Source organism: Peromyscus eremicus, chromosome 18, assembly GCF_949786415.1.
Source record: "Peromyscus eremicus chromosome 18, PerEre_H2_v1, whole genome shotgun sequence".
NCBI lineage: Eukaryota > Metazoa > Chordata > Mammalia > Rodentia > Cricetidae > Peromyscus > Peromyscus eremicus.
In genome coordinates this window covers 741,575-803,787 of record NC_081434.1, presented here as the reverse complement: position 1 = coordinate 803,787, position 62,213 = coordinate 741,575, and the positions used below count along the sequence as shown (strand labels likewise).

Genomic DNA, 62,213 nt, shown 5'->3' with positions numbered 1-62,213 from the left:
GCTCTCCAGTGCTTACTGTGGAACTATTGTAGGATCCTATGATCTCACCATTGGGTATATATATATATATATATATATATATATATATATATATATATATATATATATATGGTAAGATGTATTCAAATACAAAGGAAATACTAACACTTCCATGTTTATTGTGACACTGTTCTAATGCCTTCAATATGGAATCAACGTTGTGGCATATCAACAGAGAATGTAGTATGAAAATAGTTTTCTTAGCCAAAGAAGAATGAAATCCTAGAGTTATCAGAAAAATGTCTGGAACTGGAGAAAATTATATTGAGCAAAATAAGACAAACACAAAAGACAAGTAATCTATATTTCTTTCATACTTGAAAAGTTTTAAATGCTCACCCCAAAGAACAAATTGTTACTAGAAAATTTAAAGGGTATGAGGTTTGGCTGGGCAGAAGTATGAAGGGAGGATGTTTGGATATGATGAATGCTTGGTATTTTTAATGCAGACACATCATGTGATTCCACTAATGTGAAGAATAAATATGAATGAATAATAAAAGATAAACAAAATAAAACAGAAAACCAAATTGATAGATGTCACACAGCCTGAAGTGTCAAAACAGGGGTTTGTAGGTAGACTCATAAGGCCAGATACCTTTTATCTTTAGAGATGCCTTCAAATATTATAAAAATATCATCACCTTTGTGTTATTGTTCCAATGTCCTTGCAAATTTCCCTTCACGTAAAAGTTTATTTGTACTAAGAATTACAAAAAATGGGAGTGATTATTTTGTTCTTAACCGTCTATCCTTGTTTAAAACATCACTTTTCAAATTCCTGTATCGATCTTTTCGGAAGTTAGATGGGACAAGACCATTTTCCCCTCACTACTCTTAAGCATGAGGGTGATAAAGGTCAGTGAGATACAAAAGGAAACAAACATCAAGGCTGAAACCTCAGGTGTAGTGCATGTGATCCCTGTGAGTTCATAACGCTTTAGCCATCATATTGTTATTCTGAAAGCTTTCTTTCTACCCAACAGATTTTTTTCTATTTGAAATAAATGTTATTATTATCATCTATATTCAATCATGTCCCTTAATAGCTTTATTTACTTATATTTAAAAACTAAGTTTAAGTTTCAGTAAAAAATAAATTTTATGGTTAGCATCATAGACACAGAAAGAAGAAATCTTTCTAGTTTTGGATGCAACCCATTTTCTAGTTCTGCTATTCACTTACTATCTTGTGGTCAGTGTCTCATCTATAAATATAATACTTTTTCAGCAAATAAGTCATTCAGAGTACTAAATAATTTGATAGGTATGAAACTTTAGGAAAATGCTTAAAATTTAATAGAAGTCATCTAGGCATGTACAGTGAGAAAGCAGTTCTTAACAACTGAGAAGTAAAACATCAGGACTACTAGGATAGTGGCCTGTGTCAATGACTGTCTCAGATAATCATAAATAGATCCAATACCAAATGAGTTACTTAAAGCAACAATAACAATAAAGAAAAGTAGAAACTACCCTATTCTATGGTACCATTTAAGCTTAGGCACATGATTCTTTTACATTTATTCTTTACCTTGTCTATACGGGGCTGGCTTCTCCTTTCGGGCTGCTTGTGGTGCTTAATATCTTTACCACAACCACCACCACTGCCACCAAAATCTCTACCTCAACCACATACTTCTCTCATCTTCAGCGTGGCTTGTTAACTGTATTGAAGGTAGTTACGCTGCTACCTATGACCAATCCTGATATCCTTTAGCAACAATGTTTCTGAAAGTGACTACCAACTGTTGTAGAACACAGGAATATACACTCACAATAGGCTTTGCATATAGAACTTTATATTGACTCCAAATCACTGTTTTAAATATCCATGACATAAATAATACCTGTTGCATAAATTCTGCAAGATTCTGCCAGATCTCCCAAGCTCACCACATTTAAAACTGTACCACTGTCTCCTGTCAATTCTTCTGCTACTCTGTATTCTTGGAAGTTGGGATGGCATCATACTTCCAATTAATGTAAGCAGTTCAGTGTTTAGTATAATTTATTTAGGTTAAATAAAACTTTAGTTCAGTTAATTTTCACTGTATATGTTGTTTCATCACCTGCTGCTGTCCACCATAGCTCCCCATTCTGTGCTTTATGGTAGCATGGAAATGACTTAGGTGCTTTTCTCTGTTTTATATAATATATATCCATAATTATGTACTTCACCAGATACGTTACATACTTGTTCCTAACTCCCTCAGTTTAGCAAATTTAAATGAAAGAACACGTAAGAGTACTGGTTATAATTATATATATATATATATACATATATATATATATATATTCATAAAACATTATTTCTAAGTTCTTTTCCTAGCTCTACAAGCCATCTCTTCAATTCACTTTTCTCTTGTTCTGTAGCATCATTTACTTCATCAGTTTGTTATTGATTAAAAGTCTGAGCTTTCGATAACACCTTTAATTCACAATTAATTTTATTATCAGATAAAGAATAATTCCATACAGGAGATATATTGAAGTATCTTAACCTTGTTTCAGGATTAATCATGTATCTATTTTCTTAAGTTTCTTGTTAATTTAAATATTTTTAAATAATAATGCCACAGTTTCTTACTCATTTGTTATTGAGTAAAGCTATGAAGAGATTTAGGAAGATCTGTTTGGAAAGGTATGAGTGGTCAACGGAGGGGTTATGAGAGGCATAATAAAACAGTATCATTTTTAAAGACAGTCTTTAAAACCCAGAAAAACAGTATTACAGACTCTAGCAATAGGAGATCCACTGTCCAGATCCAGAAGTAGCAAAATATGCTTTTATGTAAAAGTATTTATGAAAAAATCAATGGATTATACATATATTAACATATAGTAAGTCTAATGAGGATCATAGGTAGTCACAGTCCTTTCAAATAACTTAACTTCAATATTAATAAACATGTACATGATTCCTGAAGCTTTCAACTACTGCAAGGATGTACTTGTACGGGTATGAAGAATATCTTAATGCATTTAACTCTTCATTTGAGTTTTTCTTTATGAATTCAGATCCTTCATTTTCTCTTGAGAGGGCTTGGCTTAGGTAATTAATCTCTCATTTCCTTCCATGCATTTAATAAAAATTACTATTATATGTAATCCAAAGCAGTTGAGACAATTTATTTACTGTCATGGGAATAAAAAAATAACCGTGATCATTAATATTTGTTATGCATGATGGCTGTAAAGCACTTTTAGGGCTTTTATGAGAAAAGCCAAGTATCTTGACTTCTTTAAATGCCTGATACTAAGTAAGTACTTACAGGAATCCTTCAGGTACCTCAGGGATGATGCTCAAGGGAAACAAAGTCTTTATTGAAGAGTGCATTATGCTCAGTCATCGGTTTCTTTGGGAAACTGATGAAGAGACTTTGAAGAGTTCCATTTTATTTCTTATGCATATGCTTTATGTTAAATAATGTTATATTATCTACTGGATGATATTTCCTTTAGCGATATTCCTGTACTTTGTAATTTTTTCTGTGTTTATTCAGTTTCTTATTTTTCAATTATACTGTAGAACACATACCCAAAAAAAATGTACTTTAGTGATCATGTCATAAACTTTCTTTCAAGTTCATGAATTTAAATATTTATTTAGAGTTCAGGTTAACACATTACACAAAAGAATAATTGTCTAAATTAAGATGTGGATAATATTTGTTTCAGTCTCTGATTATAAAAAAATTCAGCCTCATTTAGTGTTTTTGGGGCTACCTCACAACATAGGATTCGTATTGTGACTTATTAATCTCAGTGAGTCAATGTCTTCTCAGAAGAAGCCATTAAATTTTTAATGGACTTATGACATTGTAATTTATTTTGCCTTAAAAAAACAGGCTTATTTAGAACACTGCAAAGTACAGTGGGTGGGCAGTACAAAGAGTGCCACTCAGAGTTCCTTTATATTATTTATGAATTTAGATGGTGTTTTCTAGAGAAATGTGAACAAGTGATATTAATCAACGTCAAGAACGATGGGCACATTCACTTGTCAGCATTAGCACCACTGTCTACAGAAAGAAATTAGGAAAGAGACACTATCAAATCCCATTTTGTAAATTAATAAAAATTAAACACTCATATTTCTAAGTGTCTGTGGCAATATCTACTCAGAATCTAATAGTTTCAGGTCATTAACTATCCAGGTATAATCAAGCAAGAGGGTAAAAAAAATAAATCAGTAAAGAATTAGCATATAAAACAAGATTAAATTCCTATTTAGGAAATTATGAGGTCAATTTAGCATCATAGAAAGTGCTTTGTAGACAATGAGATTTTGATTGAAAATACAAAGGGAATATTTTTGTATTCATGACATAGGATTAGTTAATTTGCTTAAATTTTGTTTTCTCTGCTTAAAGTGGACTTGAACTGTTGATAATACTTCTGAAAACTAAATGAAATCATACAAGTGATTATATTTTTTTTAGGTCATATGGCATTTAAGCTATAAGAACAGCAGTACTAATATTTTATTCTCCTTTGAGTTGGAATCAAGTTTAGAGTTTGGGAAGGATTATCAAAGTACTTGTGAGTTATTAGAAGTCCTATTTAAGCAGTAAATAAAGACTTCTATGCTGAATCTCATTTAACTTAATGCAGTATGGAAATTCAGAAAATTTGTACAATATACATTAATTCCTATAGTCAGCACATATCAATACAATTTCTGACTACCTCTAGTAAGAACACATTCCCTGAAACACAGTGCTACACAGACTTTGATTAAAGAAAGACACACAGTAGTATTTCCTTGTTTTAAATCAGTAGAAAATGAATAAGTTGATATAGTAAGAAACATTTTATTAAGGGTTGAGCAGTTGAGTAACAAATCAGAGTTGGACACTGAGAGTTCCTACACTGTCTTTATGTTTATCTTACCTCTGGTTCTCACAGAATTTCATCGACACTGGTAATGGCTGTAATATTGAAGACATCAGTGAATGCAATTGCTGTAGTCCATGGAAATCAGAATTTTAAAAATACTTTCATCCCTTTGCTAAGCTAACTTCTTCTACATTGCAAAAGTTTCTGTCTTAATTCTCCCATTTTATCAAGAGAGAATTTATCACACTGACTACAAAAAGGAAGGATCAATAAACATAAAGTAGAAAATTATTATGTGTTTGAAAATTATTAAAATGATAGCATCTGTTACTAAATGTTATCTATTGTCTCTGTAACCAGCTCTGGGGACTAGTTCAGAGAATCACAATTACTGGAGGTGGAGTGCACATAAAGCACAAAGGAATATAGACATTAGTACTAAAATTGGATAAGAGGCCTTTAGGGACAGTGTCCAGTGACACCAAGTAGAAAGTAAAACACGGAAATACAGCATTGTGTATGAGGGTGTTTTTCCCCCCCGGTATTATTATTTTTTGAAACAACTGTAGCAATTGAAATCAGAACATTAATTTTTATTTTTTTTTTGAGAATTTTCATACAGTATGTTTTGGTCATAGTCACCCTGTCCTTCAACTCTTCTAAGGGCCACCCTCCCTTGCCTATCCACCCAATTCTGTGTGTCCCCCCCTTTTTTTTCTCATGAAACCTAATTTGTGCAACCCAATATTCTGGGAATTGTGGTCTTCTACTGGAACATGGTCAACTTACTAAGGGTAATTCTATTAGGGAAAACTTCCTCTCTCGGAAGCTTTTAATTGCCATGAGATCCTCTGCCGGGGTAAGACTACTTGCCCACCTCTCCGCTCTCTGCTGACATTTAGTTTGGATTGATTTTGCACAGGTCTTGTGTATGCCCTCTGACTCCTGCAGTCTTTCTGTCCCCTATTGATTCTCAATGTGAATATCTGCTAATGTGTTGTTTTCCAGATTGTGAATCCTCTACAAATAGGTGCACTCTTAGCTCCATTATCTTCAGTATGCCTGCCTGGACCAGTGTTTACTACCATGGTAATGCTTGTGCCTTGTCCTTTTCTCCCTGCTCATCTTATTATTCAATAGCAATGCTATTGGAAAGTTTATTTTTACTTATTTATCTTATAATATATACATTCAAATATAACATCTTATTGTCTTCCTTAATAATACTACACTTATATAGAGATAAAAAAGTAAGATATTGTTACTTTAAAAAAATCAATAAAATTGATTGTGCATGATATTAGTAAAATCATAACACAAGTAAAGCAGAGATGAGGACATTTTTATTTGTTTGTTTTAAAAATCAAGTTATCATATTTGCTATTGTCCAATTTACTTGTTCAAAATACCCAAGTTCTCTCAGCATCAATTTATCTGTTCATGACCATAAAAGAACCATTCTGTTTTATCATGTAGCTTTGATAATTAGATTAGATATGGTATAGAGTACACTGAGTCTCAGATATGGCATAGGGTGAGTACACTTTATGGAAGAAAAAATACTGTTTGGAAAATCACCCTAGATCTCAGATTGGACCCTAAATATTAATCTTTTATGTTGCTGTATAAATACAAAATGAAGAACACATACAACTAGAGAAAATACATTATTCAGTTTAATTAAAAAACAGAAAATATGAACTTCAAATTGTGTGTAAGTAGAAAAGCAAGACAGAGTCCCTGGCCCTTAAAATGGTGTTCATACAAGATCAAAAAAGGAATGTCTCTTGGGACAGACAATATCACCTTGGTCTCATAATGGAAAGCCTGCAGGAGAAATCATGGGCTAGGTGCTGCAACAATTTCTGCCCTTCACTCCCCCTATAAAGGGTCTCATTCATCTTATTCCTCTGGCAGACTCTTCAACTTGGAGTGGGTAAGAGAGTCTGTCTCTCACTATGTGTGCTAATAAATACAGTCCTATTTGCTGAAAGGTCAGACTCCCCTCACTTTCTTCCTCTGTTCTTTTTAAGCTGCCTTAGAAATCTAACATATGGTGCTTGTGGTGGTTTGAATGTAATTGGCCCCCATAAGCTCATAGGGACTGGCACTTATTAGGAGGTATGACCTTGTTGGAGGAAGTGTGTCACTGTGGGGGTGGACTTTGAGGTCTCATGTATACTTAAGCTGTGCCCAGTGTTTCAGTTCACTTCCTGTTGTCTGTGGGTCCAGATGTATCTCCTTCTCCACTCTCAGCTCCTTTTCCAGAACCATGTCGGCCTACATGCAGTCATATTCTACCATGATGATAATGGATTAAACCTCTAAATTGTAAGTTACCAAATTAAATGTTTTCCTTTATAAGAGTTGCCATGGTCATGATGTCTCTTCACAGTAATAGAAACCCTGAGTAAGACAGAAGTTGGTACCAGATGCTGGTGTATTGCTGTGATAGGCCTGACCATGATTTCATCTGAAGGAATATTAAACCTTGGGACTGTGGATTAGAAAAGCAGTTGAATGCTTTAAGTGCTGAATACTGGGCTGTACTAGTAGGATCATGGAAGACAATGACGCTGAGTGTGATTTGATGAACTGTGAGGGCCTGGCTCAAGAGTTGTCAGAAGAAGAGAATTTTAGGATGTTTAGTATGTTGCCTAGAGATCATTTTTGTGATATTTTGGTAAAGAATGTGGCTACTTTTTGCCTTTGTCCAAAAAGTTTGCCTGAGGTTAAAGTGAAGAGTTTTGGATTAATTGTACTGGTTAAGGAAATCTTAAAACAGCCTAGTATTGACTCTATTGTGTGTTTATTAGTGTTAATACTAATGAAGATTTATAATGCAAAGGAGTAAGCCGAAAAGGGAAGAAACAAACTATACAATTTGAGGAGAAAAGGAGCACAGGGAAGTGGAATGGAGCTAAATCCTGTGTTCAAGGAAATAAACAGATTAAGAAATAGAATAAAGGGAGTGGTGACCTCAGGGCAAGATCCCATCCAGCTAAACTTCCAACTTGTAAAAAGGTATTAAAGAAAAGCTTAGAACCAGGTGTATGGTGGTGCACACCTTTAATCTCAACATTCCAGATGCAGAGGCTGGTGGATCTCTGAGTTTGAGGCTAGCCTGGTCTACAGGGAAAGTTCCAAAACAGTCAAGCTTGGCAGTGAATGTAACTATTGAAAACAGAAAGCTGATGAAGATGTAAGTGAACGAGAAGGTCATGTTCTAGGCCCAGCAAGCAGCAAAACTTGGCAGCTTCAGCCATGTGGTTCTGGCTCTAGAGTCAAAAATAGCGTGAAGGGGTTATGGAATCTCCCTTTGTGACTAAGGAAAGCTGCTGAGGCCAGGCATGTGTCAGGGATGTTCCTGAATGGAGGCTCAGAGAGGCCATTGTGTGAAGCTGTGAAGTTGAAGTCTGGATTGCTTTGGAGACCCCAAGATTCTGGAGATGCTGGAGCCATGGGATACCTGCTGAGGAGAGCTGCTAACAGGCAGTGGAACCGGTCCAAGAGAAAGAAATATGTTGTAGTCAAAAAAGCTGAAAAGAGTTGGATATTTGAAGAGTGCTTTGATATCAGACACAGAGATGCAGAGTTTGGAGTCTGCTCAGCTGGTTTTAGGTCTTGCTTTGGACTAGTATTTCCTCACTATGCTCTCTTTCCTAGGGTTTTGAAACAGTAATGTATATCCTGTGTTGGAAGTATATGATGCATTTTTTTAATTTTGATTTTATAGGGGATTACAGTTAAGAGATTGTATGAATCTCGAAAGATACTTTGAACTTTGGAATTTTAAACATTGTTGATACTGTGATAGACTAAGGGGACTTTTGAAATTGGACTAAATGTATTTTGCATTATGGTATTGTTATAAGCTTCTGGGGACCAGGTAGTGGAATATGGTGTTTTGAATATAATTGCCCCCATAAGCTCATAGGGAGTGGCACTATTAGAGGTATGGCCTTGTTGTGGGAACTGTGTCATGAGGGGTGGGCTCTGAGGTCTCACATATGCTCAAGCCATGACCAATGTTTCAGTTTACTTCCTGTTGCCTGTGGGTCAAGATGTAGCTCCTTCTCCGCTCGCATCTCCTTTTCCAGAACCATGTCTGCCCACATGCAGCCGTGTCCTACCATGATGATAGTGGACTAAACCCCTAAACTGTAAGCTACCCAATTAAATGTTTTGCTTTATAAGAATTGCCTTATCCTGCTGTATATAATAAATGCACTGAGATTTCTGGGTTGTTGCATAGTTTATGCTATTCTATTTGACTGAGCATGGCCCACTATATCCAAACTTTTCCGTTATATGTATTGTCTGCCCTTTATCTACTCCTTCATCACATCAGTCAGATTATCAGGACCAAACCATATTGGACACAGTATTTCATGGTAATCCATACACATTTTGTCATCTGAAAAGACTAAAGACTATTGACAACCAACAACTCATCTATAAAACACAAATAAGAAATTCTATATTTGTTAGAAGATATCCAAATACCCACTTAAGTGGCAGTCATCTATTGCAAGGACCACCAGAAGAACATCCTTGATGTTCCCAAGGAAATAGGCTAACAGACAGAGACTCCAAAAAGACAGCCTTAGAGATTCCTTAAGATTTAGCACTTTTCCCTCCAAAGACAGATGATATAAAATCAAAGTATGTTTCCCAAGAGGAATAAGAAAGTGACAAACAAAGAGGATCATGGGAAATAAGATACTATCACCTCAAGTCCTCCACTGAAAAAACAATTAAAGGAATACATGACTCATTCTACTTGAGTAGAGATGCCAACCTGGGAATGGTAGCTTACTATTCATAGAACAGGGACTGACTTCATGGTAAAACATTTATGTCAGGCCTTCACTCTATACTTACATTAATAGCTCTGACCATCTCCATCCTCCTATGTTTATTGAGCCAGTCCAGGAAAAGGGAAGTTATTCAGGTAGGGAATGACAAATAGGCTTTACTCATATGCTTTCTTGTGCCAACTTCACATATTTGTGGGTGTTTGTTGATAACTTCACTGGCTTGATAGAAGCTTTCCCCACTAGAACTGAAAAGGACACTGAAGTAGCAAAGATCTGAGTGAAATAATCTCTGTTTGGCATCTCTCACTCATTCAAGAGTGATAATAGATCTTCTTTTATTTCACAGGCAATCCAGTCTGTTCTAGGAAAATATGGATAAAATAGTATCTTTTGTGCTTGGCAACCATTAGGCAAAGTCAAAAAGACAAACCAAACTTGAAACGTGATCCTAATTAGTCTTATCAATAAAATTCAGGAGTCAAATATTGGGGTAATAACCTGAAAGATCAGAGAGGCAGAGCACCAGCCATTAGAGACTTCTTACTTCTATGAATCCTCAGATTAAAAGGGGGCCAAGATCCTGTCTCCACCTCTTAAGTGCTGGGGTTAATGGCATGAGCTTCCCATGTGCTGGGATTAAAGGTGTGAACCACCCTTGCTTGGCCTCTATGGTTAACTAGTGGCTAGCTCTGCCCTCTGATCTCCAGACAAGCTTCATTTGTTAGATCACAAACAAAATATTATATAACATTTCCCCCCTTTTGTCTAAATAAAAATCAAAGGTTTTAACTAACAGAAAAACTACATACAATAAATACAATAACTATATACAAACATATACAGGCAATAATTACATTAACAATGTCTAGTCCACTAGCATTTGACAAATACAGAGAAAATACTCCATGATCTATCCTATCTTGGTGAGTCCAAAATGTTTGTTGTACCTAACTCACTTTCTATCCTAACTTGTATTACCAAACCAAAACTATCTTATGTCTCTCAACCTAATATACTTTACACCTCTTTTGTGAGTTTCTTTTCTGAATCTGGTAACAATGAAAACTATAACTATCTAGTCATCAGCTCCATCAGAGACCTGAGAAGGACGTGATATTACCCGAGTAAACAGGAAGTTCAGAGCAAATAACTTCCAAAATTAAAAAATGACGGAAACTCTTGGTTGCCTGGACAGTCACCCAAGGTTCCTCTGCAACATTGGGGCATCCATCTTTGGCCTAGAATATCTGACAGACTTTTCTGTGAAGCAGGATTTTTGAAAGACTGTCCTGCCTTGTCTTGGCAAGGTTCTGCAGTCTCTTTTGTGTCCTGCTTGTCCATTTTGGACAGCATACTGTCAGCAGTTCAGGTAAGGGCACTTTTTTGCCCAGTGGCTAACTTTTGCCACAAAAAAGTAAACTCTATATGGAGTTTCTTCAATGTCCATCATCTTCTCTGAAGTAGATTGGTGCTGCCAGAAGCAGATACGTCTCATTGTCATAAAAAAGAACCTCATGTTATTAAAACATCTTAAATGCCACATTCTGTAGATCTCTGAAGCATTTGAAGATCACTTGCCTACCTAAAATATCTCTATTTGACCTTGAAAACATACCAAACATGACTACAAGTTTGATTGTAATAGGTGACTAACTACTAACCTAATTTCTTTATTATCTTAAATAGTTTGTAATAATTTTTAAGGACTAGAAATATATATTACATTGTTAGATGAGCTGTATAGATACAATACCTTGAACAAGAGTAGAAACATATGTACAGTATGTTCTAACTTACTAAAAACAACCTTAAATTTGTATAAATATATAAAAATCCATATCAATGTAAAATATTTAAAACTAATAGTTGCTTTTTTGGTTTAAAAGTAGATTCAATAATCTACCTTTCTATCCTATCATTTCTATAACATACATACAGTAAAACAAAACTAGCCTCAAATGTGTATCAATATACAAAAAATCCAAGCCAATGTGAAATATTTAAAACTAGTAGTAGCCCTTTTAGTCTAAAAGTAGACTCAATAATCTATCATTTTTATCCTTTGTCTATATCCCCTCTTTTTCTTTTTATAATGAGATCCCTGAATCTAATCTCCTTTATTCAGCTTTTTCCCTACCATTACCAATAACAACTTGTAACCAATGACAAATATCTATAACCCACTGAATTACCAAAACAATCCACCCTACCTCTTGGGAATGTGGGCATCATGTTCTTAAAATTATTTGCTGCTGTCTGAAAAAATATTGGGATAATTGTCAAGTCCTGGGAGAGCTAGCTGTATCATTTGTTGTCCAGTCTCTGTATAATGGGAAAGTGCAGGGCTTGTCTACAAAAAGACAATTTGTGTTATGTGTCTGTAGAGAACAGCAAAAACAAACAACAAAAAATCAGTGAAGGTTTCTTTTGGCCCTGTGTAACTTTAGCAAATGACTCAGTTCTGTTTCTGACTTCTTCACTTCTGTCCCAAGCATTCAAAGCTGCTTCATGGCATAGAGCCAGGATGTGGTCATCCTATAGAGACAGTCTTTGTACATCAGCATAATTGCCCTCTCCAAGAAGTTGGTCTTAGGAAATGTCGATACCTCTAGCCCTACTTTGTTGTTCAATGGTCCTAGCCTCATCTTTCCACCAGGTCCTCCATTGCAATTGAAGGGGTCCAGGGAAAATCCATAACCCACCAGGATAGGGAGCTGTCTGTCTGAAAAATGCACACAGAGGATCGTGGTGGAAGAATGTGAGGTGGAAGCTGCCTGAAGGCAGAGGTAGCCGGTGGTGAGGGCCTAACTCTGGAGGCATTTGAAGTCAAGCGCCTGTGGAGTTTGCTGTAGAGAGGCTGACACCAAAAAAATCCCAAACTTGCTCAGAGGGCTTGGGGAAAAAAAGAAAGGAAAATGTTGTTTGATTTTTACTCTTTTTTTTTGGGGGGGGGCGCCATCCAGCTCCCAAATAAATTCACACACAGAGGCTTATTCTTACTAATGCCCGGCCTTAGCTTGGCTTAGTTTCTTGCCAGCTTTCCTTAATTTATTCCAACTGCCTTTTGTCTCTGGGCTTTTCCCATTTTCTAAATTCTGTAAATCTTACTCTTGCTCCGTGGCTCACTGTGTAGCTGGGTGGCTGGCCCCTGGAGTCCTCCTTTTCTGGCTCCTCAAGCTTAGATCTCTGATCTTTCCCCCCAGTTTTCTCCTTCTATATATACTCTCTGCTTGCCAGCCCCACCTATCCTTTCTCCTGCCTTGCTACTGGCCTGTTCTTTATTAAACTATCAGGTGTTTTATACAGGCACAGTAACACAGCTTCAGAGAGTTAAACAAATGTGATATAAACAAAAGTAACACACCTTAAAATATTCTACTACAGGTGAACTTAGTTAGCAAGGCAGTGACTCTGGCAGGAACCCCTGAGTGCAGCTCTGGCATGTGCAAAGCCATGGGCAAGTGGCTTTTTGTGAATTCGTGCCCCAAAATTGGATGCCAGATGAAGCGTGATCCTAATTGGTCCTATCAATAAAAAGAGTCAAATATTGGGGTAATAACTTGAAAGGTCAGAGAAGCAGAGCAGCAGCCACTAGAGACTTCTTAAGGCTATGAATCCTCAGGTAGAAAGGGGGCCAAGATCCTGTCTCCATCTGCCTTACATTCCTGTCTCCAACTCCCAAGTGTTGAGATCAAAGGTAACTACCACCACCTGCCCTCTGTGGTTAACTAGTGGCTAACTCCACCCTCTGATCACTAGGCAAACTTTTTTTTTGTCAGAACAGAAAATATCATGCAACACAAACTATTAAACAGATTGTAGCAAAACTTTGTCAAGAAAACTCTGATAAATTGCCAAAACTGTTACTCGTCACCCTCAGGAAAATTATGACACCTCCAAAATCTAACACCAACCTTAGCTCCTATAAATTGCTATATAGAAGACCTTTATTCACATTAGATCTCATTATAGACTCTGGGGCCAGTCAGATAACTCAATACATAGTAAATACAAGACAAATCAAGAAGACCTGGGAAGATGGGAACCAGGCTATGCCTGGTAGAGGATGGAGTTACAAAGGTTGTGGAACCTGGGGATCAAATTCTCCTTAAAATCTGAAAAAAAGGATCCACAGAATGTTTGTGTCCTCAGTGGGGAGACACGAGTGGGTGGTCTTGAGCACCTTCACAGCTGTCAAACTGCTGGGAGTCAACAGTTGGTTTCATAGCTCCCAGATAAAACAATGACCTCCAACAAAGAAATCTTAACTGAATACCCAGATGAAACTCTGCACACCTGGGAACTGATGGAAGCATTCAAGCTTCTCTTTAAAAAACAAAGATACTCTGGTCACTATTGACCCAGGTTTTCTGAAACATGCCTGCTCTGGCTCTTTCTGCCTCTCTCTAGTAATTCTATCTCTCAAAACAGTGCATTAGAGATTTCCTCCTCCTGAAAAATCCTTTCTCTTGAACTATTATTCCTTCCCTTTTCTTCAGGAGTAAGACATCTATTAGTTCCTATTTTAAACAAGGCTGCTGACTTCACAAGCTCCTCTGATTGCTGGCTTTATTCCAAAATATAACAACTGCATCAGTAATTTAAATCTCCTAGGCACCTCCCAACTGATGTGGAGGAAATTGCCCACACTAAGGCTTCAGACATGGTTTTAAAGCATGCCCTACACAGTTAAACCATTGACAGTGTCGTGGGAGGCAACTTTAATCACCAAACTTGAAGGCTGCCTACTCAGGACATATCTTTGGGACAGAGGGCACATAATTTTCCTTGAGAAAAAAAAGGTTTGTTTTTTCTAATTTTAATGGAGCTAGCTCATTCTTAGGAATAGGAACTGTCTCTCTGGGTGATTTCAGTGTGTAATTTGTATAGAAAGGAAAGGGATGATCACACTGAGAGCTAGAGGGTGACAAGACTCGGACTCTAAATACTATGAAATAACTAGGTTTCCTCTTTGCTTCATAAGATGAATTTTCCCAATGATTTCCCTTATAAGATATGCTTTAATTTCTGTTCCAAATTCTCTATATTGAACAATTTTCAATGAAGGATATATAAGGAAACCCCCATTTTATTGATATATAAGTTTAAACAAACTTTCACAAACTTTTATTTGGAATTAGTTTTTTTAACACTTTTGTGTAATTCATTCTTTATATATACACGCTATCTTCAGAGTCTGGTTTTAATTAAAAAGATGCATTTCTCATAAAAGCTTGAGGTCAAAATGTGCCTTCTCACTAAATCAATGCAGTTTACTTTCTTTTCTAGATTGAAATTCCTAGAATAACATACTCACATTGGGACTTATGTTTTCTCTTTTTCTTTTTGAGATTATAATAAAGCTATAATCTTTCTCCCTTATCTTTCATCTCTTCAGATTCTCCTGTATTCTACTCTTCAAATTCATGACCTCTTTTTAAATTATTATTGTATGCATATGTGTATGTATGTATATACATACATATTCCTAAATATATATATAGTTTTACTCTTAAACTTACTTTAATTTTTAGATTTATGGATAATACAGTTGCTCATTGTGTTTTTATACTGATAAAGCTGTGAAGGAATGTAGGAAGAGATGTGAGAAAATGGCATAGTAGGTCTTCAGAGAGTTCATGAGACCGTCATTCAATGAACATTCTCTAGTCAGTCTTCTAACACCAAAAAACAGACTTAAAAGGAGTCTAGTATGACTTGGTTCAAGTAAATGATCCAATATTTGGCTCTAGGGATGTTATGCTATGTTTCTATTATAAACTGTTTATGGAAATTCAATAAATTATATTCATTTACCAACATAAAAATTACTGGTAACTATAAACATTCTTAATTCATAGAACCTTAAACTATTCTAAGGATGTATTTGGCATGAGAATGAAGATCACCTCCAAGCATCTAACTAATCTATTCAGCTTCTTTTTTTGGAATGTACACTTGTATCTTATCCTGGTAGAATATGGCTTAAGTTTTTAAAAAAAATTTATTTACTTAATTTTATGTGTATGAGTGTTTTGCCTGTATGTATGCCTCTGCACCATGTGTGTGCATGGTACACATGTAATGGTAAGGGGAGGGCATCTGATCCTTTGAAAATGGAGTTACAAGTATTTGTGAGTTACTATGTGGGTGCTGGGAACTGAACCCAAATCCTCTGCAAGAGCAACAAGTGTTCTTAATTAGGTTATTAATCTCTCGATTCTCTCCACCCATTTCATCAAAATTACTTCCAAATTTGTTTTTTAAGAATCTGAGATAGATAAGTGATTCCAATTGAAAATTAGCCATAATAATTAATATTTGCTAATTATTATCATTACAATTCATCTTCAGAGCTTTTATTTTGAAAATCTTTTATCCTGCTCTTCACAATTATCTGTCATCAGTGTATATCAACAACAACTCTCCAAATAAACAATGAAGGAAACAGAGGAAGTGGATCTGGGGGAGAGGGGAGGTAGGGGGAGCTAGAAGGAGTGGAAGGGGGAAAGTGTGTTTGTGATGTATTTTATGAGAGAATAATCTATTTTTTTTTGAGACAGGGTTTCTCTGCGTAGCTTTGGTGCCTGTCCTGGATCTCGCTCTGTAGACCAGGTTGGCCTTGAACTCACAGAGATTCACCTGGCTCTGCCTCTCAAGTGCTGGGATTAAAGGCATGTGCCACCACTGCCTGGCTGAGATTAATCTATTTTTAATAAAAAAAAAGATATAGGCAATTACATGATGATGATATGGAGGAAACTTCTACATTGAAGGATATATTAGATAGATTTGAAAGGTCAAAGCACATTTCTTTGTAAGATATACTGGAAAGTGACTTTATTTATTGATGGTGTTTGTGTTTACATGCATGTACCTATTGTGGAATAATCTTTTTGTACACTGTGAAGATGTGTCTTTGCCAACGCACCTTCTGATTGGTTTAATAAAGAGCCGAATGGCCAATAGCTAGACAGAAAGAAGTTTGGCGGGACTTTCAGATGGAGAGAAAAGAGCCAGACACACAGAGGAGACAGGAGATACAAGATAGAAGAGAGGTAACACCACATAATAGAATGCAGATTAATATAAACGGGTTAATTTAAGTTATAAGAGCTAGTTAGGAACAAGTCTAAGCTATAGGTCAAGCTTTCATAATTAATAAGAAGTCTCTGTCTCATTATTTGGGAACTGGCTGGCAGGACAAAACAAAAACAAAAACAAAAACCACAAAACCTCATTCCATATGACACCCAATGTGGGGCTTGGATATCCAAACACAGGGCCTGAGAAAACTAAGAAAATTTCTGGACAAGGAGCTAGATGTGGCTTTCTAGTCTTACTGTCTCTCAGGTGGGCCAGTGCTTGGCATACAGAGGTGTGAGGTGGAGCCAGCCACCAGCACCATGTGTTAGACCCATGTGTTAAGCTGAGCTGTGTGGCAGCTGACATGGCAGTTTAAAATTTGTTTCATGCAGTTAGAGAATGCTGCATGTGCTCAGTAAAGACGGATTCAGACAGAAGAAACCTCTAAACATGTTACAGTGTGTTTAAAAAATGTATGTAGGCTTAAGAAAAGAAAAAATGGATATAGATAGTCATAAAAAGCATAAAAGTATAATAAAATAAAATATAAAAGTATAATAAAATAAAAGTATAATAAAATAAAATCTTTAAAGCAAAAAATAAAATAACATCATAAGCCATGTAAATATGGAAAATACACAGGGAGTCTGGATCCTGTGTGGTGTCTTGTTGACTTGGAATTTTTGATTGCTGATGAGTGAACAACAGCTGCTGAGAGACATGAGATTGTAAGAGGGACTGCTGAATTCAACCAGCCTAGATACTTTAGGAATTCATTAACTTTAAAATGGATGTCTGAAAATCTATTGCTTTGGGGAAGAGGTTACACTTTTGTTTCCACAGAAAATGAAAGGCTGTGGGTTCTTTCAAGGTTGATAGAGATCAGGTTTGTTCAGGGAAGACCCTCTGGAAATCCTGGCTATAGACATTAAGAAATAGACCTAGAAAAACTATGTATGTTACCTTTGAAAGTCTGTGTATTTTCAGAGCAAGGGGACCAGACACCAATGAAAATGTGTGGCCCAGGTGATCCAGCCTCAGAGTGCCTCTTTGTGGTTTCCTCAGAGTTCTATACACAGAATAGCCTCAAGGCTGCTGGCTGAGACAGTCCAGCCTCACAGACTATTCTGGTCAGGACTACAGATAAGCCTGGCACTTTCCCATTACACAGATACTGAACAACAAATGTTATGGCTAGTTTTCCCTGGACTTGACCATTATCTCAATTTTCTCAGGTCCTCTAAAGATGCTGTTACCCACAGATAAAAGGAAGCAGTCTAGAGAACATGTTGCTCACATTACGAAGATTTGGGGTGGGTGGTTTTTGGACATTCAGTGGTTATAGATGCTTGTCATCATTTAAGGGGGTTGGTTATAAATTGTTCCTGGTCAGGGAGAAACCTAAACAAAGATTAGATTCAGGGATCTCTGAAGGGAAAAGGAGGATATTGTATAGAAATGATGGGATAAAAAGATGGGTTGTTGAGTCTACTTTTAAACAACCACTAGTGTCAAGTACTTTACATTGGTATGGATTTTTGTATATTGATACAAATTTAAGGTTATTTTTTGTTATAATGTATGTATGTTTCTACTCTTAAAAATATAAAGTTTTAGTCCTTGAAAGCAATTTAGGATAATAAAGAAAGACAGGTTAATATTTAGTCATCTACAACAACCAAACTTACAGTCATGTTAGGCATGTTTTCAAGGTCAAACAGATATATATTTTAAATAGAGAAATGGTCTTCAAACACTTCAAAGACCTACAGAATATGGCATTTAAAATGTTTTAATAACACAAGCTTTTCGTGACAGTGAGATATGTCTGCTTCTGGAAGCTCCAATTTACTTCAACAGAGGATGACAGGCATCAAAGAACCTCCATATGGAGTTTGCTTTCATTTGTGGTAATGTTAGCCACTGGGCAAAGAAACTGCTCTTGCCTTGACTGCTGACAGTATGATGTCCAAATTGGACAAGCAGGACACAAAGGAAGACAACTGCCAAACTTTACCAAGGCAAGATAGGAAAGTCCTTTAAAATTTCTGCTTTACAGAAAAGTCTGTCAGATATGCTAGGCCTATAGGCCAAAGATGGATGCCCCAAAATTGCAGAGGAACCTTGGGATGACTGTCCAGGCAGCCAGCTGTTTCTGTCATTTATTTAGTTTTGGAAGCTGTTTGCTCTGCACTTCCTGTTTACTCAGGCAATATTATGTCTTTCCTGGGTCTCTGATGGAGTTGAAGATATTAGATAGTTATAGTTACAGTCTTTCTTAGTTATGATAGAAAATAAACTAGATACAAACATTTGGACTCCCCAAGATAAGATAGATATTAGAGTATTTTCTCTAAATTTGCCAAATAGTAATGGACTGGACATTGTAAATATAATTTTTACCTGATATTTTTTCTTATTGTATATAATTTTACTATGTTAGCTGTAAAACCTTTCTTTTTTATTTAGACAAAAAGGGGGAAGTGTTGTTCAATAACCCTTTTGTATACAGTGAAGATGTGTCTTTGCCAACGCACCTTCTGATTGGTTTAATAAAGAGCTGAATGGCCAATAGCTAGACAGAAAGAGGTTTGGCGGGACTTTCAGATGGAGAGAAAAGAGCCAGACACACAGAGGAAACAGGAGGTACAAGATAGAAGAGAGGTAACACCACATAATAGAACATAGGTATATAAGTGGGTTAATTTAAATTATAGGATATAGTTAGGAACAAGCTTAAGCCATAGGCCAAACTTTCATAATTAATAAGTCTCCATGTCATTATTTGGCTAGTAGGACAAAAAAAGACACATTCCATGTATCTATTCATGTTTATGTTTTGCTTCTATTAATAGTATTTTATTTATGTACTAGATCAGTGGTTCTCAACATTCTTAATGATGCAACCCTCTAATACAGTTCCTTATGTTGTGATGACCCCCAGCCCTAAAACTTTTGTTGCTACTTCATAACTGTATTTTGTTATTATTATGAATCATAATGTAAATATAAGTTATGCAACCCAAAGGGATTGTGGCCTACAGGTTGAGAACCACTGTTCAAGATGACCATTTTCCTTAGTGACACAGTAACTTTGGATTTTTCTTTTTTCTTTTCTCTTTTCTTTTCCTTTTCTCCCTCCCTCCCTCCCTCCTTACCTCCCTCCCTCCCTCTCTCCCTTCCTCCTTCCTCTCCCTTCCTTCTTTCCTTCCTTCCTTCCTTCCTTCCTTCCTTCCTTCCTTCCTTCCTTCCTTCCTTCCTTTATAGTTTCTTTCATGTGTGAGTGTGTATCTGCATGAGTCTGTAAGCACTATTTATATGCCTGTGGAGGCCAAAAGAGTGTGTTGGATTTTTGGAAGTGAAGTAGGTGGTTGTGAGCCACCTGATATGTGCACTAGGAAATAATCTTGTCAATTGCAGGAGTATTAATCCTTTTAAACCTTGAGCCATCTTTTCAACCACAATAGCTTTGATATCCTAGTATTTTCAACTTTTCTATATTTATTAAACTCTTCCTCTCTTTTGTTATACCTTAATAGATGGAGGTAATTAGAAAAATTACACTTGGTTTATCTCTTCTTCAGAATTTAGTCAATGCATGAGGGAAAAGGATAATAATTTAACTAAAAGTATGAGCAATAAATCGCTTAGCTTCACATTATATAAAAATACATTTCAACCAGCTCACATATTGAAGGGTCTAAGTTATGACAAAGGATTTCTGTTCACCAGAATAAATCAAAGACTCATCAGGAAAACCCATGGAATTTTCAGAAGACTTATTTTATTAGGTTTTTCTCTTTATCATTTTTCAAAATGATTTATGTAATTCATTGTAGAGTATGAATAAAATATATTAATTACCTTCAACAATAATGGGTGAGATTAATTCTCAGCATAAATATTAGTGTTTATAGAGTCAAACCAAGTGAAAGAGACTATTAAATTACATCTAGTAATTTAGTAAATACTAACATTTATATCCATAAAGGTTTATGGAAACTATGTGCTCAAAATCTCATGTTTTATTTTTTAGATAGAACATAATTTCTCATTTATGACACTATAAGTTCAACTTCATATCTCAGAACTTATATGGCTTTGTTTTTATTCTTTTTTTTTTGTTTTTTTGAGACAAGATTTCTCTGTATAGCTTTGGTGCCTGTGCTGGATCTTGCTCTGTAGACCAGGCTGGCCTCAAACTCACAGAGAGCTGCCTGGCTCTGCCTCCTGAGGGCTGGGATTAAAGGTGAGTGCCACCACTGGCTGGTTGAGTTTGTTTTTAGAGATATAGAGAAAAATTCAAATGGGCTGTTTCGATTTGTGATTTTAGTTTAGTTAAATTCTCTAAGGTGCAGTTTTTATTTTCAAAATAAAATAAAAATTTTCAGATTTTTTTGAGAATTGAAAATGTATAAATAATTGTGCTCTAAAAATTGTGCAGCACCAAGGCTCTGAGAACAGCTGTATTATTCCTTTTCAAATTGTAATGAAATCTCAGATTTGATAGTATATTCCCAGCAGTTGGGATTTATTAAAGGCATTATTTATTTTTGCAAATACAAGTGTTTATACTTGATTTCATTTAACCTTATAAACATTGAGAAATTTTTATTCTTATTTTCAAATTAAAGCATTGAGGTTTAGAGAGATTTCATAACTTTCAATAATTCACATGACTAGCAGTTATTAAATATCATCAGATTATGAATAAATAATGTTTTCTTCAAAACAGAACTACCTAACCTATAATTTATTAAAAGAGGGATATGGAGATATTTTTGATTTTATCAATATAAAATGAATGTCAAACAACAAACATTTTAGCCCCATTTGGTCATGTCACATTTCAAAACATAATTTCAGCTTATATATCTTACTTGAGTTGGTTTAAGTTGTGTTTTGAATAATGAATTGAATGGAAATGGAGAGCTTTGAACTGCCTTCAATATGTCCAACTTACCTGTGACAGAAAATAATACAAATTTCACTTTATCTTTATTAAATATTCACAATGGTATATCTTCACATTAACACATTCTTTCATTTGCTTCTGTAAAGTGCTACTTTGTAAAATAAGTCTTTGAAAGCTCGTTTTACTTGCTGGTTCCTTAAGGTATAAATAAAGGGATTCAACATGGGAGCAATTGATGTGTTGAGAACAGCTACTGCTTTTGTTAATGATGCCCTTTCCTGTGCAGAAGGTTTCACATAGATAAAAATGCAGCTTCCATAGGACATAGAGATGACAATCATGTGAGAGGAACAGGTGGAGAAAGCCTTTTTCCTCTGGCTGGCAGATGGGAACCTCAGAATGGTGCTGATGATGCAGATGTACGACAGGATCACTAGTGCCAACGTGAATAGCAGAGTGACAAAAGCGAAGTAAAAGCCGATCATCTCCAGACTCCTTGTATCTGAGCAGGAGAGCTGTAAGATGGGGAAGTAGTCACAGGAGAAGTGATCGATGACATTAGAAGCACAGAAATCTAACTTGAGGACCAGCATGAGTGGTGGGAAGATGGTCAGAAATCCTGCCAGCCATGCTGTGAGAACAAGAAGGGTGCAAACTTTCTGGTTCATGATGGTGGTGTAATGCAGTGGTTTGCAGATGGCGACATAGCGATCATAAGACATAGCAGTTAGAAGAAAGAACTCAGACACCCCCATGGAGATGAAGAAAAATAACTGAGCCAAATAGTTGTTATAGGAAATGGTCTTGACTTTAGTAATTATTGACCCTAAAAATCTGGGGATGGAAACGCTGGTGAATGTAATTTCTAAGAAGGAGAAGTTCTGGAGGAAGAAATACATAGGAGTCTTTAAGTGAGAGTCTAGCAAGGTGAGGATGATGATGATTAAGTTTCCAGTGATACTTAATATGCAAGTTATTAATAAAAAGATGAAAAGTACAAGTTGAAGTTCTGGATCATCTGTTATGCCCAAGAGCACAAACTCTGTGATCACAGTGTGGTTTCTCATACTGATACTTTTCTTTGAACAAAATCTATTGGTTAAAATGAAACAAAAAATTTAATTTAGTAATATGAAAGTTGACAGAGGAGTAAAAAGTTAAAGGAAGATGGTGTATGAGGAAAGGGCTGTTAGGGGAGTCAAATAAAACTAAGAATATATGATAAAGCTATATACAGTCCTCCTATACTTTAAAGTAGCTAAAATAAGGTTTAAAAGAAGGAGACTAAATGGAAGTACTTTGCATGGGTAATCAACACTGCTCTAATAGCAGTAGACTTTAAATTAAAACATTATTGCCAGGTATGAGACACCTCCCTATGAACTGTTGGCCAATCATCCCCCAGAAACTCTCAAAGCAACGCAGACTATTGCCATTATTTTTGGTTTCCCACCAAAACTAGAAATTAGTACCCTATTGCTGAAAATATCATATAGTCTAGATATAGAGTATTAGGATTAATAGAATACAGAATATTCAAGTTTAAACTAGGCTGGACAGTTTCATCATGTTGGCTAGTATTCACAGTGCTGGAAGGTTCTATGCAGGCGGAGGAGGGTGAAGAGTAATAACTAGCCATATTCAGTTGTAGGTCCTTTGGGATGCAACACTGAACTGCCTGAAAATATATGCCCACCAGGTCAATAGTGACATGAATGTTCTAAGGGTACCCAATAGCTTCCATATTGGATTTGAGACCTACTCCAATGGGGGGAACACGTGCCTGCCTCTGTAGAACTGGTCAAAAGTCTGCGGACAGAGAGGTCACAGTTCCTCTTGGTGAATATTCTATGAATTTTTTTCAAATGGAAATGTAAACTTCCTTCTAAATATTTATGTTTATACCCATAGATGAATGTGGCTCTCAGCTTTGGTTTAAAGACCCTCTTTAAGCAGTGTGGGATGGGTCAACATACTGGAAATTAGTGGCTGTTGAGTGTTTGGTCCTAAACAGGACGTCTGTTATACTTCACTATCCACCAGCATCCAGTGAACATTGCAGAAAAGAGGGTGAATAAACTGTGGGCAGCCCGAACTGACCTATTCTGGTGATGGGATGACCAAACACCCTAATTGTCGTGCTAGAAACCCCATCCAATGACCTAGGGAACCGGATGCAGAGATCCACAGCCAGGCCTCAGGTGAAGCTCCAGGAGTCCAGATGGCGAGAATGAGGAGGGTTTATATGAGCGAGAATTGTTGAGACCAAGGTTGAAAAAAACACGGGGACAAATAGTCAAACAAATGGAAACACATGAACTATGAACCAATAGCTGAGGAGCCCCCAACTGGATCAGGCCCTCTGGATAAGTGAGACAGTTGATTAGCTTGATCTGTTTGGGAGGCATCCAGGCAGTGGGACCAGGACCTGTCCTCAGTGCATGTGCTGGCTGTTTGGAACCTGGGGCTTATACAGGGATACTTGGCTCAGCCTGGTAGGAGGGGACTGGACCTGCCTGGACTGAATCTACCAGGTTGAACTCAATCCTCAGGAGGAGATGGGAATGGGATGTGGGCTGGCGGGGGGAAGGCAGGAGGGGGGGGCGGGAGGGGGGAGAGCAAGGGAATCCGTCGATATGTAAAATTAAATTAAATTATAAAATAAAAAAATAAACTGTGGGAACCATAGGATGGGGAGGAGCTCTGTATTCTGGATAGGGCACGGCTGTTGCAATAGTGAACGCGCAGCAGCTGTCTGCTACTTCAAAAGAATTTGTAAAATAGAAAATAAATTATTTTAATGCAATGTGTTTGAAAAAATATAGTGTTATCATTTTCATTGACATGATACAATGGCTTCCTCTCCCTGTTAGAATTATTGTAAGTATTTGTTCATTCCTCATAAAGGAGAAACCATTGATGCATACTGTATTGAAAGGGAAAAATGTGTTTACAGATATTTGTTTATAGATCCCTCATCCATGAGTTTACATAAAGACTCTACAAGTGCCCACAATTTCTATACATGCAATGCCCTGAATTATAGATTGTTGTAATAACATTTATCAACTTCACCGATAGTTTGAATAGTCAGATACTGTGTTCTAAAAAAATGGATGGTTTTAGGACTGAAATGTGTAAGGTTTTGTGTTGAATCTGATGCTATATGATAATTTACAATAACTTATTGGGTGGAATTGATAATACAATAAATAACGAACACAGTTATGGTTATTATACTTTTCAGTCTTAGTACATATTCTCTTAAATATAATCCCAGAAATGCACTTGTTTGTGCTTACAGAAATGAAGGAGTAGTATCTCCTTGGTTACAAAGATTACCTCCAATTAGAACTCTAATATAATACTATAACACATTGATGTAGTCACATGACTTTTTATGCTTGTTGTTTCAATTATCTATGAACATTTTTTTCTATAGTAACTTTATTTAGGGCTGAATAGATAGCTCAGGAGGTAGAAGCAATTGCCTCTAAGCCTGGGGACCTGAGTTCAATCCCTTGAACCCACGTGGTGGAAGGAGATAACTGACTCCTGGAAGTTGTTCTCTGACTTCAATAAACATGCCAGGGCACATGCATACAATAAATGCTGTACAAAGTTAAAACAAAGCAAAAATCTTTACACTTTTAATCTTCAGCTTTTCAGAGAACAAAAATGAAGTCATGAGGTAAAATTTTAATGCAAATATAACATTGTCTCCATGAGGAAATAGTAATTTCTGAATTATTAGGAATAAATAGAAATTTTCATGGAATATCCTTTATTGAAACCATAAAGCTAGAAATGTAAACAACATGACTTCTATCTGTCTTGGTATGTAGCAATGAATAGCTGACTGTTATATAAGTTCTTTTTTATGTGTGGTGTCATTGGTTTTTAGTAGCAGAAACTGGAATAGTGACAGGAAAATTATTGTGGGTTTTCTTATTTTGAGACAGGGTCTTACTGTGTAGATCAGGCAGGTCTGGAACCCCTAAAGATCCATCTGTCTCTGCTTCCTGACTGCTGCTTTTATTCAAATAATGGACATTTCTCCTCCTTTGCTTGCTTTTTTATAATCAACATTATTTTATATTAATGTATGTATATATCTGTCATTAATATAACATGAAAATTTCAAACCAAAAGACAATCTGCTATTGTGGCTGAAATATATTAAAATATGTGGCCAATAGCAATTAATATGCCTAAGTGATGATTTGAGGAACTCTCCATTTTTTTCCAGTCAAATAAAGTGCTCAGTAACAGATGAAATACACTTATTAAAAGTATATAACATACTTTTTGTTATGTATGATAACACCAATCAAAAATTTGTAATCTTAAATACCTATTTACTTAAAATATGAAACAGTATATTTATACTATTCTTGGGAAGTTTCAAATTTTTTTAAAAAGTATTTTTTATTATTTTTTCATACAATATATCTTGATCATATTCTTTTAACTGCCCCAAGTCCTCCTAAATTTTTCTTATCTCTATGCCCATTCAACTTCATGTTCTATTTTCCTATTTCCTCAGATAAACCCCAATAAATATAAAACAAAAAAAGCAAATGAACTAAATACAAAAGAAAAGAAAACAACAAAGAATAAGACTAAAAACAACAGAACAAAAAGCATAGAGTTTACTTTGTGTTGGCCAACTACCCCTGGGCATGGGGTTTGCCCTACAATGTGATTGACAGACCCAGTGACACTCTCTTGGAGAAAACTGAATTTCCCTTTAGCAGGACCCCTAATGGCACATTGCTGTACCCATAAATAAAACATTGCCCATTCATTGTCAGAGAAACTTCCTCTTGTAGTAAAGAGTAATTGACAGAACCACAGCTGACAATATGTGGAAAGTGACAGAGTTTGGAGCATTCAGCCCTATCTCAAAGTCCTCTTCTCAAGGCTCATGGAGTTATGAGGAAGAAGAGGCTTAACAATGATAAGAGCTTGAGGTCATAGATAACTCCAAGAAAATAGTGTTACCCAGACACAACAGGACTACAGATATGGTATCACAGAGCCTGTGACAGCATATACAAGACAGACACACACACCACACACACACACACACACACACACACACACACACATATACACATACACACTACACACACACACCACACACACACACACACACACACACACACCACACACACACACACACACACACACACCACACACCACACACACACACACACACCACACACACACACACACACACACACACACACACACACACACACACACAGATTTAAGCAAGACAAAATCCCAGCAGGGAGCAGGTAAAGTGAAAACAAAATCCCACCTCTAAAAAAGAACCCATTTGCAATTCTAGAGACTTTGCTGATTCAGTTCAACCTCATGTCTATTACATAAAATCCTCTCACATAGATGAAGAACACTCCTGAAGTACATGAACAATTTCTAGCAGTGTCAGAAGTAAAAATAAATTTATCTAAAATATCTTCTCTGTATGAACATAGCAGCTAGGAACTGGCCTGAAAAACCTATTATCTTAAATCATGACATTTCTTTAATTTCCAGGGAATAGTGGGTGGTGAAACATTTTAAAGTCCTCTGAAGTAGGTAAAGATTGAATATTACATAAGGATAAGACAATTTACCTTCTCTGGTCACTATAAATCCCTGAGAGACTAGCTTGAAGAAAGGAAGGAAGCAATCAGAGGTTAATTCAGATGTAATGCTCTTATGAAATATCTGTCTGGAAAGCACAGCAATATAGGGAGATGAAAATATTGTAGGCCAATGAACTGATGTAATCGACCTTCTTTCTCTTCAGCCAAACTTAATTTTCATAATAAACACATGGGCTACTCTAGACTTGGGAGATAATTTATTCTCAGTTCCTTTGGATTTACTAAACATAGGACTGAACTATTCTAAAACGTTTTCTTTGTAAAGAGTAGCATCCATGTTTTACTCACCTGTACATTTTGAGAGCACAAAGAAAATGAAAAACTAATGAAAACTATTTAATATCTTTACAAATCAACAAAACTTTATTTGATACCGGTGAAAATATAACAGGCTGCATTCACTAGGGATATCAGTATGGGGGGGGTCTCAAAAAACTACCACGTGACTTACCTATACCATTATTGGGCCTGTACCCAAAACACTCTAAATACCACCACAGAGGTATTTGCACATTTATGTTATTTTTTTTCTCAATTTACAGTCAAGGAAATGGAACCAGTTTATTGTTCATCAACACATGAATGTGTGGTGTATGCCCTCAATTGATTTTTATTTAATCAAAGAAAAATTAAAAATGACATGTATAGAAAAATGAATGAATCTGGAAATTCTTATATCAAATGAGGCAACTCTGACTCAATAAGACAAAATGCCATTTTCCTTCATAAGTGAATCCTAGATTTGAACTGTTCTATGTGTGTATGTATGCACAGCTGTAGTGTGTGTCTTGGCCGTGAAATTAGAAATGGTACCATGAGAAAGGAGGGGGAAGGGTTTTTTTTTTTTTTTTTTTTTTTTTTTTTTTTCGGTTTTTCGAGACAGGGTTTCTCTGTGTAGCTTTGCTTGCGCCTTTCCTGGAACTCACTTGGTAGCCCAGGCTGGCCTCGAACACACAGAGATCCGCCTGGCTCTGCCTCCCGAGTGCTGGGATTAAAGGCGTGCGCCACCACCGCCCAGCTAGGAGGGGGAAGGTTTTAAGCAAACAGAATATGGAAGTAGAATATATATGACATGAAAGTGGGAAGTAACAATAGGGGAATGAAGGGTTTAGGCAGGGAACCGGGGTGGGTAGAATCAAAAGAGCAAAGTAGGAATAAAAATTCCCTAACAAGAACAAGTACTTTGTGCTTTTATTTTAAAAAATAAAGAAGAGAATGCGTTAAAATTTATTTTTTAAGCTAATAATATTATAAGATGCAAGAATATCAGTAGTATATAATAGTGTATATAGTAGTGTATAAGGATATACATTGTTATATTTGCAACCTGGCTTCAATTTCTCTCAAATCTTCAAATGAAATTGTATACAATATTATAGTCTATGAGATACTTCTATGTATTCACTCAGAAACAAGTCCTATTTACTCAGTTAGAAGAGATGTTTTCTTTATACTTTACACACATTTACTAATTTTGCAGATGCATCCAATTCATGAAATTTTATTATACAAAATACTCTTCAGATTTCCTGTATGTTTTTCCTTTTCTAGTCATTATTGTAAAGAGCGTGATTCGTGGTCAATCTTTTAAACAGTTGTTGAAGATTGAGGAGGGTTGCATATAGTTTAATAATGTAAGAAGGGTACTGTATGTATTAGCATGTTATATAGTTTAAAATTACACTAATAGATATTGAACATGAATTATTTTTATGTCTATGAATCGTCTATTAAGAGTTAATTTTCTATTGTATTTATTGTGTAATTTATTAGATAAAGATTTTTCTGTACATTAACATATAACTTGAATTTTAGGTAAATATGCAAAATAATGGGGTTCATTATGTAAGTTTATACACATGTCATTCCTTTGATTCATTTATTCTCCTCGTGTACTATACCTCCTCACCTATTTTTCAAATTTTTTCATTCATGTTGTGACTTTCCTCTGTATGTCTTTGCTGTTAAGTCATTGCATATTTTTTCCAGTTAGAAAAATTTTTCCAAAAAAATTTTTTATTTAGTTAACATTTTTTTCATTCCACCCCCCACTACCTCCCATCTACCTCCCTCCCCATTTGTTCTTCCTCAGTCTCCATTTAGAAAGGGGCAGGGGCTTGAACAAATCATGGCACAAGTTGAGGCAGAATCGAGCTCCTCCCCTTGATGAATAAGGAAAACGTGGTACATTTATACAATGGACAATTTACTCAGCTGTAAAAAGCAATGGCCTCATGAAATTTTCAGGCAAATCAATAGCAGTAGAAAAAAAAAATCATTCTGAGTGGGGTAACTCAGGCCCAGAAAAAAAAAAAACATGGTATGTGCTCACTCATAAGTGGATATTAGGAGTAAAGTATAGGATAACCAACTACAATCCATAGCCCCAGAGAGGCTAGGTAACAAGGAGGGCCCAAAGAAGGATGCATGGATCTTCCTGGGAAAGGGAATAGAAGAGATCTCCTGGGAAATCTGGGGCAAAGGTGAGGAGAAAGGGGAATGGGAACTTGAGGGAGCAGGCTGGGCAGACTGAGTGTTGGGGGCGGGTTGCGCGGAGGCGGCGGCAGCGGGGGGGAGTTTTGGGGTTAGAAAAGTTTTGAAATCTATAAACTGTAAAAATAATGTGCCAGGCAAGGTGTGCCTACTGTGAAATAGTGGCACAGTTATTAATCAGTGTCTTCAACTGCTTTCTAATTAGAGTTGAGGCCCACTCTACAAGATTGAGTCTTCTCTGATTCTGTAAACCTAGTTAAAAAAACAAAAACAAAAAACAAAAAAAAAACAAAAACAAAGACAAAAACAAAAACAAAAAACATAGCTAAGGAGGGCTCAGGCTCTCGGATTAACCTAATGTTGTTATTTAACTAAGTTATCATTGTGCAAGCAGCTTTCTAAAAATGTATATTTATATCCATAGACAAATGTGACTTCCAGATCAGAAAATCTTTTGTTTTTCCAATAAATGACAGTGATTACAGACACACATAACTGCTATGGTAGAGAATAATACGTAATAGTTGATTGCTCAGCTCAAACCGGCACATTTATATATCCCTCTCACAGGCTCAGGGATCATTTTAGAAGAAGTAGTAGGAAAAAAGAAAGAGCTCAAAGATGAGGAGACAGGCTGGATAATGCTGTCTTTTGGGCATGGTATGCGTCTTTTAGTACTTGCAATGGCTGGCACAAGACTCCATCCATCAATAGTCAATTATGGATCAATCATGGATCAGGGAAAATCTCATTCAGCTCTACCACTTACTCATGAAAATCCAGAAATAAAGTACAAAACAGAGGATATCTTTGATATGAAATTCCAAAAGAGATAACACTCTCAATAGTGGTTGAAAAATCACCTGTAGACATTTGATTTAACTTCAAATGGATGTAGGAGGTATTAAGGGAATGTTTGTAGGGAAGGAAGATGGAATTTAAGGGAGCAGGAAAAAAAAAAGGTAATGGAGAACATGAGCCTTGATGCATAGATCATAACTGACATATTTGGAAATTATATTCCCCCTTTTTCATTCATGTTCCAGTAGCATACTATTTATGCCTAAATCTTAACTCATTGTTTTGAGAAGAATACAATCTGTGAAGTACCTGTTTGAAAGCATCCTTCACCTGTTGGTTTCTTAGAGTGTAAATGAAAGGGTTTAGCAAAGGGGCCACAGAAGTATTAAGCACAGCTACACTTTTATTTAAAGTCACCCTTTCCTTGGCTGATGTTTTCATGTACATGAAGATACAACTCCCATAAGTAATGGAGACAACAACCATGTGTGAGGAGCAGGTGGAAAAGGCCTTTCTCCGTTGTTGAGCTGAAGGGAACTTCAGGATAGTTTTGATGATGAATGTGTAAGAGAGGATCACTAAGATCAAGGTGATGACCAGTGTCATCACAGCTAAGGCGAAGGCCATCCATTCTATGAAACGTGTGTCTGTGCAAGACAGCTGGAGGACAGGAGAAGTGTCACATAGAAAGTGGTCTATTGTTTTGGAAGCACAAAAATCCAGTTTGAGTCCCAAAAGCAAAGGGGGGAAGATGACTAAGAACCCAGTCACCCAGGAGCTGATGACCAGCAAGTGACACACTTTGCTGTTCATGATGATGGGGTAGTGCAGTGGTCTGCAGATGGCAACATAGCGATCATAGGACATTGCAGCCAAGAGGTAGAACTCTGTGATTAGTAATAGAAAGAAGAAGAATAATTGAGCTGCACAAGCATTGTAGGTAATTGTTCTGTCTCCAGTGAGAATGCTCATTAAGAAGCGTGGAATACAGGCAGATGTGAATGCCATTTCTAGAAAGGAGAAATTCCGGAGGAAGAAATACATTGGAGTCTTGAGGTGGGGATCCAGCAGGGTGAGGAGGATGATCACTAAATTCCCTATCAGGCTCAAGATGTAATTAATAAATAGAAACAGAAAAATCAAAATTTGTAACTGAGGGTCATCTGTCAGTCCAAGCAAAATGAACACTATCTCCACAGATTGGTTTTTCATTTCCTTTTTTCCCCTAATAAGTCTACAGAAAACAAAACATAATTAAATTTAAAAATAAATAAAAAACAAAGAAGGAAAAACACCCCAAATAACTAATATCACACATCATACATAAGAAAAATCTTTGTTCCTTCATAATCATACCAAGGTCCATTTTCAGTATAACTCATGCAAAAATATTTTAATGTGTTTAGAGTTCATCTCATGAACATATCTTATATCTCATTAGTATGTGTATTAGTTAAGCTTTCTACTGTTACCATAAAACATCATGACCAAAAGTAACATGGGGAGGAAATGCTTTAAAGGGTTTCCCTCACCTTATAGCTTATAAGTCCACCAGTGAGGGACTCCAGGGCAAAAACTAAGGGAAGGAACCTGGAGGCAGGAACTTATGCAGAGGTTATGGAGGAGTGCTGTTTACTGATTGACGTGCTCTTCATGGCTTTCTCAGATTGCTCCCAGGACAAACTTTCTACATCAACCATCCATCAAGACAATATAACATAGACTTGTCCAAAGGTCTGTCTGGTGGGGACATTTTCTCAATTGAGGCTTTCTCTTCCCAAGTGACTATAACTTGTGTCAATATGACATAATGCTAGCTTATAAGACGCAGAATCTCATTTAACTCAAAGTTAAGTAAGTCCTTTTGCCTGTTTTATAGGAGGCATGTCAGTTATGTGTTCTTCTGTTCCTGTCTTTCTAGTAATTTATTTAAAGAAATGGTGCAACTGTATGAAAATTTCTCAGTTAAAAATCTTGAGTAAGTTGCCACTTGAGTGATACAATGGTTATAATAAATGATGGTGTTCCCAGTAGCTATAGTAATTCCCAATTTAGGGATCTACATCTAGGGCATTTCTAAGAAAGAAAATCCCTAAAGAAGAAAATACATGAGACTGTAGTAGGAGATTCTAGTAGCGTGAGTGTGGTGATAATCAGAGTTCAGTTCCTAGAAATGAACTGTGGAACATAAAATCACACAAATTTCTAACTGAGTAATCATGTGAACCTGCTACCATAAGCTCTGTCTTTCTAGTAGGATTAATTACCATTGTCTGTCTTATGACAGTTTTGAATGGAGAAAAAATATCTGTATGGAAAAAGTAATAACTAATGTTTAACCTATAAATACAAAGCCAATGTTTTAAATAAAAATACAAGGCTCATTTTTCATTTTCAAACCATTATGTAAGACGAATACCTTAAATTTATAAAATACTTAGATTCAATATTAAAACTTTGTATATCCTGCCAATTTTATAGTCATGTAAGCATAGGAAATTTTGAAATAAATGGAATATTTATTTTGAATAATTAAAATACACTTAAAGTTTAGAAAATGCACATGTTCTGTATAACGTGATTGAATACCAGATAATTTCCTGATTGGTTTTAGGAATTGTATAATAGAATCAAGTGACATGAACAACAATCTATATCTGTCAATTAATATATACACCCACAGAAACAAACCTAGCCAATATCAGTAGGAAACAAATCTAGCCAATATCAGTAATTAGTATTAGTTCATTGGTACTGTTTTATTCAGTCAACCAAAGATTAGCATACCTGATTCTTGAGTGATTTGTTTTATGGCCAATGACACTGGTATTCAGGTATTTCCATTTAATAAAGGATGCTGAATGTATTTGCTTTTCACTTAAGCCTTCTGAGTTATCTCTCGTTCCACATCCCAGATATTTTCTTTCATTATGAACAGTTTGGTAATGCTGTTACAGGGAGCAACATACCATCTCTTTCTCATTTCTGTGGTATTGACACAATGCAGGGTCTAGTGATATGAAATGCCTGTTAAGTTATTGTAGGAACAGAAAAACATGTAAATATTTTAGGACATACTAAGAAATCACAGAATGATATGATATGAGTAATAGCAAACAAAGTGTTTTGGCTAGCATTCACAGTAAAAGGTTGTCTAACTGAGGCTGATTTCAGAAGTCGTGATAATAATTTTAAAATTATTCTATTTTATAAAAGCTTTCCTTAAAGATTTTATTCAAATTCTAATCAAAAGCCAACTTACATAACATTTATTAAATAAAGAATTAGTGACATCATATCTAGTGAAAAACTTTTATGAGATTTTTAAATAACCATAATATGATTACTTGAGCCATTTAAAGTAAAAATATATAAGGTCATATTTTCTGCATTGTGAATGTTAATAGAATTATTTCTGACCCCTGAGGTACAAATTGTTCTTTAGAAAACAGTAAAAATTCAAAAATAAACATATAAAGAACCAAAGGATAATTGAAAATCAGTTCTTTCCTTTGTTATTTATGGGAATATGCAGAAGGATACATAGGAGCATTTGGATATTTAAATGGTCTATAAAGGAACCAAAAATTTGAGATAGGATATTCTAGGCAGATGAACCATCCTGAGACAAAGAAAACCTAATGTATCACACAAGCTTTGCTTGGAAAAAATACTTAGTATTTTCATATTTATTCATCTCTCATAGAACCATAAACTATTGTAAGGAAGAGTACCATGGTCATTGGAGTTCTATAGGACATGCAGATGTTATAAAACAATATATCATAAAATATGCTCATTTATACGAATCTTCCCATTGGTAGCACTGATACAACTGTTTAATTATACTATACTTACACTTTTTCCTCATATGAAATTATTGATTTTTCTGCTTTAACAATTACACACTTCATACATCTTCATAGCACATACTAAAGGAAAACAACACAAATCACACTATGTATTATATGACCCACAGGCCCATAAATACAATTGCATTTAGTTTTGTTGGATCTTATGGATACCACATAAAATTGGAAAATGTTTCTAATGTTAAAACATATTATATTAAAATACTAACCCTTTATTAGTTCAAAAGCTTTCTTCAGTTGAGCATGTAAATTCCTCCAGATATGTGCTTTTGTATGTCAGTTATTATCCTGGTGAACAAAGAGTGTGGATGAACCATTCCTTCTTCCTCATTCTATCCTAAAATATGTGACAGATTTGCTTATTTATACAAGCAAATGTCCTAGAGATACTATTTTTGACTAATAATGCCTGGGAGGAAATTAGTATTTCTGTAGTACTACAGTTCATTTATTTAAAGCATTTAAAACCTTATTAAGTGTAACATGTACCATAATATAGAAATTCACCATCTCTGAAATAACAAAGAATTTATGCTTCTGTTTCCTATAGGAAAACATTTAATAAGAACAAACAATTCTCAGGGTAACTAGACCTAACACCATCTTTTCCTAAGGGATTGCCAAATTGTATGATGCAGAAATCCTGCTTATAAAAGTAAACATCCACACATAGACTTTTACTTCTTTTAATTACACTTTGGAAAATTAATTACTGATTAATATTTCATTGCCTAATACACTAATCTTTTGAAAATATAACTACATGTTTCTGGATTCAAAATCAGAGAAAACAAATAATATTTCAAGTGAATGTGAAAAGTGATAATGTAAGATGGGAAAATATAACCTGTTGTATACTAATGAACCCTAAGATAAAGATGTTATTCTAAAAATGCCTGATTCCTCTTGGCTTGTTTGCTTAACAGTATATACTGTCAATCACAGGATCATGCCAACACATGCAGGCATTTCAAACATGACTACAGGTGCACAGTTCTTTGTAAAGCTGAACCCTAACTTTTTTTTATCATTCTCTTAGAGGTCAATCAAGTTTCCAATTATAATAATTAGAACAGTATTAACATCTAAAATTGTTTAGCTGTACTAATATCTAAAATATGTGTATTTTATGATGTATTTTCAAAAACCATAAACTTCTTAATGTTCAAAACTGTGTTAATATCTTTGGGATGAATTCCTCATAATGATTGCCAAATGAAAAGTAAACAGTAATTTAAACAAAACTAAATAAATTCTCTATCTGGATTCAATCAATTCCACATTAATGGACAAGTGCTCCTGTTTCATTCATTCTCCACAACTGAGTGGGTTTTCTTCAAATATTCAGAATAATTTGTAGCTTATAGATATTTTTTAGAATTACGTAATATCCATCTTTTCTACTTTCACATCACTTCTTTATTTATTTATTTTTTTTCGTATAAGAGAAATCCCATCCATTTGCCTTTGGATTCTTGTTTTATTAATTTGCATGCTGAACTCTAATACTATCCATTCTTATGAAAATGATCTGATTTTGTTCTTTTTTGATGAATGCACTGCACGATGTGCATATATTACATTTTCTCAGTTCTTTCATTTGCTGACAGTCACTTAGGCTCACTCCATGCGTTAGGTAGTGATACAATAAATATGGCTATCCCTACATATTATGGAGGGATAACTAACCATGAAGACCTTTAAAAAAATTCAGATAATGACCTCTTATTTCTGCTAGTTGTGTTTTTTCTTTAAAAGTTGTCAACATCACTTATCTTCTACATTTCTGAGTTTTTGTATATTTATTGAAGGAAATAATCAATGCTTAATGTACAAGAAAAACTAGAAAAATATGAACAAAAAAGAACAAGTTGCCAAGTACTTTTATTTCTTCCCTTAACTCTTTATTGTAGCACTGGTGATATGTGTGTGTCTGTGTGTGTGTCTGTGTGTGTGTGACAGAAATTTTAAAGGAGTCACTACAAAAAGGGGAAGAGAATGCTCAACTAGACGTCTTGTTACCCTAAGTAAGAACCCTGGTACTAGAAATGGTTTCCATCTTGTTGAGTCATTGTTCAAAGGGATTCCATAGAACTCTCAAACATTTAAGGCTATTTCCAAGGCTGTTGGTTACCCTCTGTCATCTGACAGTAAGGCCCTATTGCTGAAGACATCACTTTTCATCAAGCATGGAGAAATTGAGCTAGTGTTCAAAGAAACTTCATCCCTACTGACTAGAGTTCATGGCACTGGAAAGTACTACAGACACTATTGGAGAAGAAAAGTAATCATCAATATCTCCCAGACACAAACCATGTGATACAACAGCAATCTCCCTGCAAGATGCACTAGTGCAATGGTGGCATAGATATTATGGGAGCAGCAAACCACCTCTTTTGAATTTAAGGTCCAATCTATGAGGTGGAATCCACACCTGACATTGTTAATGAGGCCAACTTGAGACTAGATAGGTCATGGGCGCTAGGGGGAAACCTACTACAGTTATTCTGCTAACTGAACATAGCAACAAAATGACCCCTGATGACATATTGCTATACCCATAGATCAATGAATTGTTCAGCTCTCATTAGAGAAGCTTCTTCTTGCAGTAGGTGGTAATTAACATAGAGACACACAACTAGAAAATGCAGATAGTGAGAAACCTTGGACTACTCTGCCTTTATCACATATCTTTAAAGTATAGTTACTGACTCCCGTGGGTGTATTCTCAGGGGTGATATATCTGGTAAATATGCTAATTCTATTTATAGTTATTTTGAAGACTTTCTATGGTGATTTCCACAGTGAATGGACTAATTTACATCTTTGCCAAGACTATATCAGGGTTCCGACCCCCTATATTCTCACCAGAACTTATTATTTTTTTGTATGTTCATACATAGAATTGTATTTTGTGGTGCTGTAATGATTTCTCTATAGATCAATATACCTCAGAAATAGCAAGAGGAAAATGTAGGAAAAGTACAACAAGATCCTGGCATAGGTAAGGACTTTCTGAAGAGGACTCTGATTGTTTATGAAGTAAGACCAATAGTTTACACATTGGATCTTATGAAATAAAAAAGCTGTATATAGCAAAAGGTAAAGGAAATTACTGATTGAGTGAAGAGATAGCCCACAGAATGAGATAAAATCTTTTCAGCTATGCATCCGACAGGTTACTAACATGAAGAATATAAAACCAAAAACCAAAAACCAAAAAAAACCTAAAAATGTGAGCATGAAGAAAGCAGATAGTTCACAAAATGAACTGTGGTGCTGAGAAGGGTGTTCCAAAAAAAAAAAAAAAAAGAAATATAAATGGTCATTAAAAAGTGATCAATATCCCTGACCAACAAAGAAATACAAATTGAGACTACTTTGATTTCCACCTTAATCCAGTCAGAGTGGCTACTATCAAGAAAAGAAATGGCAACAAGTGTTGGCAAGGATGTGCGTAGTGATGGTGGCTGTGGAACTGCTGAATCTTTTATGTAAATTAAATTAAGTAAAAGTTCAAAAAAAGTGTGTGGGTTTCCTAGAAAGCTAAAAGTAGAAATATGACCCAACTAAACCATTCCTTTGTAGATACCCACAGAGATACTTGCACCTCTACATTCATTGTTGAATTATTTTAATGGTGGAAATGGAATCCTAGATGTTTATCACCTGATGAGTGGAGAAAGAAAATGTGATACATACTCACAATGGGATCTTATTTCAGCATAAAAAATACAAAAATCCCTTTTAAACTTCTGTGAAAATGGGTGCATTTGTAAGATACTATACTAAAAGAAATAACGTGGACTCAGAATGCCAAACATCATATGTTTTCTCTTACAAATGGTTCTTAGCTGCAAATGTTTAGATTTATGTGTTTAAATTGGAGATAGTTCCTGTAATGCAGGAAGCTAGGAAGGGGCCATGAAGATAAAAAGTCTCCCTAAACCCTCAAAACAAAACAGTGTATTGTCACTGCTCTTAGCTTCCCACTATAACTAGTTGGTAAGACTCTATTGGTGAAAATATCTTAAACTAAGGTTTTAGGGCATGTAGAAATCAAGATATAAGTAAAGTGGAAGATTGCTCCATGATGGTACATTTCTTGTTAAGATGCTGCTATACAAATTGCTGAGGTAGAAAAGGCAGCAACAAGCAATAGGCTTATGCAGCTGTGGATCCCAAATCCAAACAACAGAACAGCAGGCAAAGTTTGCCCCTGGTGTAGCAGTGGCATGATTATTATGCATGTAACCAGTCACTTTCTGATTGGATCTTAAGCTGTTCCAAGAAAGGGAATTCATATCTGATATTGTAACCTGGTCAATGATTTTTTTAAAAGATGACCCTCCTCATTGTGGGTGAACGTGGTCTTTCTGGTGTGTACTAAAATAGAAAAAGAAATGAGTGAATTTTCACTCTAGATCTCACACTGAGACGCCTATCTAATCCTATCCTTGAACAATTTTCACACAGGCAAACTCTTATTAGTTCTTTGAACACTGGGCTTACATTCTCAGATCTTTGGGCATGAGCATGAATTAGAGGCATACCATCGATTTTCTTAGGCCTTTATAGTTGACATGGCCAATCTCTCCTGATGAAAACGAATCTCTCTCATTTTCAAATTTTAAATCTAGTGTCTAATCCAAATCTATATCTGCTATTGTTTTATTCTCTAAAGAATCCTGACGGGTATACTCTGCCTCCTGTGGATTACAGAAAACATCATTTAAGGAAAAGAATAATACAAAGAACTAGCTCTTTCTTTAAGTTTAGCAGTGGAAAATGATATTCTCATGGTTAATTCTGGACACTTTGATGTTACTGTCTATACACAGAGTAGGTTTGAATTGATTTTAAGAGGGTTTCAGTTTCATATTCTAGCTTTCCTTTTTCTATTTTTTTTTTTAGCTTCTGCAGTTTACCCTGTGGCTTTCTGCAATATTTTCTTTGGTGCATTTCTTTCTTTCTTTTTTTAAAAATAAATATTATTTTATTTTTTAACAAAATGAAATACAGTAATATAAACAAACAAACAAAAACATCACATTGAACCTGGACAAGTCAATCAGTGGGAGGAAAAGAACCCCCAAAGAGAAGTCACAAGAATCAGAAACCCACTCTTTCACACATTCAGGAGTAACATAAAATACTAAGCTAAAAGCTATAATAAATATGCAGAGGAGCTTGTGCAGATCTGTGTTGGCCCTGTGATTGCTGCTTCAGTCTCTGTGAGTTCATGGGAGCTTTGCTCTGTTGATTTAGAGAGCCTGTTCTCCTGGTGTCCTCCATATCCTCGGGTTCTTACACTCTTCTGTCTCCTTTTCCATGGGGTTCCCAGCTCTGAGTGGAGGGATTTGGTGGAGAAATCCCATTTAGAGACCTTCCAGGGTCTTTAAAGACTGGCTGTGGGTCTCTGTGCTTGTTCATATCTGTTGCAGGAGGAAGCTACACTGTAGCTAGAATTTTCTGGCCTGGCCCACAGTCAGGACAAATCTCTGTCACCCGCCAGTCCCACAGCCGCTCAGACCCAACCAAGTAAACACAGAGACTTATATTGCTTACAAACTGTATGGCCGTGCCAGGCTTCTTGCTAACTGTTCTTATATCTTAAATTAATCCATTTCTAGAAATCTATACCTTGCCACGTGGCTCGTGGCTTACCGGCATCTTCACATGCTGCTTGTCATGGTGGCGGCTGGCAGTGTCTCCCTCCGCCTTCCTGTTCTCTCAATTCTCCTCTCTGTTAGTCCTGCCTATACTTCCTGTCTGGTACTGGCCACTCTGTTTTATTTATTGACCAATCAGCAACACATTTGACATACATACCATCCCACAGCACTTCTCTGATGATGACTGAATACAGCACTAATTTATCAATATAGTAGAGTATCATTAGGAGCCATTTTATTGTTACTTTTTATTTTACACCAGTTGTATTTGGTTTTATCCCAGGTCTATGGGCTAGCTAGTCTTTGGGCCTTTGTCATCCAAGAAGTATTATGTATGGGTTTCATTTCATTGAGTGGAGTGGGCCTTAAGTCAAATCAGGTATTTGTTGGTTACTTCCACAAACTTTGTGCCACCATTCCCTAGCATATGCTGTAGGCATGACAGATTGTAGATCAAAGATTTTGTGGCTAGGTTGGTGTTTCCTTTTCTTTTTTGGTAGCCTGCAGAGTTCCTTCCCAAATCAAACACACTAGGATGTAGGAGTGAAGGGTCTATGTAGGCATCAGCTTTACCTTGCCATGTTCAACAAGTTGTGTTGATGTTGTGTTTAGGAATGGGGCCCTGCTGTCAGTTTGTGGAGAGCAATCTATTGTCTTGGTAACATCCTGGGTTCCTTGGGGAGCTTCATGAGACTCCTTTGGCCAATAGCTCAATTGGTTGTAACCTAGTCCAGTTCTTGAAACTTCGTTTGTTGACAAGAGATGGCCAGTTGGGTTCCATCTCTCTCATTATTTGGAGACTTCATTAGAACCCCCTTCATGTATTTTAGGAAGTTTCTGTAGATGTAATTCTAAATTGTCTTATTAAATAAGAAACACAGAGCCAAATAAAGAGTTAAAAGCCCAGAGATCAGAGTAGTAGCCAAGAGCTAAGACCACCTTATCTTACTACTCGTTGGCTTTAAACCCAACCACATGATTTCCTCGTTACTGCCTATCTATACAGACCTCCAGGTCTCTATTGTTCATCCTGAGATTAAAGGTTCAGGTCACTGCTTGGCTGTCACTGCTTGGCTGTGTCCTTGAACACACAGAGACTCTGCCTGCCATGTGATCAGATTAAGGGCGTGTGCCACCACGCTGGACTTCTGCTAAGTGGCTTGCTTTTAGCTCTGACCCCCAGGCAACTTTATTTTATTAACATACAAATAAAATCACATTTCAGCACAAATAAAATATCACCATAAGTTTCCACTGCATTAGGTTTCCATACCTACCCTGAAATGCTCTTCATTTCTAGATGTCTCTCCCTGTATTCCCTCTCTCAACCCAATCTTCCCCTCCCACTTCACACCTGGTCCTGCTGTTCCTGTCCCCCTACTTCTAGTCAACCCATAAAATCTATTCTATTTCTACCTCCCAGGGAGATCCATGTGTTCCCCTTAGTCCCTTTCTCTATACCTAGCATTTCAGGGTCTACATATTATAGCCTGGTTATTATTTATTTAACGGCTAACATCCACATATAAGTGAATACATACCATATTTATCTTTCTGGATCTGGGTTACCTCACTCAGGATGACTTTCTCTGGTTCCATCCATTTGCCTGAAAATTTCATGATGTCTTTTTTCTTTAACCCCCTGAGTGTAATGTACACCCCACTGTGTAAATGTACCACATATTCTTTATCTATTTTTCCATTGAGGGACATCTGGGTTGTTTCCAGTTTCTGACTATTATAAATAAGCAGCAATGAACATGGTTGAACAAGTGTCCTTGTGATAGGATGAAGTGACCTTTATGTATATGCCAAGAGTGGTATAGCTGGGTCTTAGCTAAACTGATACTCAGCTTTCTGAGGAACCATCATACTTATTTCTGTATTGGCTGTACATTTTTGTGCTCCCACAAGCAATGAATAAGTGTTCCCTTATAAAACGTTTTTTTACTAGTTCTTTGAGAATTTCATAGTGTGTTTTGATCATACATTCATGAATTTTTTTAATTTAATTGCTGCCTTAGGAAGAAATTTTTATTTGTATCTTTGGCTTCATTTGAAACATACTTTTTCTTTATTCTTGTCTTACAACTGGGGTTTTGATAAGCCAGTTGGTAGTTCTGGAAGATTTGGGTCTTAAGTTCCTTTGCAATTGTGGAAAACTAATGGGATCGTCACTGAAAACTTGGCATCCATATAGGCTGTTTTTTCCTTCCTAATTCATTCTATAAATTTCACTAGATCAGTGAAATTTCTTCAGCATTGTATGTACTAATTTATATATTTCATGCAGCATATAATATACATAGTACATAATGATTAATAACTATTTTATAAAAAATAGTTAAAAGTGTGAAAATATTATGAAGAATATATTCATTTCCTCAATAGTTATAAAGACACTATCAGAATTCTTACAGTAAAAATTTATGGAAAAATGCTTTTAAAATGTATTTTTTCATATTTATAAAACTACTATTGAAATCCTCAAATACATATCATGGACTTCCACACAGTTTCTAGCAACAGCATAGACCAGACATCCACATGGCCTCTAGCATCAGCATGTGCTGTGGACCTCAGCATGGTCTTGGTGGTAGTACAGACCATAGACATCATCATGGCCCTTGGTGGCAGCACAGGTCTGGGACATCAACATAGCCTCCAGGCAAGGAAGCTACTTTTGCAGTGCATTGGTGACTGCAGACTCACCGTTTAGAAAGAAAGTCATAGAAGGCTTCTGTGACAAGGTCCCCCCCACCCCCCAAAAGAGAGGACATAAATTTAAAAGAGAGCAAGGACTGGTATATGGTAGAGTTTGGCGGAGGAAATGAAAGGGAGAAATTATGTAATTACCTTAAAATCTCAAAATAAAAAGTTTTAGGAACCACAAAGTGTCATTTTTAATGTTCAGTAAATAATGTATATTAACGTTTATAAATATCTCTCTCATTTCTAGAACAATATTTTTATGAAAATAACTGATACCACATTAATACCTGTAAAATTAATAAAACTAAAAAATAAATGTAATCCAGTATTAGAAAAGAAAAATGTTAGAAATTCTTAGGAAAGCAATTTTAATTGTTTGAGTAAAAATTACATAAATAGCTTATTAAACTCTTAGAAAAAAATGAACAAGGACTGGGGGCCATGTTGATATAAGCAGGCCATTAACATATTCTATTTCATTATTTGAATTGGCCTTTACTGTGCCTCTCACTCACAGGTCACATCATTTCATGTACTTGTGAAAAATACCATTTTCCTTGCCATGTTCATAAAGGCTTGCTTGACTTGCTGATTCCTCAGGCTATAAATGAAGGGGTTTAGCATGGGAGCTACTGAAGTATTTAGTATGGCAACTCCCTTGGTCAAAGATGCTCTTTCTGATGCTGAGGGCTTAATGTACATAAAAATGCAGCTTCCATAAGAGATGGAGATGACAATCATGTGGGAAGAACATGTGGAAAAGGCCTTTGTCCTCTGACTAGCAGAAGGAATCTTCACAATTGTTCTGATGATATATGCATAGGACAGAAATATTAATGCCAAAGTGAACATTAGGGTAAAGACAGCACAGGAAAACCCCATCTTCTCCAGGAATTTTGTATCTGAACAGGAAAGTTGCAGCAGGGGGAAATAATCACAGGTATAGTGATCAATGATGTTGGACCCACAATAATCAAGATCTAAGAGCAACATGAGCGCAGGGAAGATGATTAGGAAAGAGACCAGCCAGCAGGCAAAGACAAGCATTGTGCAGACTTTCTGACTCATGATGGTCAGGTAATGAAGGGGCTTGCAGATGGCAACATAACGATCATAGGACATGGCAGCCAGAAGGTAAAATTCAGTGACTCCCAAAAGGATGAAAAAAAATAACTGAGCTATGCAGTTGTTGAAGGAAATGGTTTTATCCCCTGAGATAATGGTGCCCAAGAACTTGGGTATAGTGACAGTTGTGAAGGACACTTCTAATACAGAGAAATTCCTGAGGAAGAAATACATGGGGGTCTGGAGCTGGGAATCCAGCAGGGTAAGAGTGATGATGGTCAAATTCCCTGTGATGCTGAGTGTGTAGGTGATGAAGAGAAAGATGAAGATCACCACCTGGAGCTTAGGGTCATCCGATAACCCCAGAAGAATAAACTCTGTGGTTTCTGTATGGTTTCCCATTCTGCAGTTACTTTTTTTTCTTCTGCCAAATCTAAAGGCAAAACCAGAAAGAATCAAGTAGATTGAGGATTAGTAAAAATCTAAACAAAGAGCTGTCATATTGTTGAAGTAGTATGCTGTCTCTACCTTTAAGGGACATTTAAAGCCATTCAATACTAATGATTCTTTAATTACCTTTCTTTAAATAGAGAACAACTCCACTTCAAGGCAGTCTGAAAAACAGTTAAGTATAAAACTATGATGCAATAACTAGTCATCTCAGTGAGAATGGAAATTATGAAAAATATTCTGGTGAAGACATGAAGAGAAAAGTACTCTAAAATATTTCAGTAGTGATGTTGGCTTAGTACAACTAGTATGATAACAGAATGGAGGTTCCCCCAAATAAGAACTATGGATTTAGTATATAATCCAGTGGCCTTGTTCCAAGGTATGTATCCAATTGATGATATCAGAAAGAAGTGGGATGATCCTGCAGCTGATATACATCCAGGAAAGGTTAAGGATACCTAGTATTCATTGAGTCTGAACCACTTACTAGCTTGAAAATTAGTTAACCCTCTTTGCTACATTTCTTCTTCTTGTAAATATACAGTTTCTTCTGCAGACAAGTCCATATCAAAAGACAATTTTAAGTTATAAGTGTTAAATATGTGAAACATTATAAAATTATAAATATATGTGCATGATTGTGATTATGTGTAGCCTAGTGCAATGTCAACCAAATTATTTTTCTCACTCCTTTATTTCTGTGGCTTTAGAAGTGATACTTGCTGCTCACATACTTTATACTCATTGATGCCTATCTACTCCACTTAGATAACAATGCTGTCACTTCCCATCAATGCTCATATTACTTGGTACATTTACGAAAGGATAGATTTTATTATCAAAGCTATTTTAATATGTCTTGTGCTTAGTTTAATTTTAGCTTAAAGGAAGGATGTACCCAGTTGATATTGACTTTTATTTAATCACTTGTTGGTATCATTCTCTTCTTTATGCTGCCACATGTGAATCTATTAGAATTGTTATGATACTGGAAGAGTTAACTTTCACATAATGATTTTTATTGTTTGGTTTCCTGTATTCTGGAGCTCTTTGTGAGTCCTAATAAATAGTGTATTACATTCTTTAAACATAAATTTTAATAATTCAAATCACAGAGTGTGAAAAATGTTTGAAGTATGTTTAAAATAATACTGAAACTTCTGATTTATTTACTGATTTATTGCTCCTAAAACTGTAAGAGTCACATGCTGACATTTGAAAACACTGAGACACTTTTCCCCCACTGTATGTCATAATCATAAAATGTATCATTGTTGATGAATAAATGTACTTTTAGAATTAAAAATAAGTAAATGCACATCATTAGATTAGTACTATTTTGGAAGTGAAAATCCATCAATTCATTGTATTTTATCCTCTTTTAATGTTTTATCTACTTTTCTTATTCTATGTACTTTGATTTTAACATTTTATAGGTAACAATGCAATTATTCATTTTCCTCTTATGGGCTAGAGCTATGAAGGAATGCAGGAAGAGTTGTAAAGAAATGTCTTAGTAGCTGTTGGTAAATATCCCTTCCTTCCATTAACATTTTTGTACCACTGTCTGTCTCAAAGACCAGAAAAACAGGCTTAAGGAAACCTCAACATGGCTTGTTTTAAGTAGGTGATCAAGTATCCAGCTCTAGGGCTGTTTTGACAATTTTTATGTAAAAACATTTGTGAAAATTCAATGAGTTGTAGTCATTTGTCAACTAATTTTAAAAATTTGTAGATTTCTAGATCATTAAAATGTTCCAAGGATGTATTTTATCTGAGAATAAAGATTATGTCCAAACATTTAATTCATCTCTTTAAGTTCAAAATGTTAAATGGGTTAGGTTACTTTTTATTTTTTTTAAAGATAAATGTATGTATCTATGTAAACTGCGTTCTGTCTGCATGTAAACCCGATGCCAGAGAGGGCATCAGATCCATCATAGATCATTGTGAGTTGCCATGTGACTGCTGGGAATTGAACTTAGAAGCTCTAGAAGAGCAGCCATCTCTCTTAATTGCTGAGTCATCTCTCCAGTCCAGGGTTAGGTTATTAACATCTCATTTCCTTCCACCCATTTCATCAAATTTACTTCATACTTGCCTTTTAAAGAATCTAACAGCTGGGCGGTGGTGGCGCACGCCTTTAATCCCAGCACTCGGGAGGCAGAGCCAGGTGGATCTCTGTGAGTTCGAGGCCAGCCTGGGCTACCAAGTGAGTTCCAGGAAAAGGCGCAAAGCTACACAGAGAAACCCTGTCTCGAAAAAACCAAAAAAAAAAAAAAAAAAAAGAATCTGAGATGAATTCCATGAACAATTCAAAATAACAATTAACAATGATAATATTTGTTCAGTATCATGATTACAATTAATCTTCAGGATTTCATTATGAAAATATACTCAAATTGTGCCCTTCCCAAGTCTCTACAATGAAATAAATAACAGCAATGACCCTTGAAATAAACTGGGTAAAGTATGGGCAATTCATATAATACTCATGGGGAGAAAACTGTATTAAAGGGTATATTAGAGTTGAAAGGTTAAAGGATGCTCTTTTGAGAGACACATCAGGGAGTTTGACTAGTTGCATTTCAGTTTTGATATGTGTGTTTGAATATTGTTAGTAATATTTCATGATGCCCTGGATGATCATTTTCCTCCACATTGACTTTGAAAGGCCAGTTTTTTTCTCAAGTTTTCCTACATTTATCCATTTTTTTCTTCAGTCAAACCTCATTAAATGTAAGTCATTAGAAAAATTATACAGAGGACATCTCCAAACATATTTTGTTGATCACATTGTCTTCATTCTTTATGCATTCAAATTTTAAAGAATTTTGTTCATAATGTTGGTGAATGATGGATAGGAAAGAATAACTATTAAATTCAAGGCATGGGTAATATCTAGTTCAGCTTCAAATCTCAAATTGTATAAAAGTACTCTGTATAATGAAGTTGAATGTATAGGGAGGTAGAGAGGATCTAGGATGAGTTGGTAGAGGGGAAAGAATATGATCAAAATATATTATGTGCAAAAGATTTAAATACCCAAGTAAGTAAACAATAAACAATAAAAATATTCTTATATCAGTATTCTCACAGCAGGGTTTAGGTCATGCCATAAGGATTCTTTAGAGAATTTTTGTTCATTTGAATTTAGCAGATTCCTCAGGAGAACTCACTGAGTGACTATATTTATTTTTATTAAATTCTCTTTTTACTATTTTCATAGTTACTTATGCAAATCTTTTCAGGAAAATATGAACAGTGTACATTAATAACTTTCAATAATGATGTACAGGATCAATTTTCAATATTAATCTTATATATATAGAAGAAAACTAAGAGAAAGAGAGTTTATCAGGCCACATTTAATAGCTTCATAAATACTAGCACTAATATCTAGAAACGTTTTTGAAAATGAAAAAAGAAACTCTGATCCATTAATAATAATGTTAGTAGAGAAGCAAAAAGCAAACTGAAAGGTTGAATTTCACAGAACTGCTAGAGAAGTAATAATAATACTTCATGAAGGTTTATTTAGTTATATACCAACAGATTATATATTTCCTTATGTAGACTTCATTTAAAAAATGTTCCAAATAGAGAATTTGGAACAAGTATCTAACCTCACACTTTTAGTTCATTACCTAGTCATCTATAAAGAAAACACAGAAGAAAAATGAAATAATATTATCATCTTAAAACACTATTGATTTCTGATTTAAGATATTATAAAATCAATTAACATCATAGGAAGCATGTGGCTTGGTCTTTTTTTTTTTTTTTTTTTTTTTTTCGAGACAGGGTTTCTCTGTGTAGTTTTGGTGCCTGTCCTGGATCTCACTCTATAGACCAGGTTGGCCTCCAATTCACAAAGATCTGCCTGGCTCTGCCTCCTGAGTGCTAAGATCAAAGGCATGCACCACCACCGCCCGGAGTGGCTTTGTTTTGAAAGAGGTTATTATAATTTTTAACTCAAGTGGACCACTTAATGCATTTATAACTTTTAATGAGGTAATTTCTTTAAAAACAAATTTTCTCTGTTTAAAATAGAGTTGAAATTTCAAGAATGTTTTCGAAAATTGAGATTTTTATAAATAATTGTTTTCCAAAAATTCTGTAGCAACTAGGCTCTCTGGGAATGGCTGTGCTATTATTTTCCTTTCAGTTTAAATGATTTCTCAATTTTGACAGTATATTCATAGTAGTAACGATTCATTAAAGGCATTATTTCAGTGATCAGAAACGTGTATTTTATTTGATTTAATTATTCTCACATATTTCTAAAACTTTTATTCTTATTCTCAAATGAAGCATTGGGGTTCAGATTTGATAATTGTCATTAATTTATACAACTAGCAAATGTCAAATATCAATAGATTTCCTACAATTAAAGGATATTTCTTCAAAATAACACTAGTCTATAAAATATGGAATGAGAACTGTGGACATAATGAATTTTAGCTTTTAATCAACAGAAAATACATAAATTGTCATAAGTAATCATGCCACATTTCAAAATATAATTACAGTAAATCTTAAGTTTGATAAAGTTCAGCTCTGAAATGATGTTTGATTTTGAGAGGCTTGCACTGCCCTTTTTATGTCCAACTTACCTGTGATTTTCATACAGCTTCTCAGAACTTCTGGAATAGTGGAAGTGTCGTCCATTGCTATTTCATTAATAGTCCCTACTCCAGATAACTAGTTGGGGTTTCATTGTAAAGGGTTTCATCTATGTTTTCTCATTTTATCCAAAATGGGTTTGTTCTTTTGATTGCTGAGAGAGGAGAAGGAGTGAAGGTGGAAATTGGAACAGTTTCAGGAGATGTTTTAAGTAAAATAACCACAACTTGCTAACATACTTTATGTCACATGGAGTACTAAGTTTTATCCATTCACTCTGCAATTGGCTCAAGGGACCAATTCAGTGAATCAAAATTGCCAGCAGAGGAATGTACACAAAGCACAAGGGACTATCAAGCATAATAGCATTAGTATCAAAATTGGAAAAAGAAGCTTGGGGTACAGTGTCCAGTGAGAGTAAGTTTACTAATAAAGAAGGAAGTCATGCTGATTTTCATGTAGTTTGAAATCTGCCTACCTTTAAGAATTTTGACTACATTAAAACATCTTATACTTTGTGCCTTTTTTCTCTGCTCATTCAATCAATAATAATGAATTAATGTTATAATTTACAATTTACGGGTCAAACATAATATTAGGACCATTTTCCTTGAGGAGCCTATAAATATACTGTTTTGCCAATGTTAGATTATTTTTAAGGTCCAATATTACTGTGTAAGAATTTAGCATATGCTATCCAAAGCATTAAAATAGAACATGAATAGAGGTTTTTGATTGTTTTGCTTGCTTTTTATTTTTTAAAATTATTTATTTTTATATTTGAGATTATAATGTAATTATATCATTTCCCCCTTCCCTTTCCTCCCTCCAAACCCAACCATATATCCCTGCTTGCTCTCTTCCAAATTTGTGGCCTCTTTCTTCATTAATTATTGTTACAAACATGTAAGTATGGGGATATACATTTATATATTACTAAATATATAAATACAACCTCTTCAGTCTGTAAGTCTGTTACTTGTCTGTATGTTTTTAGAGATGACCATTTGGTATTGAATAAATGATTGATGTGCTCTTCCTTGGGTAAGATTATTTCTCACACTCTTTTATTTGTTTTATTTTTTTCATTTTTAATTGAAAATATATTTTTATACAATATAATCTGTCCATGATTTCCACTCCCTGGACTCTTCTCAGATCCGCACACCCCCAACTCCAAGCAATCTTTTTCTCTCTTGCTTTCTTGCTTTTAAAATTATGTTATCACATCATCTACCCCTGGTCAATGACTATAATCAAGTTTCTCAACTTTACTAAACATTGGTTACTCATAAAGAATAGATAGTAATGCTGATTTTTTAATGTAGTTATGAACATACATATTCCAAAATAGTATTTTATAAGTGCTTTATAGAATAGTTAGGATTATTTAGTATATTTTATTTATTTTAAATTTTTTAAAGATTATTTTATTTTATTTTATATGTGTGAATGTTCTACCTGCATGTATATATGTGTACCACATGCCCATGCAAGTCAGAAGAAGATGTTGGCTCCCCTGGAACTGGAGTTACAGATGGTTGTGAGCCACCATGTGGGTGTTGGGAATTGAACTCAGGTCCTCTGCAAGAGCAACAGTGCTCTTAACCACTAAGCCATCTTGGCACATGCACTTCAACAGTGTAGCATACTTCATAATTTTAATTGTTTTTTAAAATATTTAATATATTTTAAGCAGATTTCCAGGCTAAATAATAGTAATAGTGGGTACCTAAATACTGATCTTCGAGGATAATGGGAATTGAAAAGGTTTAACAGAAAAGGGAGTGAAGCAATGGGAGAGGGGAGCGACATCAATGGAGTTAATCAAAATGAAGAGAGTACAAAAAAGACATACGGAAATCTGCTACCTTATAACCATTTAAAAAGTACAACTAATATAAAAACAAAAGTTGAAGGGAGATACTCCATATGGCTGGAAAAAAAAAAAAAACCCTGACCCCAGAAGCTATATGAATACACCAGTGCCAGGGTGAGCCATGGGGCAGCCAGTATTGAGGCAGGGAGTGTCCAAGCAGCCTGGAGCTCCCAATAGGGCCTGTCCTAGGCCAGCCAGTAGGCACCCAGCATGGAGCCATTGCTGCTGCCCCCATGCTGCTTGCCCTGCTGGGAGGGATGAGTACAGAGCAGCAGTACCGCCCACAGGCTACAAGCACAAAGGTTGAGCCCCACAAGGTTCAGGGTGCAGACATCGAGGGCTGGGATGTGTGTGAGTGGCAGCCAGGAGCTAGCACAGAATCTGCCCCCAGACGCCCTGCCTAGCCACATCACCCTGATTCTGGGCAACAGCAGGATATCTGAGTCTCATCACTGGTGCAGTGTTTATGGTGCTTCAGAAACCAGAGGCCCTAAACTACCCTAATTGTCATCATAGCACCTACATTCATTAACTGATGGAAGCAGATGCAGTGATCCACAACCAAACACTGGGCTGAGCTCCTAGGCTACAGTTGAAGAGAGGGAGGAGGGATCACAGGAGCAAGTGAGGTCAAGATCATGATGGGAAAACCACAGAGACAGCTGACCTAAGCTGGTGGGAGCTCATGGACTCTGGCCTGTCAGCTGGGGAACATGCATGGGACCGAATTAGATTCTTTGAATGTGGGTGACAGTTATGTGGCTAGATCTGTTTGGGGAGCCCCTGGCAGTGGGACCAGGACTTATCCCGGGTGCATGAAATGGCTTTTTGGAACACACTCCCTAGGGTGGGATACCTTGTCAACCTTGACACAGTAGGGAGGGGCTTGGTCCTGCCTCAATTTAGTATGCCAGACTTTGTTGACTCCCCAAGAGTGGCCTTACCCTCTCTGAGGAGTGGATGGGGGGTGGGATGGGGGAAGGTGCGGGACAGGAGAAGGGGAGGGAGGGGAAACCGGGATTGGTATGTAAAATGAAAAAAATCTTTTTTTTTTTAAATTACAAAAAAAGAAAAGAAACCAGAGGCCTTGAACCAGACCAACAACTCATTGCAATGAATATTTGCATATAAAGTCATTTGAGCTATATCTATATCTATATCTATATCTATATCTATATCTATCTATCTATCTATCTATCTATCTATCTATCTATCTATCTATCTATCTATCTATCGATATACCTTGTGGCAGTGGGCCATGTTAAGTCCATGGTCTGTACTGCCACTATGACCATACTGAGGATTGTTGTGCATGCTGATGCCAGAAACCATGTGGAAGTCCATGATCTGTGCTCCTGCTGACTGCAAAAGGCAAGGAAGCTACTTTTGTCATGGTATTGTTGACTATAGACTCACAATTGAGAAAGAGGGGCACAGAAGGCTTCCGTGACAACCCATACCCCTCCCCCAACTTCCTCCATAACAGCCTAGACAGAAAGTCATCAAAGAGAACTCTTAAAAATTGTGATAAGGATGCTGAAGTGTAGCTGTCTACAACTGATTACGTCAAAAGGGTTTTGAGTGGGGAAGGACTCAGTTTTCTGTAAGGGGCTGGCCACTGGGAGTTTGACCATGTGAATATATGGTCAACACAAGTTAAACTTTGGTTTTCTTTTTTTTAAAAATTCTTTTTCTTTTTCTTTTTTTGTGGGGTGAGGTCACATCACAAGGGTGGGGGGAAGACTTGGGAGGATTGGGAAATGATGTGAAATTTCTGAATAATAAATAAAAATTATATAAAAATTAAAAGAAAACACCAGTGCCAGAAATGTGACGAGCTTTTTGGTAATGATAGCCCCAGAGACCCCCATATAAACAGACTTTTGCCATTCCTTTTGGTTGTACACTAGAATTAGATGATACCATATCAGTTAGCTTTCAGGGTCTTGCATGATGCTTTGTAAGCCACAAGGAGAGAAAAGGTATTAACAGTCTTTCCCAGATGTAAATCTAATGACCTATACGACCAATTTTTCAGGCAAGATATGACTACTTCACTACTATTAGGGATAACTAACTGCTTTCATGCTATAAACCTTGTCAAAATCCTATGGCAGGAAAATCCTGGACTCTTGTGGGGGAACTGAATGTTGTTGCTTAGCTAAATTGACACAGGGTTAAGTTGGTTTTTATCTATTTGCCTTAACACCCATAGAAAATGCTTCTAGCAGCCTTAATCAGAAAAATGTTCTCTTTCCAGTGTACCATGGTGAATGCAGAGAATCATGGCTCTATAAAGTGCTGAGAATAAGTGATGAATGAGTGCTAAGCCCCTAAAAGAGATTTATACCATGCCCACTAAGGCTGAGGACTCCATGTGCGTACCATGGCATACACTGGACAATAACAACAACAACACATGCACACACATATAAAATGGGAGATACGTAAAACTAGATCTAACACATTTGATATATCTAATTATTTGATATATTTTATGTAGCTACTGTTTCATTAGTAATATGGAAGAGAAAATTTAATTATGCTTATTAAAACAGTGATACCTCTAAAAAACAAAATATGAAATATTTTTTATTAAGAATATCCAGCAAGGTAATTTATATTCTATAGTAACTAGTTTTTTATTCAGAATTTTATTCATATTTTAAATTTTTTAACTTTTAAAAAAATTGTAAGATTTATATATATATATATATATATATATATATATATATATAAAATCACAACATTTCTCTCTTTCCTTTCCTCCCTCCAAAACCTCCCATATACCCTCTCCACTCTCCTTTAAATTCATGGCCCCTTTTTTTACTGTTAGTGCATGCATGCTCATGTGTGAGTGTGTGTGTGTGTGTGTGTGTGTGTGTGTGTGTGTGTATTCATAAATATAACCTGTTAAGTCCATATGATGTTTACTTGTATGTGTATTTTCAGGGCCAACCCTTTGGCACAGAATTTTAACCAGACTTATAGGTGTGGTCAAGCCTGTGATCCCAGCTACTTTAGAGAATAAGGTACAAGAAATGATGAGAGGCTGAGGCAAGCCTGGGCTACAGAGGGCAAGCACAAGAGCAAGAGAGTGAGAGAGAACGCATTATTGAGACAGACATTGTGAAATCAGCAGAGAATAACAGATTTAAAATTTTCTTAATTTTTATAAAAATATTTGCAACAACAACACTTCACATTAGCACATTGTTTTCATTTGTTTCTGTCAAAAGCTACTTTATGAACTAAGTCTTTGAAGGCTTGTTTTACTTGCTGGTTCCTCAAGGAATAAATAAAAGGGTTCAACATGGGAGCAATCGAAGTGCTGAGAACAGCTACTGTTTTGGTCAGTGATGCCCTTTCTTTTGCAGATGGTTTCACATAGATAAATATGCAGCTTCCGTAAGACATGGAGATGACAATCATGTGAGAGGAACAGGTGGAGAAAGCCTTTTTCCTCTGACTGAGAGATGGAAATCTTAAAATAGTCCTGATAATATACATGTAAGATAAAATCACCAACGCCAAGGTGAACAGCAAAGTAAAGAGAGCAAAGTAGAAACCAATCACTTCTAGGAGCCAAGTATCTGAGCAAGACAGTTGTAAGAGGGGAAAATAGTCACAGCAGAAGTGATCGATGACATTAGAAGCACAGAAATCTAACTTGAGGACCAGCATGAGTGGTGGGAAGATGGTCAGAAATCCTGCCAGCCATGAGGCGAAGACAAGAAGGGTGCAAACTTTCTGGTTCATGATGGTGGTGTAATGCAATGGTTTGCAGATGGCAACATAGCGATCATAAGACATAGCAGTTAGAAGAAAAAATTCTGTCACACCAATGAAGATGAAGAAAAATAACTGAGCCAAACAGTTGTTATAGGAAATGGTCTTGACTTGAGTAATTATTGATGCCAAAAATCTGGGGATGGAAACGCTGGTGAATGTAATTTCTAAGAAGGAGAAATTCCGGAGGAAGAAATACATAGGAGTCTTTAAGTGAGAGTCTAGCAAGGTGAGGATGATGATGATTAAGTTTCCAGTGATACTTAATATGTAAGTTATTAACAAAAAGATGAAAATTATTACCTGAAGCTCTCTGTTGTCTGATATTCCCAAGAGCACAAACTCTGTAACTACAGTGTAGTTTTTCATACTGATTTTCTCTTGTAATAAAATGTATCAATGAAAAAGACATCAAAGAGTTTATTTAATGAAGTGGAATTGAAATGTTTGTATATTGACATTATCATCTCCAACAAAACGATGCATTGACTCTTTTTCTGTAAGAATTACTACACGGGCATTTTCTGTCCTTCATTTAACATTTTGAAATCAGTATTGTCTTCCTTTATAAAGACATATATAGATGTCATTAATTTATCATCATAGCATGCAGGTCAAAGCCAATACTTGTTCATTACCATCGAAAATAGAGACTGTATACACATACTATATTGAATAGGGAAATATACTTATGGATCCATGTTTAAAATTTCCTTGTTAATATTTTTGTATGAAAACTTTGCTCATACTCAAAATTTCTGTATGTGTAATACAGCTTTAAGAGACAGACTACCTCCATAGTAATTATTAACTTCACCTGTAATTTGAATGCTGTTCTGAAATATCTGCTTGGAAAGCACATATATTGCTTTTCATTTTTAAGATTGCATGCTTTTAGAACTGAAATATCTAATGTTTAAAGTCAATTTTGATGCCATTTGAAACTTACAGAATTTAATTAATATAATTCAAAGAACAAATTTACAATTATAACGCATAGCATTGTAAAAATTTTCACTCTTAGAAAAATCTTTTTTATATATAATCACAAATACCTGTGCTTGCAACCACAGTCATGTAGGACTATCGTTATGTTGGTTATAAGAAGAGGAAAATTAGGGGTTGGGGATTTAGATCAGTGGTGGAGAGCTTGCCTAGCAAGCGCAAGGTCCTGGGTTCGATCCTCAGCTCTGAAAAAAAAAAGAAAGAAAAAAAAGAAGAGGAAAATTAATCACAGAGCTAGAAAAGAGAAACATAATACTATAATAAATTATGCATTTATATGATTATCATAAGTAATAGTTTAACGATGAACTTTTTAATATTTACTTTGTGTCTTTATCCTTACTTTTTTGAGAACAAAAGGAAATTCATAAGGAAGTTTTTCTTTTTTGCAAAAATATTGCTTCTCTCTTTGAAGACTGACTATCCAAAATAAATAAAAAATCATTAGCTTTGCTTTATTGAAATTATAAGATGTAAGACACATCACTTCTATCTGTTCTGTTCAATACTAATACATAACAAACAATATACTGTTTGTGGCATAAGTTCTCAATTATGTGATATTGCAGTCTTTGTATAGCAGGAACTGGACTTTTGGCAAGAGGTGATTATTAAAAATGGTAATGGGCATTTCCCTTTTTCCATATAGTATTTTTGATAGTCCATTAGTGTCTTCATTTATAATATACATACAGTTGTCACTAGTTATCATCAAACATGCATGTCAAAAGCCAAGTTGTTATTAACATTTGAGAAATGGTTGAACTATATTAAATGTGCAACTAAGAATAAATGCTGAAATGATTGAGTTCTCCAATTCTTTTGAGTTAATAAAGTTTTAAATAACATACAAAACAAATTCATTTAAAACACAGAACATTCTTTTCTTATGTTGTATAACTAACACCCATTAGAAAGGTGATCTTAAATTTTCCTTTATTTTCTTAAAGTATAAAATATATTTTATAATTTTTGGCATTCAGCTAAAAGTTGCTTCTATTATTATATAAACCCTCTATCATAGATTAAGCACATACTTAACTGAAAGAAAGATTTCTAGTAGTCTCACTTAGAAGTAAAATAAATTGTTCTCTCTCTCTCTCTCTCTCTCTCTCTTTCTCTCTGCATTGTGTGTGTGTGCGTGTGTGTGCATGTGCGTGTGCGTGTGCGTGTACGTGTGTGTGTGTGTGTGTGTGTGTGTGTGTGTGTGTGTGTGTGTGTAGGGAGGGTCTTACTATATAGCTCTGGCTGGCCTGGAACTCACTGTAGACCAGACTGGCTTTGAACTCATGGAGATCTGACTGCCTCTATATATAATGTTCTTAATTCTTCCATATGAACAGAAATATGCTGGAACTCGACTATAAATATGTTTTAAATCATTACAATTCTGTAATCCAGGGAATAGTGGGTGGCACATTTTTAAGTTCTCTGCAGAAGGTAAAGAATGAATATTACATAAGAATTAGACAATTTACCTTCTGTGGTCACTATAAATCCCTGAGAGACTAGCTTGGAGGAAGAAAGGAAGCAAGCAGAGGTTAATTCAGGAGATGTAATGTGGTCATGAACTACCTGTCTGGAAATCACAGCAATACAGGGAGATGAAAGTATTGTAGACCAGTGAGATGAGGCAATCAACCTGCTTTCCCTTCAGCCAAACTTAATTTTCCTAATAAACACATGGACTCTTCACTCGGGAGATAATTTATTCTCAATTATCTTGGGGTTGGTTAAATCTGAGTGAACTAATCTACAATGGGCCATTTGTTGAGGGTAGTGTCTTTATTTTATTCATCTGTGTATCTCAGGGGCCCAGAGAATGTGAGCAATTAATGAAAACGTTTAATATCCTTACATATAAGCAAACTTTGTTTGCTGCTGGTGATAATACAACATGTTGTATCCACTATGGAAATCAATATGGAGTTTTCTCACGAAACTTGTACATTACCCAACCATATAATTCCTTGGAATATATCCAAATAATTCTAAATCCTACCACAAAGATACTTGAACTTTCTTGTTATTTTTTTCTCAATTCATAATACCAAGGAAATGGAACTAACTTAGTTGTTCATCAACAGATAAATGTATGGTACACTCACACAATGGAATTTTATTTAACCATAAATAAATATTAAATAGTGAAGTTTGTAGAAAAAATTGATCTGAAAATTATTATATTGAGTAAAGTAACTCAGGCTCAGGGGAAAAACAAAAATTGAATGCTCTCAGGCATATCCTATTTTAATTTTTATATATGTGAATACATATAATGCATTCATTCATTCATATATGGCTGTGGTTGTTGGTCTAGGCTATGTAACTAGTAAGGGTACCACAAGAGGTGAGAAAGGAGGTTTTAAAGACACAGAAGATGGAAACAGAACATATGTGACATAAAAGGAAAGAGGCCTAGCAGGGAAAGAAGGGTACAGGTTGGGGGTTGGTTGGGAAAGAAGCAGGGAGGAAGATAAAAATGCAAATTATGTGTGAAAATACCATAATGAAACCAATTACTGATGTTCAAATTTAAAAAATAAAACTTTAAAAAACAATATTTTAATTAAAAAAATAAAATTCAAACTAACACATAAATATGAGATGCAAGTGTATATATAATAGTGTACAGTAGTATAAAGGGACATACAGAGTGGTCATTGTATTTTCCACCTGACTCCTGTTTTCTTTACATTTTAAATTACCCAGTTTAATGCTCTATAATATAGCCTATGTGACACTTTGTATCTTTACTTAGAAACTCTTTCTCTCTCTATATGTATATATGTATATATGTAGTATATAATTTTGATAGGGGAGATAGAGGACCAAGTATATAAATATATATAGTATATAATGTTCATAGGGTAGTTAGGACCATGTAAGAGTTTAGTGTATTACATGTTTTAAAATTTTTATATTTTCCAAAATAGCTATTGAGTATATTTTATTATTTTTTGTTAATCAATTGCTTTTGTCTTATTTAACCATAAGATATATTTCTGTGCATTAATATCTAACTTTTAAAATTAATTTTGTATGCTATCACACAAATAGTGCTTCATCGTGGAGGTTTCATATGTTTGTCTTTATTCTTGGTCCTCCTTAATTCCTCTCCCATTCTTGTTCCATGCCCCTATTATTCCCCAAGTCCCATTCTGCCCTACCTTTTCCCCAGAGAGTCTTCCTTCAGCTTGCATGTCACGTGTTCCATGATCCTCCCATTTCTGTTCTAGCTTACTGTTCTTCTAAGTCATTAACAACCTAAGGAAAAGTAGAGACGTGGGTGGCTTTTAAGTCAAGAAACCCTCTCAATTTCAGTTACAGCAGAGGAACTGCAGACTACCCACGGCTGGTGAATCACTCTTTTTAAATCAATCCAGGTCTGAAAAACTGCATTTTAACCAGAATATTCCAGCAGGCGTAGAAACAGGTATTTTTACATGAGTAAAAGGCCATCAGCATTTACAATATGTATAGTCCTAGCCTGGAAATTCTGTGTGTTACATCTGTAGGATGTTTTGTGTAATTATATCCACATGTGCAAAACCATAAGTGTACACAAAATATTGACTTCTTCCAACAAAGATGGGACACCATTTAAATATCCATCACCAGAATACTGGATGCATGTACTATGTTTAGTATAATCCTAAATGCAATTGCATATACATGTTTTTGAATTATGACATATAGAACTACTGATGAGGGGTGGAGTCCCCAGGGTCCATCATCTATTCTAACTTGGAGTCTTTTATGTTTCAAAATGGAGTTTGGGATTTTTTTCTAGTTCTGTGAAGAATGTCATTTGGATTTTAAGGGGGATTGTGTTGCTCAGTAGATTGCTTTTGGCAATGTAGCTATTACCACAACATCAGTTCTGCTCATCTATGATCATGGGAAGTCCTTCCATCTTTTTCAAGTTATCTTCTTCAATTTATTTCTTTTGCAACTTGAGCCCTTTTACATGATATATCTTATATCTTTGTCTTCCTCTTCACTGTATTTTTTCTAACAATCTCTAACAGCTAATTCTCTCACCCCTATAAACTGTTGATCTTTTACCTCTCTCCCATGAAAGGGACCTCAAAAGGCCAGAAGGGGCTTATCTCTAAAATCCTGACAAGATGAGACAGCAGGCAGGCCAGTCCTGGGTGCACCTCTAAAATAAAGCTTGTTTTAATTGGAAAAAAATTTTTTCAATGTCTTTAGGGATATATAATATTACTTATAAGTATTTTTTCAAGGCCGATAATTTAGTATTGGCAGTAGATTCAGATGGGAAGGGAGATGGGGAGGATTTAGGAGAAGTTGGAGGAGGGGAAAGCATAATCAGAACATATTGTATGAAAAAAAACTATTTTCAATAAAAGAAAAATAGAAAATAAATTGATTTTTATTATTTCACATACAGATACTGTGTTTATATAATTTTCACCTTTACAACTGTCTTGGGGAAATCAATTTTGCAACTGCTTTTAGTAACAGAGACTTTAGGTGGACATTGTAGTCAAAGCCAGGTCCTTTTGCTCCATTGTCATATCCTGATTTGAAACTGGCCTGTGTTGCTTTATATCCTTTGTATAGTTCCTTCTAGCACCAGATGGAGGAAGTTCTTTCATCAGACAGAATGGAAAGAAGAAAAGACAGATAAAAGTATTAAGCATAGCTGCAAGGAGAACAACCCAAGACTGAGAAGCACATTCAAGCTTCTTGCAATATTCAACCACTGAAATCGCAGTTGGCATGCAGCTCCTGCACTGCTAGTGTGGGGTGATTCACTATTTGGAAAGTGATGAGGGTTTCCACCAGAAACAGTACCTCTAAGTCAAGCTTGTACTTTCACTCTTCCTCCCATTCTGCACTTCTCAACCACTATGTTTCAAATGTGCGGGTACCATGTCATCAAACAATCTTAGGTGCTATGGAAACACCTGGCAGCTATAGAGTAATATAATTGATTTTCTTAGTTGAATTTTTCTCATTCTTATTAGTTCTTTGGGGATTTCATGCAATGTACTTTCATTGTATTCACCCCCTTTCCTGACTCATCTCAGATCCATTACACACACACACACACACATACACACACACACACACACACACACACACGATTTTGTGTCCTCTTTTTTCATTTTTGAACACATCAAATACAGTTTGTACTGTACTTGGTTGTATGGCCTTCACTCTAGAGTGACCAGTATGCCAGGAGTCATACCCTTAAAGAAAAGTAATGCTCACAAGAGATAACAATTACAAATAGCTCCTTAGCTAGAGGTTGGACTTCATGCCCACCTTACCTCTCTATGCTGGAGTTTTTGTCCGTCCTGAGCCTGCACAGGTCTCGAGCATACTGTCTCACCTGCGGTGAACTCTCGTGTGTATCTTCATGTGGTGTATAGAAATAGTTTCCCTGTAGTCATCCAATGCTTCTGGCTCTTACACTCTTTCCTCCCTGTCTTCCATAATGATCTCTGAGCCTTAGAACGATGGAATGTGATACAGATTTTCTGTTCAATGATAAACACTCAACAGTCTACTATTATTTGCACCTCGACAAGTTATAGGTCTTTGTGTTTATCACTATCTGTTGCAGAAAGAAGTTTCTCTGTTGAGAATTGATCAGTTCACTAATCTATGGTTATTATGATGTCACTAGCAGTAAATTTAATACTATGTTTATCGAACAGAACCATAGTAGTAGGTTCTTCCTCTATAAGTAGCCCCAGTAAACTCAGTTCCCTAAGTCAGACCCTGGTTTGTCATTGGTGCTCTGTAAGAAGGGGTTATATATTTGTTACCTCTAAATAGAGAAAGAGTTCTTTTAACACCAAGTTATAAAAAGTAACTGTAAATTTATTCTGCTGTACTAGGATAAAATTAGGTATGCAAACCAACATAATGGAGCATGGAGCCTAGAATTACACAGATATTGTCAACAAATATTCAACATGCATGCCAAGAATATAAAATGCGCAAAAGATAGATTTTTCAACAAATGGTGTTGGAAAAGGTGAATATCCACAAAGAAATACGTTAATATATACTTGGTTTATACCACTAACAAAAATCAACTCTAAGTGGATTATATAAATATAATACCTAGCATTTTAAAAGTCTTATAAGAAAACATGGAGGTCAACTTCACATTGGTCTTCTATATTTAATTTTTTCTTTGATTTTTACTTTCTATGTCCGCATGTGTGTCTGTATACTATGTGTGCAGTGCCCATGGAGACAAGAAGGTGTTGGACCACTTGGGACTAGAGTTACATACTGTTGTGAGGTCATATGGGTGCTAGGATTCAAATCTAAGTCCTTTAGAAGAACAACCAGTATTCTTAACCGAGGGCCAACTTTCTAGCCCCAAAGACACTGTTTTTAATAATGATTTGAAAGACATGACACCAAAATGCAAGAACAAAAACCAAAATAGATAAGTAAGATTAACCCAAAGTAA

General features: G+C 35.6%; 4 protein-coding genes across 4 annotated transcripts; all 4 read right to left on the bottom strand.

The window, feature by feature from the left end:
- Positions 1-21,830: 21,830 nt before the first annotated feature.
- Positions 21,831-22,769, bottom strand: LOC131895030 (olfactory receptor 6C3-like). The gene has a single exon (XM_059245411.1). It carries the CDS (start codon positions 22,767-22,769, stop codon positions 21,831-21,833), a length of 939 nt encoding a protein of 312 aa, XP_059101394.1.
- An 8,157-nt stretch (positions 22,770-30,926) lies between these two features.
- On the bottom strand, positions 30,927-31,898 carry LOC131894917 (olfactory receptor 6C6-like). The gene has a single exon (XM_059245281.1). It carries the CDS (start codon positions 31,884-31,886, stop codon positions 30,927-30,929), a length of 960 nt encoding a protein of 319 aa, XP_059101264.1. The 5' UTR covers positions 31,887-31,898.
- An 11,563-nt stretch (positions 31,899-43,461) lies between these two features.
- Positions 43,462-44,400, bottom strand: LOC131894981 (olfactory receptor 6C1). Its single transcript, XM_059245360.1, has one exon. The coding sequence runs from the start codon at positions 44,398-44,400 to the stop codon at positions 43,462-43,464; it is 939 nt and encodes a 312-aa protein (XP_059101343.1).
- Positions 44,401-54,175: 9,775 nt separating this feature from the next.
- Positions 54,176-55,132, bottom strand: LOC131894930 (olfactory receptor 6C3-like). Its single transcript, XM_059245298.1, has one exon. It carries the CDS (start codon positions 55,112-55,114, stop codon positions 54,176-54,178), a length of 939 nt encoding a protein of 312 aa, XP_059101281.1. The 5' UTR covers positions 55,115-55,132.
- Between the last annotated feature and the right edge of the window lie 7,081 nt (positions 55,133-62,213).

Excerpts from the sequence above, each read along its gene's own strand:
- LOC131895030 (XM_059245411.1), bottom strand. The coding sequence starts at position 22,769 with ATGAGAAACCACACTGTGATCACAGAGTTTGTGCTCTTGGGCATAACA.
- LOC131894917 (XM_059245281.1), bottom strand. The coding sequence starts at position 31,886 with ATGAAAAACCAATCTGTGGAGATAGTGTTCATTTTGCTTGGACTGACA.
- LOC131894981 (XM_059245360.1), bottom strand. The coding sequence starts at position 44,400 with ATGGGAAACCATACAGAAACCACAGAGTTTATTCTTCTGGGGTTATCG.
- LOC131894930 (XM_059245298.1), bottom strand. The coding sequence starts at position 55,114 with ATGAAAAACTACACTGTAGTTACAGAGTTTGTGCTCTTGGGAATATCA.